Genomic DNA, 72,089 nt, shown 5'->3' with positions numbered 1-72,089 from the left:
GGCCAAAGTCGGACCTGATCATTTATTGGTCCGATTCACCAAATCAAATCATGTTAATGGTTGGACCTAACCAGATCTTTTCAGTGGTGGCCAAAGCCTACTGATTAGGTTCTGGGGCAAAATCAATTACTAGAAGTTGTTTAGAGAAACAACTGATTATGAACCTACCCATAGATGCACATGGGTTGACCAACCAAAGTTGGGCTCGTGTGTAGTCTATGTAGATTCTAGTACCCACTAAGGAATTAAAGTAATTTCTCGAATTGGAGGTTGAGGCTACCAGTTCGTAAAAATACTGGGAGAAACTTTAGACTAAAGTCCAAGTCTTTAGTATTTATAATTTATGTACTAATAGAGGTCTGATTTTTCTTTATGCAGCTATGGCCACTACCCTGTCCTTTCGATCATTATTAGATAATGACAAGCTCATGGGACCTAATTTCGATAGCTGGTATCGAAAATTAAAAATCATCCTTGAGCATGAGCGGATCCTTTATGTAGTAACGGATCCAGCACCTGAGGAGCCAGCCCTGAACGTTAGAGGGATGGTCCGAGACACTTATCAGAAGTGGTTCAACGACCGCACCACTGTTCGGTGCATTATGCTGGCGGCAATGAATGATGAGTTCAGCCGCAGGTTCGAGAACGCCCAGCCACAAGAGATGCTTCAAATGTTGAATGACTCCTTTGGGATGCCTGACGATGTTGAAAGGCACAAAACTAGTTGTGCCATTTTCAATGCTTGGATGAGGGATGGAGCCTCAGTCACTGATCATGTACTATACATGATCGAAATGATTAAGCACCTAAGTAAACTGGGCTTTCCCCTGCACGAGCAGCTCGGTAAGGATGCGATCCTTAATTCATTGCCCAAGTCCTTCCTCCCCTTTCTTACTCATTTTCGAATGACAAAGCCTGCAGTGAACTACCATGGCTTGTTGGGATTGCTGTAGAACTTTGAGAAGGATCACCAGCTCCATAAGGAGTCGGTAAATATTGTGGGAGGGTCTTCTTCTGGTCGTCAACCCTTTAAGAAAGGGAAGAAGAACAAGAAGAAGAAGAATAAGAAGGTGCAACCGCATGTTGGGATGTTTGCACATGGTCAGACCAAGAAGCGCAAGCCCAACCAGAGTCAGGTGGAGTGCTTCTTTTGCAAGAAGCAGGGGCACTGGAAGAAGAATTATCCTCTATACATTGCCTCACTGGACCCGAACAGGCCGAAGAAAAAGCAAGGTACTTATATGATAACACCTTGCAACTTTTTCATTTGTGATACTACTGCCTGAGTATTGGATACCGGAAGCTCTTATCATATTTGCAATTCGATGCAGGGTCTACAGGTTAGTAGGAGATTTGATGAAGGCGAGAGATTCCTGAACGTTGGAGATGGAAGCAAAGTTTCAGTTCTAGCATTAGGAATCATGAACCTTGTAATCAATTCTCGAAACGTAATTCTGAGTGAATATCACTATTGTCCAAGCTTTTTATTAAATATTATTTCTGTAGGCCTTTTGACCATGAACGGTTATCAATTTTTAATAAAAAAAAATGTTTGTAATATCATTTTGAATGGTGTTACAATGTTTGTTGGATAACTTAATAATAGAATTTACTTTCTATCACAACCTGTTAATGTGGTTCAAACCTTCGGTAAACACCCTAGAATAGATAATGTGTCAAAAGTCTACCTTTGGCACTGTAGGCTAGGTCATATCAATAAGAACAGGATAAATAGGTTGGCTCAAGAAGGAATTCTTGAAGTAGGTGATTGTGAATCACTTTCAACCTGTGAGTCCTGTCTTCTTGGTAAAATGACCAAATCACCTTTTACTGAAAAAGGTGAGCGAGCCAGTGAACTCTTGGGTTTGGTACATTCTGATGTATGTGGACCCATGAGCTCAAGTGTAAGAGGTGGATATTTCTACTTCATAACCTTCATAGACGACCTATCGAGGTATGGATATATCTATTTAATGAAGCATAAGTCGGAGTCATTTGAAATGTTCAAACTATTCCAAAACGAGGTAGAAAAATAAACTGAAAAGTATATTAAAATTCTTCGATCTGATCGAGGAGGTGAATACCTTTTCAATGATTTTCTGACATATCTTGGGGAGAATGGGATTCTCTCTCAGTGGACACCTCCTAGAACATCACAGCGTAATGGTGTATCTGAAAGGAGAAATCGGACCTTGTTGGACATGGTTCGATCCATGATGGAGTTTGCTGGTCTGCCGATCTCCCTCTGGGGATATGCGCTCGAATCGGCTTGTTACCTTCTAAATAGAGTTTCGAATAAGTCTGTAACCAAAACGCCATATGAGATATGGATAGGACGTAAGCCAGTACTCTCACACCTTAGGGTTTGGGGGTGTCCGACTTATGTTAAACGTTTAATTACAGACAAGCTTGGACCTAGGTCTGACAAGTGTAATTTTATAGGGTACCCAAAAGAGACCAAAGGGTATTACTTCTACCTAGCTGATGAGCAAAAAGTGTTTGTCAGCCTTAAGGCAATCTTTTTGGAAAATGAGTTCCTTGGTGAAGGGACTGTTGCCTCTAAGGTCGAACTTAACGAAGTCGGCAAGTGAAAAAACTGACACAAGTTGTTGAACCTGAACCAGATTTGATTAGATCAGATCTGGAGCTCATTGTTCAAGCACCCTTAAGGCGATCTGGTAGAGTACCACGTCAACCGGACAGATACTATGGTTTCTTGGTCCGGGATGATGATCCTATCGAACTTGATAAAAATGATGAGGATCCGATCACCTACATGGATACAATGCAGAGACTCGACTTTGAGAAATGGCTAGAAGCCATGAAATCCGAAATGGAGTCCATGAAGGTCAACGATGTGTGGACATTGGTTGACCCACTCGAAGGAGTAAAATCCATAGGGTGTAAGTAGATCTTCAAGGGGAAGAGGGGTGCAGACGGAAAGGTGAAAACCTATAAAGCCCATCTAGTTGCCAAGGAATATCGTCAACGTTATGGTATAGACTATGATGAGACGTTTTCTCCTGTGGCAATGCTCAAATCCATTCAGATTATGCTTGCGATAGCTGCCCATCTGGACTATGAAATCTGACAGATGGATGTGAAGACAGCTTTCCTAAACAGAGAGCTAGATGAAGAGGTGTATATGATACAACCTGAAGGATTCATATCCACAGATGAGTCTAAGGTGTGCAGGCTACAGAGATCCATTTATGGACTTAAGCAGGCATCACGGAGTTGGAACATACGTTTTGATAAGACGATCAAGACGTATGGCTTCGTTAAGAACGGAGAAGAGCCATGCATTTATAAGTGGGCTAATGGTCCAGTAGTAGTATTTCTTGTATTGTATGTGGATGACATTCTCTTAATCGGGAATGATGTCCCTGCATTACAGAGAATAAAGATTTGGCTGTCGTCATAGTTCTCCATGAAGGATTTGGGAGAAGCTTCCTACATCCTAGAGATGAGGATCTATAGGGATAGATCTAAAAGGTTGCTTGGTTTATCTCAGTCCACGTATATTGATACTATGCTGAAGAGGTTCAACATGGAGAATTTCAAGAAAGGCTATCTTCCGATAGGCCATGGAATTTCTCTCTTGAAGAGAGATTGTCCGACAACACCTCAAGAGAGAGAGCGTATGGGTAGGATTCCATATGCTTCGACAATGGGATCTATCATGTACGCCATGATATGTACACAACCAGATGTGGCATACTCACTAGGGGTAGTGAGTAGATACCAATCTGATCCAGGAGAGAATCACTGGAAGGTTGTTAAAATCATCCTGAAGTATTTAAAAAATACTAAGGACCAGTGGCTTGTTTATGGTGAATCGGACTTGAGACTTATAGGGTTTACAGACTCTAGTTTTCAGTCTGATCACGATGACAGTAAAAGTATGTCGGGATTTATTTTTACCCTTAATGGTGGGGCTATCTGCTGAAAAAGTTTCAAGCAGCACACAGTGGCTGATTCAGTTTGCGAGGCAGAGTATGTCGCTGCATCAGATGCTGCCAAAGAAGCGGTGTGGCTGAGAAAATTCATCATCGAGCTCGGAGTAGCACCCTCCCTTGTTGGTCCAGTTCTGCTCTACTGTGACAGCTCTGGAGCCATTGCTCAGGTGAAGGAACCAAAGGCACACCAGCGGACGGAGCATATTCTGTGCCGCTACCATCTCATCCGAAAAATTATGGATCGAGGTGACGTTGATCTTCAGAAGATCGACGGAAAGGAGAACCTGGCTGACCCATTCACTAAAGCCATTACGATGAAGGAGTTCGACAACTACAAGTCGAAGATGGATATTAGATACTGCACCGATTGGCTTTAGGCCAAGTGGGAGATTGTTGGGAATAGTGTCCCAAAGTCAATCGTCAGCCTGTTGATGGTTGTGCTCATTTTTTATATTTGTACATGAATTATGAATTAATAAAAATTATTTTGATATTTTTCATCACAAAATATTTTATCTTCTAATGAACTCCTATGTTGTGGTGTAGTTCTTAGGACTATTTAGACTCGACAAAGGAGGATTTGTCGTTTAGTCCTTAAATCTGTTCGTGATCAAATGATACGTTGTTACCAAGGACGACAATGTTTATCAAGCATAGGTCATTGTGTGCCATATAGGTTGGTTGTCCTCTTAACCAATGAGTGTGGAGACACTGGTATGGCATACAGGTGAGATGTAAGGGTACATCTGCACTGAACGTGACCGACTCTGGAGCTATTTCTGCTGTCAAGATTTGCTCCAATGGAATATGGGTATACATATCCTTCCGACCTGAGACCGCCACGGTGACTTGCAAGCAACTCACTGCACTTAGGCACTGGACTACCTGAATTTTTAATTCAGTGACGGAAGGCTGCTGGATGTAGTCAAGTACTTGACTTGTCGGTGCATGTGTCAAGATGGGATTGACCACTTCAGTTTAGGAGCTGTGTACAGTCGTGTTTTAATTTAGCAAAACCTTGGCCAGGGTAGTCCTTGTGAGGAGTCACAGGACTGTTTGAGTTAAGCATGATTCGGATGATCTGATCAGGGTTGACAGTTTAACCCTGAGTCATCCTAAACACAGGGGTCAAAAGGATGAATTATATAGTAACCATATTCATGTAGGTTCTGAGTGTTGCGATTGTGACTCTTCGACCTATCCAGATATCGGGTACCATTGCTAGATGGTCACTTCGATTAGTACAGAAATTGGTTCCTGTGCTACCGACTTAGGTTCAAACCTGTGGGGTCACACACATTAGAGGTACCTATCTGATCTGATGGCTGATGTAGAATCCTATATGTTTGGGACTCAGTGATCGAGAATCAGGATTCTCTGATAACGAGTTCCATACATTATGGGTACCGGGGTCAAGAGTCCCACTGGTTGGGATTTTTCGATCAGGGTTATATATCGATGAATTCTGATGCCTGATTGCCCATCGGATTTGGACTCAGTATTTATGAGAGGTTTAATTAGTGATTTGATCACTAATTAACTCAATTTGATTGAGTAATTATTTTTGGATCAAGTCCAATTGAATTGGATTCAGTTGGGTTTGACCCGATTAGGTTAAGAGTTGACCTAATCGTCGAGATGGTTTGGTCCCTGATTTGATCAGGGATTGGGCTTAGTCAATTCTTGATTTGATTAGAATTTTATTGAGCCTAATTAAGCCTAATTAAGTTGGGTTTAAATTAATCTAATTGGACCTAACTTATTTGGTTCAATTAGGTTGGTTTAAATAATTAAACCACCTTGACCCAATCTCCATGCGCCACCTCACTTCCATTGCACCCATTTGAATTCATGAGAAGGAACTTCTCATGAATTTTTTTCTCACGCCAAGCCCTCTCCATGCCCCACTTTAATGTGCCAAATGAATGGATAAGGATGATTGGTTGGCTATTCAAATTTAAAATAAAGTTTGAATTTAAATGGGCAATCAATCTTTGCACCTTATCCCTTTTTTTACACCCCATTTATTACATGAGAAAAGGTTTCTCATGAAATCACTCCATGCACAATTTAAGCCATGCCTTACGCCTTTAGTGGATAAGGGATGAGTTGATGTCTATTTGAATTCAAAATTTGATTTGAATTCAAATGTGCAATTACTCATCTTTATCCTTTCTTTTGGATAAGATGTTTGACGTTGTTATAAAAGGAGGAGAAGAGTGGGGTGTGTAAGAAGAAGATTTTTGTAGAAAAATTCTGGGGCATGAGAAGTCTTGTGCGTGAGAAGGAAGTCCATATCCTTCCATGAGAAAAAGAAAGAAAAGAAAGAAAAGTGGGTGCAAGGTTTCCAATGAGTTCCCTAGAGTTTTAGCCTGGGGTTCGGAAAGTGGGAAAGTGAGCTACGAGTGTCATGAGCCCACAAAATCTTAGAAAGATCTTCAACATCCTCTCAAGCATGTCTGTTGATGATCCAGAGCATCCGAAGAATCGACAGACATCGATCGAAGGAGTTCGATCAGCATCGGCCGTCAAAAGGGCTCTACAACGAGCTAGCACTCGTGAGGAGTCGATCAGACCGGAAGCTTCGTGTGGATGATCCGCAGAGGCCAGACATGCTGTGTGGCTGCGTCGCAATGATTAGACTCTCCTGACAGTGATCAGATTGTGGCGATCTACTACCCGCACAAAGGTATTGTATTCTGAACATATTACAGTAAAGTGTTTACTGTTCGAATTTGAATTTTAAATTTAAATGAATGCATGCTTTATATCATATTTAGATCCTAGTGTAGGATAAATTCATGTTAATTAATTAAATTAATTAATAATTTTTGCTGTAAAATAGTGATTTTAAAAATATTTTAAAATTATTATTTTATCCCTGTACTGAATTTCCCACACGAACAGGATGGAACTCTCGAGGAAGAAGAAGGGCACCAACAAGACTCTCAGGCAAAGTGAAATTTCTGAAAGGGGGGAGCAGGTTTAAATAGGCAACAGGGCCGAGTGCAGTAATGATTGCGGATCTCCTCTAGCCGACCTATACTCACCGCATCCCACTCACCATGGCAGGCGGTTGAAAATGACTGACAGCTGACAAAATCATTATTGCATCGTACCTAGAGCAACGTTCCAATGGGAATTCTAAAAAAATCTTTTCAGATCGCCTCGATTTGAAAAGGCTCCGGCACCAGCACGCCAAACGCTAAAACATCTGGAAACCATCGAGTGCGAAAATCAACGGAGACAACTTCGACTGTGAAAATTTTTTTTGTACTTCCTTCATTCGGAATCCGAACTCGAAAGTAGGGGGGCTGGTGTTGGGTATAAAATACCCCCAACCGAAGTTTGTAAAAGGCCGACCCTTTCAGGGCCTTTCCGGCTTCCGACCTTGTGTGGCGTCTTTCTGAACTCCCTCGACCGTCCGAACTTTCATAATACCATCCAGACTTCTCCGACAATGAGCTTCTCCATTCATCTACTGGACTGCTCCAAATGCTATCTGGACTTCACTATCAGCCGATTTTCTACAGTGATCAACTATTCTCCGAATCCCTGCCAGACTTCTTCCGGCCACGGACGACTCTACTCCGAACTTCTTTCGAACTTCGTCAATATCTGAGCTTCTCTGACAACGAGACTTCTACAGTAACCAGACTCCATCCAAGTTTCTACGATGGTCGACCACCTTCCGAATTCCATCCGAGCTCCTACGAGAATCGAATTTCAGTCGAACTCCTACAGTGGATGGATCCCAGATGAATTTTGACAACGGAAGGGCTCCACCAGTCGGATCTCTACTCTGAACTTCTACCGCAAGCAGTCTACTCCGAACTCCTACTGCAGGCGGTCTACTCTGGATCTCTACTGTAAGCGAATTCCATCCGAGCCTCTATTGTAAACAAATTTCTTCCAAACTTCTATTACAAGCAGACTTCAGCCGAGCTCCTACAATGGACAGATCCCAGACGAGCTTCTACAATGAGATAGGCTCCACCGGCCAGGTCACTACTCTGAGCTTCCACGACAACCGATCTTCGATCGAGCTTCTATAATAAGCGGCCTCCTTTCAGCCTTCTACAAGAACCAGACTCCGTCTGAACTTCCATAGCGGATGGATTTCGGACGAACTTCTACAACAGACGGGCTCCAGCAGCTGGATTTCTACAATAGTCGATCGTCTCCGGTGTCTGCCGTACCTCTCCAGCCATCAACCTTCAATAGTGTCAGCCGAACTTCAACAACGCCAACCAGACTTCCACAGGATCTTCCAGACCCCTCCAGTGGACGAACCTCCCCAACGCCATCCGAAGTCCACTACCAACCGACCCTCTGTCAGATTTCTCATGAAACTGGACTTCCCCAATAGAATGTTTCCATCTGAGCTTCTACAACAGATGACTCCCGCCTGCAGCGTCGGTGCTCTAGGCACCCAACAACAATAGACCCGTCAACAACCTCAAAAACATCTGAGCTTCTCCTGGATTGATGAGATAGAAAGCCATTCCGCTCCGTCAGACATCCCAGTCGAGCTTCAGCCGACAGATCCGAACTCTCTGGCAAGTCACGACAACGGCCACTACCCTACTCCACTCTCTGTAATGGATTCTGCATGGCTCCACCACTCTCTGGCAAGTAGCGACAACGGACACCACTCCACTCCCCGTAACAAACTCCACGTGGCTCTGAACGGCCCCCTGATGCCACTACTCTCCGTAACAAACTCTGCATGGCCCTGAACGGCCCACTACCAGACAGTTACAGACGTCGCTGTCAATAAGTTACGCTCTCCATCTATAAAAAGGGACCCCCAGATACGTTCTTCTCTAAGCTCTAAACTCTATCTCGAAACTCTACCAAAATTTCATTTGAGCACTCCATTTCTGTTGAAGCAGAATACTAACTTGAGCGTCGGAGGGTCTTACCGGAGCACCCCCAACTCTGGTTTAGACTTCCCTTACAGGTCCCGATGGTGGCCGCGGTCATCTCAACTCCAGCTTCTCCAGTGTCGGTGGAATTCTGCACCAACACAACCTAAGAGCAACACCCATAATAAGATAAGGTTGAGATTTTATCACCTTTTCTTAGCCCAAAAACAACCAACCAGCATATCGCATTAACCCAAGCCTAATTAAAATTACATAGACATTGGCTCTTAAGATTAATTGAGTTCAGTTTGAGTATTATGGTGAAGTCAAGTGCAAAATAAATTTGGACTCACCTTTGAAATTAGTGTCTAAGGTAAGGAGTTACAAAGGCTAAACCTAAGTGGACTCGTGGTTATTTAATTGGTTCCGTTAGCTTACCTGACTAATCTAATTAGTGTTTAAGACAAGCAACGGAGGGACCCCCATGACCCCACCTCTTACCTGGCTAGTTAAGGGAAGTGAGGACAAACCCAATTTGCATTTAGGCTAAGCTACTCTACATGGAACTGTTAGATCTAAGAAATCCATAGGTGTCTAGGTTTAATTGTTTGCTAACTTGATTGCAATTAACACTTAACCACAACCAATTTTTCTCATCTTTCATCTTTAGGTCTAGGGCTTTCTTAAGGTTCTCACCTTGAGAACCTCTCTTTTTTTTCTCTTTCCTTTCTCCCTCTTCTTAAAAAAAAAAAATCTGAACCACGCAGATTAGGATTTGCACTAGTACATGTACGGTAAGAGACTCTTTACCCTGATCTAGTTAAACCTAATCTTGAAATTGAATGGCTGATTCATGTTATACCCAATAATCAAATGGCTGAAAATCCTGGAGAACCACCTAGGTAGATGAAGGAATATTTTATTATTTCTATCTATAATCCATCGATGTTTCCATCATTCTATGGGATAAATATTCTGACTCTAGTTCTAAGGTCGATTTGAACCTCATAGCCCAAAAATTAGATAAAGTCAACCTTCTTATAGATAAATTTCTAGCCCTAGGTCAACAATCTCCTGCGCAATACATACCACCTTCCAATTATCAGAAGATTTGTTCTATCTGTGCTAGCCCAGTCCATCATGTGAGTGAATGTCCTACAGCTGCACAGTTTTCACCTTTCATCCAAAAACAAGTTCAAGCTGTCCAAGGTTACTCCAAACCTGTCAACAATCTATTCTTAAACATATATAACCAAGATTGGAGGAACCATCCTAATTTTTCTTGGAGACCCCAACAGACTCAAGCTCAAATCCAAATTTTTCCTATGCAAAACTTTCAAAATAGACCCCAATATCATAACTATGCCTATAATAGAGGTCAGTCTAGTCAGCTTACCCAGCCACCATATTTCAATCAGCTGTAATATCCACCTCCTCAACAGACCAATCTAGCCAACGATAGATTTAACCAACTCCAACAATTGATTATGACCCAACAGCAATCCCTCGCTAGGCTAGAAGCACAAATAGGATAGTTAGCAGAGTCTTTCATGAGGAGAGAACTAGGTCAATTGTCGAGCCAACCAATATCAAATTTCAAAAATAACCCACCCACTTACCAACCACTTGGATCTAGTCATCAATCCAATGTCCCACCTAAGAATTCTCAATTTAAAAATGATAAAATAATCTTTGAGCTTAAAAGTGATAGAATTCTTAAGGACCCATACGAAGACCAGGTGAGTGAGGCTAGTACTGATGCTAGCCAAAATGAGAACTTGAAAGAAGAGGTTAGTACTGAGACAACCCAATAGAAAAACTTGAGCTCAGAACTGGTACTGATGCTGGTTCCAATTTGAGTAAGAAAGATAAAGAAAAGAAGAGAGTAGATGAGTTATCCGAGATATATTCATCAATAGTCTCATTTTCTTTAGCCCTAAAAATCGGTTCTTCTACTCTAGAATCATCACCTCCTCCAGAATAAAAATTATCTTTGGTCATACCTGAGTATGCATGTTTCGAATCAAGTGACATCCTTCCAATATGCATTACATCGAACTCAACTCGTAACCCAAAAACTCAATTCATGAGTATTTTAGAAGAATAAATAGGAGAAATTCTCAACAAACAAAGATCTGTGAATGGGTTTGTAAATTATCCTCTTAAAATTAAGAATAGGAACGTGAACTACTTTATGAAGATTGACAATAAAATACTAAAATTTATCATAGGCCACCTTCCTGAGTTGGCAATCCAAAACTATTAGAATTTGTTAATCCAATATTCGACATGGGATAAGTGAAAGTATCAGCGTGGTCTGACTGAAGATGGTAAACTTAGTGCTCTCTGAGAGGTAACTCAGTTTTTGCTTTTTGATATCTTTTGCATTTTATTTAGGTTAATCGAGTCTTACTTAGTATCTTTTGTAGAAATTTGAAGACAATATTGGCTAAGTTGGGGGGAGAACTAATTTTAAAAAGATTTTTGGATTATATGACATCTCTTCTTTTCTTTCTCTTTGTATGCACCCTTTATTTTTTTTACTCCATTGAGAATAATGTAGATTAAGTTGGGGGGGAGAATAACAAATTTTTTAAGTCTTCAAGTAAGTTAGTATTTAGCATTTAAGCATCTGATTACACTTAAAAATCGAGTTAAACTAAGTATTTTTAAAAAGAAAATTAATGTACAGACCAGAGAGTTTGTGAGATATTGAGGGATCAAGTATTAAGAAAACTCAATAAAGAGTTAAGTTTAGAACTTAAACAATTTTTCTTGAGCATTTTTAAATTTTTCTACCAACATCAAAGAAGAGTTTATTTCCTACGGACTTGTGCAGGATAACGATATGTTTCTTCATATATATAGAAAAAAAGAAAAAAAAAAGAGTTTCTAAATACTTCATACTGAGTAATCAGGCTTTTTTACTTAAGCAAGCATTGAGTTTCATGTCAAAAGATACGAAAGGCAAAGAAGCTTTGTTGTAAAGCTAGTTTTAACTCGTAACCTGTTTGATTCGAGCAAATAGATCCGAGGAGTATTCTATATCTAGTGCCTTAAAGCCATCAGATTCGGGAGTCATTGGCTGCAAATTCGCTGCATGAGTCAAACAGAAAGCTTAAAGGGTTAGGACATTCAATAATGGTACAATGTTAAAAAAAAATAAAATAAAATCTAAACATTGGTCTCCCACTAAGTAACTAGGCCCCTTCGCTTAAGTAAGTATTATAGTTCACATCAAAAAGTGGATAATGTGAAGATATTTTTTGTAATAAATGAAAGACAGAAGTAACAATATACTTGTCCATATGAAGGATAATGATTTGGAGATAAAGGTAGGGATAGTTTAAAAAAAGTTTAGAAAAAATTTAGTGTTCTTAGCTGAACTCTCATATTGATTAGTATTAATACTCCAATGATATATCTCACTCACGCTCTACGGAACATCAATGGTCTTTTTTGAAAATTGCTTGGTGAAATTCAAAACTCAAAGTTAAATGGTACTTAACTCTAAATCTTTTTTTTACTTAAGGACGAGTAAAATTTAAATTAGGAGGTATGATCAGTACATTAAATATATCATAAAAAGTATTAAAATTTTTGATATTTAATTTTTATTATTTTAAATTTAATATTTTTTATATTTTTTTTAAAAATAATTAATTATAAAAAATTAATCATAGATCAATAAATAGCAATGATCCTTCAACATATATAGATGAAGTTCATGTCTAAATTTAAATTTGTCGTATGCACGATATATAATAATTTATTAATATTTGATAAAAATTAAATAAATTAAAAAAAAGAAAAATAAGGCAACCAGAGCGTGGCTGGGGGGGATCCATGAGTTTTAAAGAAGAGATTTAATGTGGATGGGACCCATAGCTTTTAATTAAATGAGTGAGAGGAGCTTGGCGTGGGTTTTGTGCATGGCTGGGTGCTCAGCAAAGGAAGGAACAGACACAATTTGAAAATAGTCTGGGTCTTCATAGCAGGCGGGTGCACAAAATTTAAACGCCTTGGTTTCATGTGGAAGTATGGGTCTGAGCGATTTGAATGCGGGAGCTCACAGCGGTTTAAATTGATGCACGGTTCGAGCAAGGACAAGCGAGCAGACACCTGGGTCTTCACAATGCGGCGCGGTTTAAATGAGCACAAACGGACCTGTGGCGTCGTGCAATAGAACCAAGAAGGTCTGATACGCAGAAACGGAAATGACGCGAGACGTCGCGTGATACACGAAATAGAGATCGAGATGAAAAAAAAATCCGCTAAGATTTATAAGATTGAATATGTTTGAGACTACGAAGACCACGAAGATTATAAAAAAAAATCTAAACTATAAAAAAAAATATTCAAAAATGAAAGAGGTTTAGAGAAAGGGTAGCAAGTATAGCATTGGGTCATAGGGAAGGATTTTAAGAAGAAGATGCTTAAAAGCTGAACTTTATTTCTGTACTATCTCCACACCTACACCATCTCAAAGATCAGATCCAAAGAGAAAGAAGAAGAGAAGTCAATTCTCTCTACGGAGTACGAAGGAAGAAGGAGAGGTCATCAACCATCTTCCTGATGAAGCTGTGCCAATCGACTTTGAAGTCTTTGTTGCAGCTTTATTTTAATTTATTATTATTTTTAAATTTTTTATAATTGAATTTCAACTTTTAATTAATATAAATTTTTTTTTTGTATCTTAACATTTTTATTTTTTATTTTTATTGCAAGTAGATGCTAGGATCTAGTTTGTCACGCCCCCGACCCGAGATTTTGAATCGAGGGTCATGGCAACCGCCGCATACTCATAGAAAACTCTTTCCATAAGCATGCAAGGCATCTTATCATACTATCCTAAAACAACAGCAGAATAATTAGTCAATAATTTAAATCCAAAATATAACGATCTAAATTTCTTCTTTAATATCTTAATAAATTCAACAATGATTCATAGGTCTTACACCAAATTCAATAAGACTTTCAACCTAAAATAAAAGTATAAGGATTCTGCTTCTGATCACTCTTCCATTCATATCTTGTATCATCTTAATTCCTCAACATCTGTAAAATTAATAAAATAGAAGATAATGAGCTAGACAGCCCAGTAAGCAATGATCACTTTTCAACAGATTTCATCAGGCATTTAAGTAAATCATCATTTATAGAAAATAAGCATATAGAGTTCATCAATTCGAAATCAATTTCAATTATGCAACATAATTCATGCCAAATTCATTTCTTTTTTGAAAATTCAAGTTTCTTTCTAAATTTCAATTTCTTTCATTCTTAAATTCTTTTCGTCAACCATGAGCTATGACCACATTTTTTCTGTGGCAGAGTCATAATACCGCGTATCTGCTTGCGGTGAGCTGCGAATCATCTGGCAGCAAAGTCCTTCGGAATCGCTGGTCTCTCTGGCGGTTTGTCGCTGATCTCTCTGGCGATATGTCGCTGGTCTCGCTGGCGACATAAACCCCCAACGTATATGCCCCCATTGGCGGGGTCCTTTACATAGTCAGGTTGTCAATTCATAGTGTTTTTTATATCATAATTCTTCATAAATCATATTTTATATTCTAATTTCGATAATAAAATATATAATCATGTAGTATCGAAATAAATCAATATAATGCATCATGAAATCAATATGTTCAATCATGCTTCATCATAACATTTCAAATAAGATATTTTCATAACAAAATATCATTCATCCAATTCATGCATCGTTTCACAAATCATGTCAGAAAAATACATTATAATTTATCGATAAATCTAAAAAAAGTGAAACATTACTTACCTCGAATGCATTCTAATAAATCCACATAATTCTATAAACTTTTTTCCAAAAATTCTATTCGTAGATCATATCGCGATATCCCATGATCAACCATCCACAATCCTATACAGAATCAATTTCAATAATTAGAAAGAATACGAACACCATATTTCAACAGTTTAGATTGGGTCCGGTCATTTAATTTCATCTAATCAAAATCTAATTAGGACCTAAACGATCCAAAGTTTGACTATCAGATCAAATCGGATTCGAAGTGATAGGACCGAGGTTTCTTCATCGATTTCATAAAATCAAGTGGAGAGAGAAAATCAGAGGAGAGAGAATTTATGAGGTACAATTCGAATTGATCAGATGACACAATCCAACATTACGATTGGTCCAATATCTCGAGTGGTGAAATCAACATGATCAAATCAAGTCATGACTAGATCGGGATCATGGATGATCAAATCTAAAGATTCATGGTCTGATCAAGGTGGGTGCCAGTACGCTGTCAAACAATCATGGATCAGGGTTCTTCATTAAAATCAGATCATGATTATTAAAAAAAATTTCTTCATTCACTAATCTTTTTAGAGAGAGAATCAATCAAGAGAGAGAATATTTTAGAGAGAAAAAATTCTAGAGAGAAAATTTTAGAGAGAGAAAATTCATCTTGGATTCTTCAGACAATATGATTCAACAAATTCTGATTGATCGGATCAAATCATGCTGAAATTATCATGTGGACAATTCAATAAAATTATGAGAAATAAAATCTAAAAATACCTGACCTGATCAAAGTGGATGTCGGTGTACCGTCCGACGATCACAGATCAAAAATCCATCACGAGGATCATTTAAATTCATCATCATTCTTCTCAAAATTTTAGAAATCTTAAGAGAGAGAAATAATCTAGAGAGAGGATTTTGGAGAGAGAAAATAGAGAGAGAAAGTCCAATTCTAGAGAGATAAAATACTAATTCTAGCTGAAGAGAGAGAGGAAAGAGAGAGAAACTCTCTTTCTCATATTTTATTATTTATATCATTATTTATTAATTTATTTTTATTTTTTTTCTTCTTCTTTTCTTTTCCTTTTTTTTTCTTTTCTTTTTCTTCATGGAAGAGAGAGGAGAGAAAATCCTATTTATTATATTATTATATTATTATTATTATTTTTTTTCCTTTCTCTTTTTTTTTCCTTTTCCTTTTCCTTTTTCTTTTCTTTTTCTTCTTTTTCTTTTCTTTTTCTTTTCTTTTCCTTTTTCTTCTTTTCTTTTTCTTTTTCTTTTCCTTCTTCTTCTTCTTCTTCTTTTCTTCTTTCTTCTTCCCGTGGGCTTGTTTTGGGCTGAAACAGGGGACCGTGAGGTCCCCTCATTGGTGTTCTGATCGACGGTGCGGTCGGCGTGAGACGGCCGTCGGCAGGAGGAGAGGCGATCCGACGGCAAGAGGAGGCCAAACCCGGTGGTCGGCGGTGACCACCGGCATCGGAATAAAAAAAAAACGGCAAAAATGAAGGTTACTTTCGCAACAAAATTCGACGACTCCGATTGCCGGCGAGCATGCACATCGGCACGGAAAGGAAGGGGGAGAAGAGAGGAAGGGGAGAAGGCTTACCTCCGTCATCGGTGAAGCTTTTCCGGCGAGAAATTGGACGGCACAGTGACGGGTCTCCGTGAGAAATTTTCGGTGATTGCTGCCGTTTTGCCCCAAAATTTCTCGATGAGAGGAGAGAGGAGGGTTCTCCTCCTTAAATAGAGCCGGAGGGAACTCGTCTCCGACTCCGATTGGGAGCCGACGAGAGGAGGAAGAAGAAGCGGGAGTCTTCTCCCCTGTTTTCTGTTTTTTTTTTTTTTGGGCTTTGTTTCATGGGCTGGGATTTTTACATGGGTTGGGCCATCACATTCTTCCCTTCTAAAAAAAATTTCATCCTCAAAATTTTTCTTGCCCGAGTCTTCATAATTTCTTACTTGAATCTCATCCATAAATATTTTAATATTCTAATTCTTGATATAAATTCATTCTTAAATCATTTCATAAAGAAAAAGTCGGTACATCAAATATCTATCTGAAACGGAACCATACATTTTCTTATTTATCAAGACCAACATCTCCAAGATTTTCAATATTTCAAGATTTTGAAATTATGATCTCATTTTCTGTAAAAATAATGTTCAATATCTCATGACTCAAATTAAAATCAAATCTATCTCTTGTGAATAGAAGAAAATCAATATCTCTATTCTTGCATAAAAACTTCATTCATCATCATCATTCATTTTTTTTTATATTATCCACTCTTAATTTCAACCCATCATAAGATAGGAAAAACATACTTCTTATGAATCATTTGATGACATCCCAATCAATCAAAATTCAAAAATATTTTTTCATATTCGTTCTTTCAAAGGTTGAAGATTTATCATTTCAATCTAATTCTCGAACTTTTGATATTTTAATTTTCGATACAACTTCATCATTAAGTCATTTCATAAAGATTGAATCAATATCACTATTTCTAGTCATCAAAATTTTCTTACTTAAGTCATTCCATAATAAAATCAATAACTCAAAAATTGATCTAAATCAAAACTATATTTTTCTTATAATCAAAATCAATGTCTCTATTCTAAGTAAGTATATCAATTTTCTTTATCTAAACATTAACAACTCTTAATTAATCGATTCATTATCAAATTATGAATAACTCCAATCCATCTTTTGTAGAATAATCGTCAATATCAATAGATAACCTTAATCTTTTCTATTCAGTCAGAGAAATAATAATAATCAAAAGAATCCAGACTTCAAATTTTATTATACTCTGGAGATAAATATTTGAGTATAATAATCTAAGATCAAAATTATTATTCAATAAACAATCTTAAATTCTTCTTAATAAATAATGAATTATAAAATTTAATTCTAGGATAGAGAAAATTTATCTCTAAATATTCTAAATCTAAAATAAAAAATCAAAGGTCCACTCATCCTAGAATTAGGATGCTAAATATATATATATTTTTTTTGGCATAGTAGACGAAAGTGCTACTTTTGAAAATCACATTAGGGATATCCAAAAATAATTCAATTTTTTTTTTAAAAATATTATTCTTTCTAATATCAATGAATTTCTTGTATCAAACTGTATCATTTATCATAATTCTTTAACTCAAAGGGTCAATATTCCTGACTTACTCAAAGTAATCCAGATTACCATGCTTCCGCTGCGCACTTTGATCTAACAATCAAAATTTCTTAGCTTTATCATAAAAAATTTTGATCAAATTATTTCTTTACCTTATCAATAGAAAAGACCTAAAATTTTAAATTTCAATTAAAGTCAAAGATTAACTTCTGATTCTCATTCATACCTTTACTGGTGTACAATAATCTTGATTAACCCTTGAGTCCAATATCATATTTAAACCATCATATAGATTTACTATAATCAATATGAATCAAATCTCAATTTTCATATCAATTCAATTCGATAATTTTCAAACCAAAAATCCTTATAAGTTAAATTAATGAAGAAAAAAAAATACTTCGATGCTCCACCAAATTTGGACATAATCAGAGTATATAAGAATTTTAAATTATTATTTTTTTTTTCTAAAATTTTTATCATCAGGATCTTCAATATCTATCAAATATCCTTTCATAACAATCATACAAGCTTCAAAAAAATCAAATCTCGATTTAATAGTAGATTCAATTAGGGACCTCGTTAACAAAAGCAAAAGAAACTCCATATCAATTCTTAAATCCAAAATTTCTAAATTGTAAATTCACATGGATCCCTTAATCTGAAATAAATATAAATCAGGTCTTTTTTCTTAATCTAAAGATATCAATTTTTTATTAACAACCTCAACAATAATATCAGAAAATCTCTTGATCAACTTAGATACGAAATTTTTAAATTAAAATTTCATATGCATCATGTAGTCTCCAAGACACATAATAAGATCTATTATTTAGATCTAAGGATGATGATTAAAGATTCCAGTATGATGAATATTCTACAACCTCATAATTGATTTCATCAATAAGAAATAGGTTTCTTTGCAATATCCTCAAATATGCATTCATCCTAATATGCCACTTTATATATAATCCACATACCAAATTTAATTTTGATAAATATTCCAATCAAGCATCATAAAAGATTTTTTCTTAGTCCATTCTGGAATAATATTTTATTATCAAATCTTTATCTTTCCAATAATAGTCAACTTCTCAACTAGAAGTAATATCACAGTATTATTCTCACATCGAATTTGAACATACAATTCACTTGAATAACCAATGATCAAATTAATAACTATAATGCACAATAAAATTTTATGTCAATCCTTTTGTAATTACTTTCTATCAGAATCTAACTAATCATATAATGATCAATAGATTATCCATCATATTTCAAACTCCATATGTCATAATCTCTTACGATCCTTTTATACATAATCTCAATGTTAAATCAAAAATTATAAAGATTTCTCCCACTACAATCATCAAAGATCTACACCATAATGTCCCTGGTGTCTATCCACTTACACCCATTCTATATCTGATTCTATGTTTCATAATTCATCCACTTATGCTTTGATACCACTATAAACTGTCACGCCCCCGACCCAAGATTTTGAATCGAGGGTCATGGCAACCGCCGCATACTCATAGAAAACTCTTCCCATAAGCATGCAAGGCATCTTATCATACTATCCTAAAACAACAGCGGAATAATTAGTCAATAATTTAAATCTAAAATATAACGATCTAAATTTCTTCTTTAATATCTTAATAAATTTAACAATGATTCATAGGTCTTACACCAAATTCAATAAGACTTTCAACCTAAAATAAAAGTATAAGGATTCTGCTTCTAATCACTCTTCCATTCATATCTTGTATCATCTTAATTCCTCAACATCTGTAAAAACAGTAAAATAGAAGGTAATGAGCTAGACAGCCCAGTAAGCAATGATCACTTTTCAACAGATTTCATCAGGCATTTAAGTAAATCATCATTTATAGAAAATAAGCATATAGAGTTCATCAATCCGAAATCAATTTCAATTATGCAACATAATTCATGCCAAATTTATTTCTTTTTTGAAAATTCAAGTTTCTTTCTAAATTTCAATTTCTTTCATTCTTAAATTCTTTTCGTCAACCATGAGCTATGACCATATTTTTTCTGTGGCAGGATCATAATACCGCGTATCTGCTTGCGGTGAGCTACGAATCATCTGACAGCAAAGTCCTTCGGAACCACTGGTCTCTCTGGCGGTTTGTCGCTGGTCTCTCTGGCGACATGTCGCTGGTCTCACTGACGACATAAACCCTCAGGATAATCAATTGCCAACATATATGCCCCCATTGAAGGGGTCCTTTACATAGTCAGGTTGTCAATTCATAGTGTTTCTTATATCATAATTCTTCATAAATCATATTTTATATTCTAATTTCGATAATAAAACATATAATCATATAGTATCGAAATAAATCAATATAATGCATCATGAAATCAATATGTTCAATCATGCTTCATCATAACATTTCAAATAAGATATTTTCATAATAAAATATCATTCATCCAATTCATGCATCGTTTCACAAATCATGTCAAAAAAATATATTATAATTTATCGATAAATCTAGAAAAAGTGAAACATTACTTACCTCGAACACATTCCAATAAATCCACATAATTCTATAAATTTTCTTTCAAAAATTCTATTCGTAGATCATATCGCGATATCCCATGATCAACCATCCACAATCCTATACAGAATCAATTTCAATAATTAGAAAGAATACGAACACCATATTTCAACAGTTTAGATTGGGTCCGGTCATCTAATTTCATCTAATCAAAATCTAATTAGGACCTAAACGATCCAAAGTTTGACTATCAGATCAAATCGAATTCGAAGTGATAGGACCGAGGTTTCTTCATCGATTTCATAAAATCAAGTGGAGAGAGAAAATCAGAGGAGAGAGAATTCATGAGGTACAATTCGAATTGATCAGGTGACACAATCCAACATTACGATTGGTCCAATATCTCGAGTGGTGAAATCAACATGATCAAATCAAGTCATGACTAGATCGGGATCATGGATGATCAAATCTAAAGATTCATGGACTGATTAAGGTGGGTGCCAGTACGCTGTCAGACAATCATGGATCAGGATTCTTCATTAGAATCAGATCATGATTATTAAAAAAAAATTCTTCATTCACCAATCTTTTTAGAGAGAGAATCAATCAAGAGAGAGAATATTTTAGAGAGAGAAAATTCTAGAGAGAGAAAATTTTAGAGAGAAAAAATCTATCTTGGATTCTTCAGACAATATGATTCAACAAATTCTGATCGATTGGATCAAATCATGCTGAAATTATCATGTGGACAATTCAATAAAATTATGAGAAATAAAATCTAAAAATACCTGACCTGATCAAAGTGGATGTCGGTGTACCGTCCGACGATCACAGATCAAAAATCCATCACGAGGATCATTTAAATTCATCATCATTCTTCTCAAAATTTTAGAAATCTTAAGAGAGAGAAATAATCTAGAGAGAGGATTCTAGAGAGAGAAAGTAGAGAGAGAAAGTTCAATTCTAGAGAGAGAAAATACTAATTCAAGCTGAAGAGAGAGAGGAAAGAGAGAGAAACTCTCTTTCTCATATTTTATTATTTATATCATTATTTATTAATTTATTTTTATTTTTTTCCTTCTTCTTTTCTTTTCCTTTTTTTTTCTTTTCTTTTTCTTCATGGAAGAGAGAGGAGAGAAAATCTTATTTATTATATTATTATATTATTATTATTATTATTTTTTCTTCTTTCTCTTTTTTTTTTTCCTTTTCCTTTTTCTTTCCTTTTTCTTCTTTTTCTTTTCTTTTTCTTTTCTTTTCCTTCTTCTTCTTTTCTTTTTCTTTTTCTTTTCCTTCTTCTTCTTCTTCTTTTCTTCTTTCTTCTTCCCGTGGGCTTGTTTTGGGCTGAAACAGGGGACCGTGAGGTCCCCTCATTGGTGTTCCGACCGGCAGTGCGGTCCGCATGAGATGGCCATCGGCAGGAGGAGAGGCGATCCGGTGGCAAGAGGAGGCCAAACCCGGTGGTCGGCGGTGACCACCGACGTCGAAATCAAAAAGAAACTGCAAAAATGAAGGTTACTTTCACAACAAAATTCGGTGACTCCGGTCGTCGGCAAGCGTGCACATCGGCACGGGAAGGAAGGGGGAGAAGAGAGGAAGGGGAGGAGGCTTACCTCCGTCGTCGGTGAAGCTTTTCCGATGAGAAATAGGACGGCACAGTGACGGGTCTCCGTGAAAAATTTTCGGTGATTGCCGCCATTTTGCCCCAAAATTTCTCGATGAGAGGAGAGAGGAGGGTTCTCCTCCTTAAATAGAGCCGAAGGGAACTCATCTCCGACTCCGATTGGGAGCCGGCGAGAGGAGGAAGAAGACTCCCTTCGGGAGTCTTCTCCCCTGTTTTCTATTTTTTTTTTTTTTTGGGCTTTGTTTCATGGGCTGGGATTTTTACATGGGTTGGGCCATCACATAGTTAGTAGATCTTAGCATCAATTTATTTTATGTACTTTAAATTCTTATTATTTATTTTTATTGCAAGTAGAAGCTAGGATCTAAATAGTAGATCTTAGTATCAGATTTATTTTTTACACTTTTAATTTTTATTTTCTGACTTAACTTGCTTTCTTTAAAATTTTATTTTTTTTATAAAATCAAAGATTTCAAATCAAAATCCTGCCTTCTATGTAGATTCGATCTGACTCACTACTCTCTACGTATTTTTAATTTTTATTGAAATCAAAATTAATTTGATAAGCACGGTGTCCTAACGACAACATCATGATCTTATCATTTCTCTAATACAATAGTTGTAGATGGTCAAGTCCATATTTTTGATTAGACAAAATAGACCTTGGTTCTGGCTCAATGGTTGAATCCAAATCATTAGGTTGGTCAAATCAAAATGGATTAATCAATTGATGTCTAAGATAAGTTTGGCATTTTGACTGGTGGCTTTTAATTGAAAGCGGCTTATCTGACCATTTCGATGGTGTCTAAGGCAAGCTTAGCAGATGCTCCCACCGATCTCACTTACCTGACCAATTTGTTAAACTAGATTTTGATTAGATCGCTAAGTGATTCGAGTTAGCCCATGCCATTAAGATTGATCAGTGTGACTGATCTAGGTTCCAGTTCAATCAGCATGACCTAACCTGATTCAGTAACTTGGTAAAGTCAGTGGGAGGATTATGGTCTACTGATTGATCTTTTCTTCTCTTCTCTCTTCTCTAAACTAATTAAAATTTTTAAATTATTAGGTCCCTAAAATGAGCTAGTTATGGTGATAACTAGATCATAGCCTCTTATTAAGGTGAGTGAAAATAGGTCTATTATTTCTGATTAACATTGCAGGCACCATCCGTCTGGTGTTCTTTCTGAATGATGGAATTATCATTCATTATATGATAACTCTGTTGAACTATCTGATGATGGTTGGGTTGACCAAGCCATCCTCGGGTCTGATCACTTATTAGGTAGAATCACTAAGTAGGTTCATGTTAATGGTTTGACCTAACCAAAATTTTTAGTGAAGGCCCATCGCCTACTAAAATGAAATATGAGGCTAAATTAATAACTAGAAGTTGTTTGGAGAAACAATTGGTTGAGAACCTATCCATAGGTGCATATGGGTTGATCGATCCATCCTTGGGCCTGTATGTAGTTTATGTGAATTTTAGACCCACTAAGGAATTAAGGTAATTCTTCGAATTGGAGATAGAGGCTACCAATTCGTATAAAATAGTGAAAGAACCTTTAGACTAAAGTTCAAGTCTTTAGGATTAATAAATTCATATACTAATTAGGCTTTGTATTTTCTTTGTGTGTGTAGTACGGCCTCAAACTTGTCACTTCGATCACTGTTGGACAGTGAGAAGCTAATCAGATCAAATTTTGATAATTGATATCAAAAGTTAAAGATAGTTCTGGAGCACGAGTGGATCCTTTATGTGATAATGGATCCGGTACCTGAGGAGCTTGCTCCCAACACCTGAGGCATGATTCGAGATACTTATTTGAAGTGGCTCAATGTCCGCATCATGGTTCGTTGTATTATGCAGGCCTCCATGAACGATGAGTTTAGCCAAAAATTTGAAGAGGCTCAAGCAGAGAAAATGCTTCAAGTGTTGAGGAATTCTTTTGGTACCCCTAATGACATTGAGTGGTACAAGACTAGTTGTGCCATTTTCAATGTCCGGATAAGGGAGGGTGCATCTGTTATCGATCATATATTGTACATGATCAAATAGATTGAAAAATTGAGCAAACTTAGCTTCTCCTTGCACGAACAGCTGGAGAAGGATGCGATCCTGAACTCACTATCCAAGTCTTACCCGTTGTTCCTCAGTCAATTTAGAATGACGAAGCCTATAGTCAACTACCACAATCTGTTGGGATTGCTACAGATTTTTGAGAAAGATCACCAGCTCCATAAAGAGATGATGAATCTAGTAGGAGGATCTTCTTCGGGTAGTCGTCGTCCTTTTAAGAAAGGAAAAAAGAAAAAAAATAAGAAGATGCCAGATGCTAGGAATCAGTCTCAGAAACTCAAGTTAAAGGCTGATCAAAGTCAAACAGAGTGCTTCTTTTGTAAGAAGTAGGATCACTAAAAAAAGAACTATCTTCAATATAAAGCTTTTCTTGATCTGGATAGGCCAAAGAAGAAGCAGCAATCAGTTGCTGGATAAAGTACTTATATTATAATACCTTGTAACTTCTCTCTTATTAATACAATGACCTGGGTATTGGATACCGAAAGTCCTATTCATATTTGCAATTCATTGCAGGGTCTTCAGGTTAGTAGGAGATTTGGAGAAGGTGAGAGATTCCTGAAAGTTGGAGATGAAAAATTAGTTCCAGTTCTAGATTTAGGAATCATCAAGCTTGTATTCGAGTCTCAGTACATTGTTCTTAATGAGTGTCATTATTATCCTAGTTTTTTTTTTGAATGTTATTTCTGTAGACTTTTTAGCCAAGTTTAATTATGAAATATCAATAAAGAAAATCTTTTGTGATAGCATTTTGAATGGTGTTACAATTTTGCATGGACAGTTGAACAATGGTATCTATGTTGTATCTAGACTTAATGTAATATACATTTTAAATAAATATTCTAGAATAGATGATGTCATGGATGCCTACTTTTGGCATTGTAGGCTAGGTCATATCAACAAGAACAGGATGAACAGGTTAGCTCAAAAAGAAATTTTTGATAAAGATGATTATGAATCGTTATCTACCTGTGAGTCTTGTTTGCTTGGAAAGATGATCAAATCAACTTTTACTGGAAAAGGTGAATGAGCTAGTGATGTGTTGGGTCTAATTCATACTGATGTATGTAGACCTATGAGCACATGTACCAGAGGTGGGTATAGCTATTTTATTACATTCACAGACGGAACCGTTTGTCATCCTAAACACAGGGGTCAAAAGAGATGAATTATACAGTAACCATATTCACATAGGTTCTGAATGTTGCGATTGTGACTATTCAACCTATCCAGTCATTGGGTACCATTACTAGATGGTCACTTCGATTAGTACAGGAATTGGTTCCTATGCTACCGGCTTAGGTTCGAACCTGCGGGGTCACACACATTAGAGGTTCCTTTCTGATCTGATGGCTGATTATAAGTCTTATGTGTCTGGGACTCTATGATTGAGAATTAAGATTTTCTGATCATGAGTTTCACATATTTTGGGTACCAGGGTCAAAATTTTGAATTTCAAATTTTGAATTTGAAATTTGAACTCTTTGATCAGCGTTTCATATCGATGGTCTCTGATGCCTAATTATCCATCGAATTTGAACTCAATATTTATGAGAGATTTAATTAATGATTTGATCACTAATTAACTTAATTTGATTGAGTAATTATTTTTAGATCAAGTCCAATTGAATTGGATTCAGTTTGGATTGACTCGATTAGGTTAAGTGTTGATCTAATCGCTAAGGTGGTTTAGTCCCTGATTTGATCAGGGGTTAGACTTAGTTAATTCCTGATTTGATTAGGATTTTATTGAGCTTAATTAAGCCTAATTGTGTTGGATTTAATCTAGTTTAATTGTGCTTAACCTATTTTAATTACGTTGGCTCAATTTGAATCAAACCACCTTGTTTTAAATTCCCTGCGCCACCCAATTTTCTTGCACCCATTTGAATTCACGAGAAGAAATTTTTTCATGAATTTTCTCCCATGCAAAGCTCTCTCACGCCCATGTTTTTGTGTGCCAATTATTTGGATTAACTTGGTTTGTTACCCATCCAAATTCAAAGGGATTTTGAATTTGAATGGATAACCAAATAACCATACGCCAGCTTATCCTCTTTTGTGCGCCCCATATTCCACACGAGAAATGGTTTCTCGTGAAAGTCTCCATGTACAAAAAAAAAAAGGCCACGCCATCTCTTCTTTCTCGCACAAATGGATGAGGATAAGATTGGGTTGACACTTGAATTCAAATTTGATTTGAATTTAAGTGAGCAACCACCACTCACATGCTTTCAACATCTCTTGTGATGTTTTATAAAATGAGAAAGGGAGGGGGCGTGGGCAATGAAAGAAAGAAGAGATAAGGGGCGTGGGGAGGTTCTGGAAAAATTTTGAAGTGTTCAAAATTTATCGAGAGGAGAGAAAAAGGAGAGAGAAGTGGGCACAGGGTTTTTGGTGTGTACCCTAGGGTTTCTACCTAGGGTTCGGGAAGTGAGATTGGTGTGCCATGAGTGTCGTGAGTCTATCAAATTTTAGGAAGAGATCCATCAGCCTCTCAACCAACCGTGCAGATGATCCAGAGCATCCGAGGAGTCGGCACACATCGATCGAAGGAGATCGATCAACATCAGCCATCAAAAGGGTGAAATCATGAACTAGCATTCGTGAGGAACCGATAAGACGGGAGCTTCGTGTGGACGATCCACAGAGGCCAGACACTAGTGTGGCTGCGACATGATGATCAAAGCCCCCTGATAGTGATCAGATTGTGGTGATCGCCTACCCGCAAAAGGTGATGTATTCTGAACACAGTACAGTAAAAAGTTTACTGTTTCAAATTTGAATTTCAAATTTAAATACATACTGTTGTATCATATTTAGATCCTAGTGTAGGGTTAATTAGTATTAATTAATAAGATTAATTAATAATTCTGCTGTAAAATAGTAATTTTAAAAAAATTTTAAAATTATCATTTTGCCCCTGCATTGAATTTTCGCTTCAAATGGTATCAGAGCATGGTTCTAGAATATGATATACATATGCATGCATAGATTAAGGTGTAATCTATAAGTTTAAATTTGAAATTCAAAATTCTAAATTTGAAATTCAAAATTTGAAATTTGAAATTTGAAATTTGTTAGAAGTTTCAAATTTGAAATTTGAAATTCAAAATTTGAAATTTGAATTTTGAAATTTGAAATTTGAAATTTAAAATTTAAAATTTGAAATTTGAAATTTGAAATTTGTTTGAAATTTCAAATTTAAAATTTGAAATTTAAAATTTGAAATTTGAAATTTAAAATTCAAAAATTTAAAATTCAAAGATTGGAAATTCGAAATTTGAAATTTGGTTGAAATCTCAAATTTAAAATTTAAAATTTGAAATTTGAAATTCAAAATTTAAATTTTGAAATTGGTATATTTAGATATACTTGATCCAAGTAGCAAGTAATCTAATTGGGTTGGTTGCCATGGCCGTCCGATCATAGGAGAAAAGTAGGGTTTAAAGTTCTTCTCTTTCCATTCGATGGGGTCTCCTATGGCGGTAGGGGTGTCGATGCAATTATATCCCATGCCGATGAAGAGCGAAAGGATTTAATTTTAAAATTTATCATGAATGTGTTAGATTAGATCTAAAAAAAAATTCATGATTTATTTTGAGTTATTTTCTGTTATGAAATGAGCAATAGGATTGCTGTTTATGAAATGTGCTGATCTGTTTGTGAAATGAGTCAACACATTTGGTGAATAGAAAATAAAATCTTTCAAAATTTAAAAATTATTTTCGAAATGCCAAATCCTGACCCATCAGCCCAAGTACTTAATTAAAAGAATTAAGTGTTGTCTAGTAGGTCTAGAAATGTGAATTAAGACCTAAGATAATTGCATAAACTTGTGGGTCAATGGGTTAGATGAATTAGGTCCATAATTGGGTTAGACCTAAGGTTAGCTTAAAAAATGAACTAAATGGAGTAATTGGTCAAATCTAATCAAAAGTTGAATTAGATTAGGTCAAGGATACTCTAGACTCAACTTCAATAGTTGTAGTTGAATAGGTCCATGTCTTTAACTATACCAAGATGGACTTAATTCATGGCTACGCGGTGGAGCCCTATTTACTAAGTTGATCAAAATTAAAACTAATGAATCGGTTGGTGTTTAAGGTAAGTTCGGCAGTTTTGACCAGTGGTTCTTAAGCGGGAGCTACTCACATTGATTCGATCATTGATGAGTTAATGGCAAATCCCCATCACTGATCTCACTTACCTGGCCAATCTGGTAAGTTAGATTTTGATTAGATCACTTGGTGATTAGAGCTCACCCATGTCATTAGGTAAATCAGTGTGACTGATTTAGGTGCTCCTAATACCAGCTTTAATTAAATCTTTTTTAATCTGACTTGGTGAAGTCAGTGGGAGGATTGAAATTGACTGGATGATTTCTTCTCTACTATCCTTTAATAAAATCCTCAAAAATTATTAGGTCCCTAAAATGATTAAGTTATAATGATAACTAAGTCAATGCCTCCCATTAAGTGAGTGATAATGAGTCCATTAGTTCAATGATCATTGGAGGCCCAAAGGCCTGGTGCTCATTGGCTAATGAAATTATCATTCATAATATGATAATTTGGTTGAGTCTTTCTGATGGTGGTTAGGTTGGCCGACCAAAGTCGGGCCTGATCATTTATTGGTCTGATTCACCAAATTAAGTTATGTTAATGGTTGGACCTAACCAGATCTTTTCATTGGAGGCCAAAGCCTACTGATTAGGTTTTGGGACAAAATCAATTACTAGAAGTTGTTTAGAGAAACAACTGGTTAAGAACCTACCCATAGATGCACATGGGTTGACCAACCAAAGTTGGGCTCGTGTGTAGTCTGTGTGGATTCTAGTACCCATTAAGGAATTAAAGTAATTCTTCGAATTGGAGGTTGAGGCTACCAGTTTGTAAAAATATTGGAAAAAATTTTAGACTAAAGTCCAAGTCTTTAGTATTAATTTATGTACTAATAGAGGTCTGATTTTTCTTTATACAGCTATGGCCACTACCCTGTCACTCTGGTCATTATTAGATAGTGACAAGCTCATGGGACCTAATTTCGATAGCTGGTATCGAAAATTAAAAATCATCTTTGAGCATGAGCGGATCCTTTATATAGTAACGGATCCAGCACCTGAGCAGCTAGCTCCGAACGCTAGTAAGACGATTCGAGACACTTACCAGAAGTGGCTCAATGACCGCACTACCGTCCGATGTATTATGCTGGCAGCAATGAATGACAAGTTCAGCCGCAGGTTTGAGAACGCCCAGCCATAGGAGATGCTTCAAATGTTGAACGACTCCTTTGGCATGCCTGATGACGTTGAAAGGCACAAAACTAGTTGTGCCATTTTCATTGCTCGGATGAGGGATGGGGCCTCAGTCACTGATCATGTACTGTACATGATCGAGATGATTGAGCGCCTAAGCAAATTGGGTTTTTCTCTACACGAGCAGCTCGATAAGGATGCGATCCTTAATTCCTTGCCCAAGTCCTTCCTCCCATTCCTTACTCATTTTTGAATGACAAAGCCTGCAGTAAACTACCATGGGTTGTTGGGGTTGCTGTAGAACTTTGAGAAGGATCACCAGCTCCGTAAGGAGTTGGTGAATGTAGTGGGAGGGTCTTCTTCTCATCGTCGACCCTTTGGGAAGGGGAAGAAGAACAAGAAGAAGAAGAAGAACAAGAAGGTGCAGCCTCATGCTGGGACGGTTGCATAGGGTCAGACCAAGAAGCGCAAGCCCGACTAGAGCCAGGCGGAGTGCTTCTTTTGCAAGAAGCAGGGGCATTGGAAGAGGAACTATCCTCAATACATTGCCTCCCTGGACCCGAACAGGTCGAAGAAGAAGTAAGGTAATTATATGATAACTCCTTACAACTTTTTCATTTATGATACTACTGCCTGGGTATTGGATACCGGAAGCCCTTATCATATTTGTAATTCGATGCAGGGTCTGCAGGTCAGTAGGAGATTTGATGAAGGCGAGAGGTTCCTGAACGTTGGAGATGGAAGTAAAGTTTCAGTTCTAGCTTTAGGAATCATGAGTCTTGTAATCAATTCTCGTAATATAATTCTGAGTGAATGTCACTATCGTCCAAGTTTTTTATTAAATATTATTTCTATAGGCCTTTTGGCCATGTACGGTTATGATTTTTTAATAAAAAAAATATTTGCAATATCATTTTGAATGGTGTTACAATGTTTGTTGGATAATTAAATAATGGAATTTACTTACTATCACAGCCTGTTAATGTGGTTCAAAATTTCGGTAAATGTCCTAGAATAGATAATGTGTCAGAAGTCTACCTTTGACACTGTAGGCTAGGTCATATCAATAAGAACAGGATAAATAGGTTGGCTCAAGAAGGAATTCTTGAACTTGGTGATTGTGAATCACTTCCAACCTGTGAGTCTTGTCTTCTTGGAAAGATGACCAAGTCACCTTTTACTGAAAAAGGTGAGCGAGCCAGTGAACTCTTGGGTCTGGTACATCTGATATATGTGGACCTATGAGCTCAAGTGCAAGAGGTAGATATTTCTACTTCATAACCTTCACAGACGACCTATCGAGGTATGGGTATGTCTACTTAATGAAGCATAAGTCGGAGTCGTTTGAAATGTTCAAACTATTCCGAAATGAGGTAAAAAAACAAACTGGGAAGTGTATTAAAATTCTTCGATCTGATCGAGGAGGTGAATACCTTTCCAATGAGTTTCTGACGTATCTAGGAGAGAATGGGATTCTCTCTCAGTGGACTCCTCCTGGAACACCACAGCATAATGGTGTGTCTGAAAAGAGGAATCGGACCTTATTGGATATGGTTCGATCCATGATGGGGTTTGCTGGTCTGCCGATCTCTCTCTGGAGATATGCGCTCGAATCGGCTTGTTACCTTCTAAATAGAGTTCCGAGTAAGTCTGTAGCCAAAACGCCATATGAGATATGGATAGGACGTAAGCCAGTACTCTCGCACCTTAGGGTTTGGGGGTGTCCGACTTATGTTAAACGTTTAATTACAGACAAGCTTGGACCTAGGTCTGACAAGTATAATTTTATAGGGTACCCAAAAGAGATCAAAGGGTATTATTTCTACCTTGCTAATGAGCAAAAGGTGTTTGTCAGCCTTAAGGCAATCTTTTTAGAAAAGGAGTTCCTTAGTGAAGGAACTGTTGCCTCTAAGATCGAACTTGACGAAGTTCGATAGGTGAAAAGATCGATACATGTTACTGAATCTGAACCGAATTTGATTAGATCAGATCCGAAGTCCATTGATTATGCACCCTTAAGGCGGTCTGGTAGAGTACCACATCAACCGGACAGATACTATGGTTTCTTGGTTCGGGATGGCGATCCTGTCGAAATTGATGAAAACGATGAGGATCCAATCACCTACATGGACGTAATGCAGAGACCTGACTCTGAGAAATGGCTAGAGGCCATGAAATCCGAAATGGAGTCCATGAAGGTCAACGATGTGTGGACATTGGTTGACTCACGCAAAGGAGTGAAACCCATAGGGTGTAAGTGGGTCTTCAAGAGGAAGAGGGGTGCAGACGGAAAGGTGGAGACCTATAAAGCCCGTCTGGTTGTCAAGGGATATTGTCAATGTTATGGTATAGACTATGACGAGATATTTTCTCTTGTGGTAATTCTCAAATTCATTCGGATTATGCTTGCGATACTGCCCATCTAGACTATGAAATCTGGCAGATGGATGTGAAGACAGCTTTCCTAAATGGAGAGCTGGACGAAGAGGTGTATATGATACAACCTGAAGGGTTCACATCCACCGATGAGTGTAAGGTATGCAAGCTACAAAGGTCCATTTATGGACTTAAGCAGGCATCTCGGAGTTGGAACATACATTTTGATAGGACGATCAAAACGTATGGCTTCGTTAAGAACGGAGAAGAGCCCTGTATTTATAAGTGGGCTAATGGTCCAGTAGTAGTATTTCTTGTATTGTATGTGGATGACATTCTCTTAATCAGGAATGATGTCCCTGCATTACAGGGAATAAAGATTTGGCTATCGTCACAATTCTCCATGAAGGATCTGGGAGAAGCTTCCTACATCCTAGGGATGAAGATCTATAGGGATAGATCCAAAAGGTTGCTTGGCTTATCCCAGTCCACGTACATTGATACTATGCTGAAAAGGTTCAGCATGGAGAATTTCAAGAAAGGCTATCTACCGATAGGTCATGGAATTTCTCTCTCGAAAAGGGATTGTCCAACAACACCACAAGAGAGAGAGAGCATATGGGTAGGATTCCATATGCTTCGGCAGTGGGATCTATCATGTACGCACAAAAAAAAAAGGCCACGCCATCTCTTCTTTCTTGCACAAATGGATGAGGATAAGATTGGTTGACACTTGAATTCAAATTTGATTTGAATTTAAGTGAGCAACCATCTCTTCTTATCCACTCACACGCTTTCAACATCTCTTGCGATGTTTTATAAAATGAGAAAGGGAGGGGGCATGGGCAATGAAAGAAAGAAGAGATAAGGGGCGTGGGGAGGTTCTGAAAATATTTTGAAGTGTTCAAAATTTACCGAGAGAAGAGAAAAAGGAGAGAGAAGGGGGCGCAGGGTTTTTGGTGTGTACCCTAGGGTTTCTACCTAGGGTTCGGGAAGTGAGATTTGTGTGCCACGAGTGTTGTGAGTCCACCAAATTTCAGAGAGAGATCCATCAGCCTCTCAACCAATCATGCAGATGATCCAGAGCATCCGAGGAGTCGGCACACATCGATCGAAGGAGTTCGATCAACATCAGCCATCAAAAGGGTGAAATCACGAACTAGCATTCGTGAGGAACCGATCAGACGGGAGCTTCGTGTGGATGATCCACAGAGGCCAGACACTAGTGTGGCTATGACGTGATGATCAGAGCTATCCGATAGTGATCAGATTGCAGTGATCGACTACCCGCAAAAGGTGATGTGTTCTGAACACAGTACAGTAAAAAGTTTACTATTTCAAATTTGAATTTCAAATTTAAATGCATGCTGTTGTATCATATTTAGATCCTAGTGTAGGGTTAATTAGTATTAATTAATGAGATTAATTAATAATTCTACTGTAAAATAGTAATTTTGAAAAAGTTTTAAAATTACCATTTTGCCCCTGCACTGAATTTTTGCTTCAAAATTAACCCATAGAATTTATATTAAACTCTAATTAGATCAGACTAAGATCAAATCTCAATGTGTGTGATCTATTGGATTCCAAATCTAGCTAGCAATGGATCAAGACTTTTGACGTAACCCTGATCCGAAGAGATTAGATCATCCGAAGAGTCTTAATCAACTTAGACTCTTCCAAATTGATTTCAAAATTAAACTCTTTTAATTTTAATGAATTCACAAGTAAAGATTGACATCTAGCAATGTGTCATGACTATCCAAAAAATTTAAAATTTTAATAAAAAATTATCAAAATATCCTTCAGTGGTAAGTTACCATGTAATTCAATCCTTCAGTCAAACAACATCTCAGATAAGCTGTGGGTATGAAAATATGTTAAACCTAATCACTTATCTTTATGTATCTTGATCTAAAAGTGATGATTCAATTGATGATAATTAGAAATCCTTTTCTAATTATCATCTTATTTTGACCAAAAACTTCCAAATCATCGATCTATGAGATCATATAGGATGTTTGCTCCCCTTATTAGGAGTGACTGATCTCTTATTGATCACTCACAACCTCAATGCACTCTCCACCATATCTAAAACACCCCATACAAGGATCAAAGAACCAAGTTAGGAAGTGGACCAAAATATGGATCCAAATACACAAGGTACCATGATGATCTCAGGTCAAAGGATCACTTACACAACTCCCACTAGAGGGACATCAGTTGATATGTACATAAGACTCTATCTGATATTCTCTTACAAGTCAATTCAGTGAACTCATTCTCTAATGAGCATCCATATCCTTGTATTAGTGTCACCACACAAGTGATTGTGAGATCAACCACCCTCATTTTTGAGCATACATAGGATATGCCAGTCTTACCGATATCATTGATCTCCGACTTAATATACCAACGATTAGAAATATTTTAGGTCAGGACTATCAAGAATTTAAGTCTCACTGGTGTGATCTCATCATAGTCTTAAAACTATTGCCCAAACCTATGGGGTTCATTATAATCTTAAGAACAATAAGATGCAGCATATAATGAATCAAAAATATCTATTTTATTAATAATATAAATATCAATTATATGAGTCTGAAAGATAAATTACAAAAAATATCCTATCGCATTTCACATGCGATTGGCTTGTAGGGCATTATTCTTTCAATCTTCTACTTGCACTAAAGTCAATCACTCCTATACTTGATACTTATGTTATCAAGGTGACAGTCAAAATGCTGCATTGATAAGGCCTTAGTGAACTAGTCCGCTATATTGTTCTTGGTGTCAACTCGCTCCACGATCACATCGCATCTTTCGACTATTTTTTGAACGAGGTGGAACCGTCTTAGGATGTCCTTGGATTTATGATGATATCTTGATTCTTTGGCTTGAGTAACTACCCCAGTATTATCACAATAAAGGGGCACTGGTTGTTCAATCTCTGGAATCACACCCAACTTCGTGATGAATTTCTTCATCCAGACAGCCTCACTTGCCGCAATATATTCAGCCTCAGTGATCGAGTCAGCAACAGTTTGCTGTTTGAAACTTTTTCAACTTACTGCACCACCATACAGAGTGAACACATATCCAGATATAGTTTGCTATCATCCAGATCAGATTGAAAACTAGAAGCTGTATAACCTTCTAATTTTAAATCAGATCCACCATATATTAGAAAAAATATCTTTAGTCCTTCTCTAGTACTTGAGTATGTTTTTCATGGCTTTTCAATGATCCTCTCTGGGATCAACCTGAAATCTGCTTACAATGCCTAAGGCATTAGCCACATCAGACCTGGTACATAACATAACATACATAATTGATCCTACAGTCGAAGCATAAGGAATAGAACTCATTCTATTTCTCTCTTCAGGTGTCTTAGGAGATATCTTCTTAAAGAGTTGTATGCCATGATCTATGAGCACGTAACCTCTTTTACTTCCCTTTATGTTAAACCTCTTCAACACAAGGTTAATGTACCTAGATTGGGACAAGCCTAGCATCTTTTTTGATCTATCCTTATAAATCTTTATACCAAGTATATAGGATGCCTCACCCAAGTCTTTCATGGAAAACTTTTGTGATAGCCAAGTCTTGATCGATTGCAACATCAGGATATCATTTTCAATGAGTAGTTTGTCATCCACATACAAAATCAAGAAGACAATAGTACTCCCACTATTGTTCTTGTACACATAAGGTTCATCCATATTTTTGATGAAGCCAAATGATTTGATTATCTCATCAAAATGGATGTTCTAGCTCCTCAATGCTTGTTTTAATCCTGAAAGAATAGTGTCCTATAAGCCAATCGCATGGAGATGCGATGGGACATTTCTTTATTATCTTTCTACTCATTTGCATGATATTAGTTATTTTATTTATATGGGGCATTATGTTTTATCATTTACTGTATCATTTTTAGATGATTATGATAAATCCTATAGATTAGGGCAATAATTTTAAAGCCATGATGAGATCATGCTAGTAAGACTTAAAATCTTGATAGCCCCAATCTAGAATATTTTTAGTCCTTGGATCATCGAGTTGGAGATCAATGATGTCGGTAAGATTGGTACATCCTATGTATGCTCGATGGAAAGGATGGTTGATCTCATAACCACTTGTGTGGTGACACTAATACAAGGATATAGGTACTCATTAGAGAATGAGTTCACTGAACTGACCTGTAAAAGAAGATCTGATAGAGCCTTACAACATGTCAACAGATGGTTCTTCAATGGAAGTGGTGCATGTGATCCTTTGATCTAAGATCATCATGGTACCTTGTGTGCATGGATCCTTATTTTAGTTTATTCTCTAGCACACTACTTTGAGATATGTGTGAGATATTCTAGGTATGGTAAAGTGTACATGGAGGTTGTGAGTGATCAATAAAAAATCGATCACTCCTTGTAGGAGGAGAGAACATCTTATGTGATCTCATAGGATGGTAACTCTGAGAGTCTCTGATCAGAGCAGAGATGAACAGTAGAAATAATTTTTACTAATTCATCAATCGAGTCATCATCATTGGATCAAAATACATATGGTTAGGTATTTGGATTTGATATATTTTCATATCCATAGCCTTTACGAGATGTTGTGTGATCGAAGGATTGAATTGCACGGTAACTCACCACGAAAAGATAATTTTGATATTTTCATCAAATTTTAAATCTTCTGGATAGTCATGACATATTGCTAGACGTCAATTTTGATTTGTGGATTCAACAGAATTAAAAGATTTTAATTCTAGAATCAATTAGGAAGAGTCCTAGTTGATTAGGACTCTTAAGCTGACCTAATCCAATCAGATTAGAGTTTCATCGAGAGTTTGGGTCCACTGCTGGCTAGATTTGGAACCCAATGGGTCACACACAATAGAGATTTAGTCTTAGTCCAATCAATTTGAATTTATTGTAAATTCAATTGGTTAACTAAATTGCTAGCACATGAATTAACCCAAGTTCCCAATTGGGTTCAGTGCAAAGGTATTTGTGCTAACCTAGTCTTGTTGCCTTGACCTAATGTGATTAGGTTTGAACCATTTAATTAATTAATTGATTTTATCTAGTTTTGTGGAAGAGTTTCATGTGGAACCAGCCTCTTCCACGTCAAGCCTAATGCCCCATTTAATTTGGATGCCCCATTTATTTTAGGCATTTTAGGAGAGGAGTCCTCCTTTACTCCTCTTAGTTTCCTTACATCTTCTACGCATCCCTTTGATTTGTGCACCATCAGATGATGCCTAAGGACATGTGCGCATAGAAGATATGGAGGAGTCCTTCTCTTGGAAGGAACTCCACACCAAGAATTGAATTGGGACGTCCCTTGTATTTGGGCGATGACATATGATGAGTCCATGTCACATGGAACTCTTAATTCTTCCTTTTATTTCACAGATCATTTGATGGTTTTTGGTTTTTATGGGCAAAGAAGAGAAAGGAGAGTCCTTCTTCTGGAAGGAGTTTGAATGCCACAAATAAATGAAAGTCTTTTATTTATGCATTGGATATGGAAGAGTCCACCTTGTCATGGACTCTTGGTATTTCCACATTCTCCCTTTCCTTGGTGTTCAAATTTTTTTACACAGATGAGGAGTCCTTTTGCTTGTTAAACTCTTCTTATTCCATGCCTTGACCCATGGGATAACATGCAAAAAATTAATATGGAGTGTGTAAGGGAGTTGGGACGCCAAGAGTTGGTGCCCCTTGATGTCTTGTGTGGCGCCCCTTCATCCTTTATTTGAGGGGTGCCCCATATGGTAAAAAATTTATCCAAAAATATTTTTTGGATGTGAGATTAGGTGAGGAAGAGGTGAAAAAAATTTGAAGTAAAAATAGAAAGGAAAAGGGAAAGAAAAATAGAAAGGAAGAGAGGAAGAAAAAAGAAAAATATGAGATACTTATCCTAAAATCAGATTGTTCACGTGTTGAACATAAAATCTGATTAGAGTATGGCTTGATACTTTGAGAAAAAATTTCTAGAGAGATCTTAGTGGAGGTTATGAAGACGTACAAGCATTGGTGCATTTCGTTCTTACGAAGGACAATCGGCAATGCACTTACGAAGAAGGCTGCAGCACCATATCGAGTTGGGAAGGACCCTGATTAATCTTGTGTGGATTACTGTTGGAGGGCTTTTACTTTGGAGTCTCATGGAGATTTCAAAATCATTAGTTCATGATCTTCATGGTGGTATATGACTTCTGATCTTCTCCTCATATGCTTGATTTTGTGATTTGATTGTAATTATCAAGGGGTTTCTTAGATTTTTGAATTCCGATGGTTGTATTTAAATGTTAAACTTTATTTTATTATTGTATGCATGTTAAAAAATATTAAAATCTATATTTTTCTGCATCATCAAAATCTAATAGTGGTATCACAGCCATCCTTAATAGATTCAATCAAATTTTATGTTATTTTTGTGATATAGATTAGATCCAGTTTGAACTATGTCAAAATTAGTTTTTCTGATTGATGTTTCATTAATGATTTTGGTGTATTTTTATTTTTGATAAAGTGTTATCGATTCATGATCGAACCTTAGATATGAAATTCCATGGTTTATAGACTTGTGTAACAAGTTTAATTTAGATCCTATGATCTATTCTTTGATGGAATTAAAATTCAGTGCATGTGATGCACAGGGGCCTTGGAATGCTGCACATGGATGTATATTGTCAAAGATTAAGGTTTTTGCATTTGATACATTTACTTAAGATCCAAGAGCCGACCACCATGTTATCAGAGACTCATCATTGTAGGTCGACCATCTTGGTTGGTGCTGGAGGCATGCGTGGGGCCAGAAAATTTTGGTCATGAAAAGGATGCATCAGATATCAATTAAGTTTTTTGTCGATGGATTGATTTAACTATAATTCATTATTCTAATGTGATTAGAGTTTAATGATTATGGATTAAATCAAAATTATTATTCTAATTTGATTAGAAGCTAAGTTTAATTTTGGTTAATCAAAATTATCATTTATCTAATATGATTAGAGTTTGAGTTATGGGTGATCGAATCTGAGTTAACCTAATTGAATTAGGTTTGACCTAAGAATTGGTCAACTCAACTTAAATAAGTAATAATGGTTAACTTAAAAGTTAAAATTGGGTCAAGTATTGAGCCCGAATTGGAAACCCTAGATGGATCTATGCCCATATAATTTGAACATCATAATTGACATGTGTTTGAATAATATTGCAATTGAAATAACATAAGTTGTTTGTTATAATATTTTATAATTGTTATGAAATGTTATGTTGATTTGTTATGGACTTGCAACATCCATGTGATAGATATTTACATGAATGCTTTTATGTTGGCTGATTATATTAATGCATCTACAAGAGTTACAATAGGGGCTGGGTATCCCTAATGCATTATATCATCAACTATCCCTCTCTTTTCTATATTCTCAACTATTGATTGGAATTTTTACACAATGATGTAAAATTATAGAAAAAAATTATTTAAAAATAGATTGAAATTATTTTATTCTATTTCAAATAAAAGATCAAGCATTCATGGTTGTCTTCATAGTGATGAAGACTGGACTACCAGGCTTTTGGAGAGTAGAGGTGCATTAAGATTGACCATGAGATGGTTCAATTTATAATGTATTTTGGATTAGACCCAAAGATCATCCTATGGCTCGGATGATTTTTTCAAAAGTCCATAACTATTTATTTTCCTTAATATGCTCTTACATGCTAGTAGTTAGTATTTGAATTAACATAGCATATGATACATGTAAATGTTTAGGATGTGCATGAGACCTAAGTCCCTCAGTTAAATTATATTAAGTCTTAATGGCAAAGTGTTAAAAATACTACCTATGCCTTCTTTCATGCTAAGTCACTATTATGTCAAGAACCATAATAGGCTTATTGTGCTATCCACAAGACTTGTTGTGTGGACTGGCTTAATACTGTCTTGGTGCATAATCTAGCTAATTGCATTTAGCTCATACTAAGTCAATAGAATATATCAAGAACTGTAGTGAGTTTGTTGTGCTATCCACAAAGCTTGCTATAGTGATTGGTATGATGTTGATCTAGTGATGCTTATGGCGTATTCTGATAGTGCTGCCTTATTGTGCTATCCACAAGGATAGTATTATTCAGGTATGACCATATAAGATTGAAGGATACGACTTAATTGAAATGCTATAGTTTGTTATACTATCTACAAGGCTATAAGTATTTTAAAAGTAAAAAATTATGTTGAGAGTTGCATGAGATACAATTAGTAAAGAGTTACTTACCTTTGAACACATAGGAGCTTGTTGTGCTATCCACAAGGCTTTTTATGAGGAATTGGGATCTCAACCCCACTAAAAAACTTCATGATAAGATTCTTCGATTTTATACTTGAGGGTTATGAAATTCGTTAAAATAGTGAGAGACACAATTAGATTAAAATTTTCGTCTAACTTTTGCATGTCATCATGAGTAGTCATATTTATGTTCTTATATATACATTTGCATCTTTACATTCACTGCTTAGGATATTTTTTAAATTGATCGAATGTCATGGAATGGTTGAGGAATAGAAGGTGAAGAATATCTTCACTATACGTATCTAATATCGATATAGGATTGATGAGCAATAAATTGTAAGAATTGTCTTACAGTGTGAAGTAATAGCAGGATACAAAAGTTGCATCTGCTAATAGTTTGTATGTGATACAAACTAATTATTATTGAATATTTCAACTTTAAATTTTTAGGTATGTGATACCTAATATAGGTTTCTCTTATGCAAAGTGTTTGTTGGACCTATAAAGCTGAGGTGAGGTGACTCCTTGGCTTTTGACACTAATGGATAGTCCATTTATACTGAGACTGTAAGAACCTATATAACCTTCTAGCAAGGTTTAGAGACCAATAGACCATTGATATGAGCCTAAATTTATCAAAAATATTATTTCAAATTTTTTGCTATTGTAGCATATTTTTGAAATTAATGTTAGAGTAAAAGTTACTCTACATCTGGTAAATATTGTGGCTATGGTTTTATTATAATGATTTTATGTTTCAGTTACTTGATGATGATGTTCTTCATATTTATGAGAACAAGAAATAAATATGTGATGGTCACATATCTCAGGGCAAGCAAGGTATTAGGTCTTGAACATATGGATGTTCGAAGACTAATAATATCTCGATCCAGAGATTACACTTCATATGTGATATGATGTATTTTCTAAAATACTTCACAAATATTATTATCTCTTTCTGAGAAATGTCCTAAAAATTACTGTATGAATTAGACACTATAAAAATCTATTACAAGCACTCCATATGAGATATGATAAAGGCAAAAGGTAGGTTGCCCAACTTATGTGAAAAGAGTTGATGTACATAAGTTTGTGCTAGAACAGACTTTTATTAATTTATAGGTTATCCTAAAAGAATAGTATGTGATACTATTTCTACCATCCTACTTGACAAAAGATATTTTGTCAGTAGGTATGCCACCTTTTAGGAAAATAATTTTTTTTAAAAGGAGACAGTGGGAGGATAATTGAACTTGAGAAGTTCAAGACCTATAAATTATCTTATCTTAACCTATGGAGTGTCCACAAGTTAATCCTCAACCAAATGTGCCCAGTGATAAGGCACCACCATGATACACATCTCCTTACCAAAAGATCAATCTGAGTGTGTAATATACCACTCAAAATATGGGTTTGTCATTGTGAATGGCAGTACACTATACATCATTGTAAATGATGTTTTTACTTGACCCATTCGGAGATTGTTATGAGTAGAGACTCTGACAGTTGGCCTGAAATCTTGACATCCGAAATCGACTCCCTGTACATCAACCAAATGTGGACTATGGTTGAAGCACCTATGGGTATGACCCAACAAGTTGTTGTCAGAAATGTCTATTCGGATTCTTGCTATTGCCACACATCATCTAGAGAAGTTGTCTTTAGTGGGAGGGTAAATGCTTTTATGAATTCAGGCAGTTTATGAGGAGTGGGTACTTCTATTTTTGATGGGACAGTTAAAATGTTTGACTTTATCAAATATAGATGAACCTATGCATGTGCAAAAAAATAAGTGGGAGTTTCACTAAATTCTTGATTATGTATGTGGGGGACATATAGTATATTGGGAAGGTAGTCCTGATATTGCACTCGGTCAATAACTTGCTTATCACAAAAGTTTTCATGGAAAAAGGACTTGGGTTAAGTATCCAATATATTTGACATCTATAAGGATAGATATAAGTGGATGCAGGATTTGTTCCAGTTTAGGTACATAGAATTTAATGTTGAAAGGGTTCAACATGAATGGATGTAAAGGAGTTTACTTACCCATACATTCAATGTACTAAACCTGATGTGAATTATGCCTTGTGTATAATCATTGATTTGAAGCTGATCCATGATATAATCTTTTGAAAACTGTGAAAAGTATTCTCAAAGTACTTGAAAAGTACTAGAGGAGCAGTGAATTGAAAAAATTTCAAACAGCATACTATATTTGTTTCAGTTAAATTTTGTTAGTAAAGTTTGCTTAAGAAAGGTGCCTGATGAAGGGTTCATCATAAAGTGGGGTCTGGTCTCATCGAGTACCCACACACATCCTAGGTACTTTCATCTTATTCATGATATGATCATAAAATGAGCTAATATTAAAGAAAAGTATAATAGGACTAGTTCACTAAGGCATACACAGCAGCAATGTAATCGCCATCCTGATTGCACGGGCATCAGATACAAGGGTGATTGACTTTAGTGCAAGTGGGAAATTGAAACAATAGTCCCTACAAGCCAATTGCATGGAGATGTGATGTGATATTTTTTTATTATCTTCTTGCTCATCTGCATGACATTAGTTATTTTATTTATATAAGATATTATATTTTATTATTTGCTACATTATTTTTATATGATTATGATAAATTTCATAGATTAGGACAATGATTTTAGAGCCATGATGAGATCATGCTAGTGAGGTCTAAAATCTTGATAGTCCCAATCTAGAATATTTTTAATCGTTGGATCATTGAGTCAGGGATCGATGATGTCGGTAAGACTGGTACATCCTATGTATGCTTGATGGAGAGAGTGGTTGATCTCACAACTACTTGTGTGGTGATACTAGTCGTTGGATCATCGAGTCAGGGATCGATGATACCGATAAGACTGGTACATCCTATGTATTCTCGATGGAGAGGGTGGTTGATCTCACAACCACTTGTATGGTGACACTAATACAAGGATATAGGTACTCATTAGAGAATGAGTTCACTGAACTGACCTACAAAAGAACATCTGATAGAGCCTTACAGCATGTCAACGATGGTTCTTTAGTGGGAGTGGTGCATATGATCCTTTGACCTAAGATCAGCATGGTACCTTTTGTGCATGGACCCTTACTTTGGTTTATTTCTTAGCACACCACTTTGAGATATGTGTGGGATATTCTGAGTATGGTGAAGTGTGCATGAAGGTTGTGAGTGGTCAATAAGGAATCAGCCACTCTTTGTAGGAGGAAAGAACATCCTATGTGATCTCATAGGATAGTGACTCTGAGAGTCTCTGGCCAGAGCAAGAATAAACAGTAGAAATAGTTTCTACTAGTTCATAAATTGAGTCAACATCATTGGATCGAGATATATATGGTTAGGTATTTGGGTTTGACATATTTTCATACCCATAATCTTTTCGGGATGTTGTGTGATCGAAGAATTGAATTGCATGATAACTCACCATAGAAGGATAATTTTGGTATTTTTATCAAATTTTAAATCTTTTGGGTAGTCATGACGTATTGCTAGACGTCAATCTTGACTTGTAGATTTGATAAAATTAAAAAAGTTTAATTATAGAATCAATTAGAAAGAGTTCTAGTTGATTGGGACTCTTGAGCTGATCTAATCCAATTGGATTAGGATTTCATCGAGAGTTTAGATCCACTGCTGGCTAGATTTGAAACCCAATGGGTCACACACAATAGAGATTTGGTCTTGATCCAATTAATTTGAATTTACTATAAATTTAATGGGTTAATTAAATTGCTAGCACATGAATTAACCCAAATTTTCAATTGGATTTAGTGCAAAGGTGTTTGTGCTAATTAATTAATTGATTTTATCTGATTTTGTAGAAGAGTTTCATATGGAACCAGCCTTCTCCACGTCAAGCCACATGCCCCATTTAATTTGGACACCCCATTTATTTTAGGCATTTTAGGAGAGGAGTCCTCCTTTACTCCTCTTAAATTCCTTACATCTTCTATGCATCCCTTTGATTTGTGTGCCATCAGATGACACCTAGGGACATGTGGGCATGAAAGATATGGAGGAGTCCTTCTCTTGGAAGGAACTCCATGCCAAGAATTGAATTAGGACGTCCCTTGTATTTAGGCAATGACATATGAAGAGTCCATGTCACATGGAACACTTAATTCTTCTTTTTATTTCACGAACCATTTGATGGTTTCTGATTTTTATGGATGTAGAAGAGGAAGGAGAGTCCTTCTTCTAGAAGGAGTTTGAATGCCACAAATAAATGAAAGTCATATATTTATGCATTGGATATGGAAGAGTCCACCTTGTTATGGACTCTTGGTATTTCCATGTTCTCCCTTTCCACACGCCATATTTTGGTGTTCAAATTTTTTTACACAGATGAGGAGTCCTTCTACTTATTAATCTCTTCTTATTCCATGCCTTGACGCATGGGATTACATGCAAAAAATTAATATGGAGCGTGTAAGGGAGTTGGGATGCCAAGAGTTGGCACCCCTTGATGTCTTGTGTGGTGCCCATTCATCCTTTATTTAAGGGGTGCCCCATGTGGCATAAAATTCATCCAAAAATATTTTTTGGATGTGGGATTAGGTGAGGAAGAGGTGAAAAAAATATGAAGTGAAAATAAAAAGAAAAAGGGAAAGAAAAATAGAAAGGAAGAGAAGAAGAAAAAAGGAAAGTATGAGATACTTGTCCTAAAATCAAATTGTTCATGTGTTGAACATAAAATCTGATTAGAGTGTGGTTTGATACTTTGGAAAAAGATTCATAGAGAGGTCTTAGTAGAGGTCATGAAGGCATACAAGTATTGGTGCATCTCGTTCTTGCGAAGGGCAATCGACAGCGCACTTACGAAGAAGGCTGCAGCACTATATCGAGTTGGGAAGGACCTTGATCAATCCTGTGTGGATCACCATTGGAGGGCTTCTACTTTAGAGTCCTATGGAGATCTCAAAATCACCAGTTCATGATCTTCATGGTGGTATATGACTTCTAGTTTTCTCTTCATATGCTTGATTTTATGATTTTTTTGTAATCATCAAGGGGTTCCCTGGATTTTTGTAATCATCAAGGGGTTGTATTTAAATGTTAAACCTTATTTTCATTATTATATACATGTTAAAAAATTTTGAAATCTATATTCTGCTGTCACTGAAATTCAATAAATTCATATATGGATCTATTCAGCTTACATACCTGATTTGCTCTCCCACTAGAGATAAATCCCTCTGGTTGAGTCATATAGACTTCTTCCTCAAGGTTTCCATTGAGGAAGGCAGTTTTGACGTCCATCTGCCAGATCTCATAATTATGGTATGCTACAATAGCAAACATTATCTGAATAGATTTGAGCATGACGACCGATGAAAAGGTGTTGCCCAGCTATGCAACCCAAAAGAGAGGGGTGAATTGAATTTTTAAAATTTTAAAGTTAATTTAGAACTATGAGGATTAAATAACAATGAGCAGGATATATGTAGAGAATGATTTAAGCAAAGTGTAGAAATTAGATGCAAGAATACAAGAAGATAAAAAAATTTAGAAAGAGAGCAAGTAAGCACAATACAAACAAACAAGATTTATAGTGGTTCGATGCCAATATCTTGCATCTACATCCACTCCCCAAGCTCCTACTTGAGAATTCAAATCCACTAAACCGTATTTAATAAGAATACAACATCGGTACTTCTGACTCTAACTATCCTAAGCTAGAATACTTATTTTTCGGATACAAGCCAACCCAATACAATCCGATTCAAGGTTCAGATCAACCTATCCAAGTTTTGAAATCCTTCCAAAACTAACAATCAAGACAAAAATAGAGTATGTGAGTTAATCACATGAAAATATAAATTTAGCTCCTTTAATGAGCAAATAAAATTTTAAATACACTTTACACAATATGAAAGAAGTTTTTTTGATTTTTCTCAAGATGGTTGAAGACTTGAATGAGCTCTTGAGGGGTTGGTAAACTTAAATTGAAAGCTTCTTTTGCTTGAAGAGGTCTTTTTGCTTAGGGCTGAAATGAATGCTTGAATCTCTTTTTTATTTCCTTCCTTTAGATGTCTTTATATCTTCTATGGATGCTGGAGATAAATCTGAACTGAAATAGAGCCATTGAAGATCATTAAAAGAGTATTAAATACTGCCAAAAAGTACTGAAAACTAGCCGTTACAGAAGTTTTCGTCATAGGAGGTCGACTCATGAGGTCGACCTCTGTGGAATAGAACAGAAAACTACTGTTTTGTATCTTTGGTCTGCACAGCAACAAAGATCGACTCATAGGGTTGACTTGGGTGTGCCAGCCGCCTCTTTTGACAGGAGTCGACTCATAAGGTCGACTCATTTCTTTAAACTTATTTTTTCTCAACATATCCATCCAAAAAGTATGAAATTACCTCCAATAGATTACAAATTTTCTATTCTTGCTCTTGAGGCTTTCGAATCAGAACTTGATAAAAATATGATTTTGTCCCTGAAGTATAATAAATTTTTTTTCAAGTCAAAATTATTAGTAACCCCTCAAATGTATTGTAATCATCAAAATCAATTCATGGAGCAACAATCTTTTCTTTATTGATGATGATAAAATACTTGAGCAAAAGCAAAACATAATATATATAAAGCATTAAATAAGAATTTCAAATTTATGAAGATGCATCACTTAAACATTATAGCCAATTATTTGAATAAAATGCATTATGAGTAGTTTGAAGATTAGTGTTAAGATAGCTTATAAGATTATTTTCTTTTGATAAATTTGCTTTGACAATTTTGCTTATTGCTTGATTTTAGTTAATTTTGCTTATTGCTCGATTTTAGATATTTTGCTTATTGCTCGATTTTAGATAATTTTACTTATTGCTCGATTTTAGATAATTTTACTTATTTCTCAATTTTATTCCTCTACTCTCCCTTTTTGACAACATCAACTAAGATCATTACTCTCGCTTTTTAAGAAAAAAATGAAAGAGACTCTCCCTCACTATAGCAATCATAAAGGATATTTCAATTTGCTCATATAGAAGATATTGCCATTCATAATATTTCATAACACATATATGAGGTATTTTTCATATCATATTAAGATATTTCAATTAATGCCATTCATAAAAATCAATCCAAAGATATTCATATTCATAGAAGTTAAAAGCATATATATATATATATATATATATATATATATATATCCAAAATGACATAAGTGTCACATTACATAAGAGTCAAGTCAAAATACAACTTTTCATTGGTCAATCAGCCAACAAATACAAAGGCCATAAGCTAGATCCTAGACATAAAAGACCAGCTATACTAGATCTAATAGATATCATGGCTAGAGAGATCAAAATCAGAAGAGTCAGAGATATGATGAGGAGTCTCAGGATCCAAGCCACGGGCACATCCTCGACCATGTCGGCCTCGGCCATGGGTAGAAGTACCGGCACAAGCAGAAGGACAAGAAGGTTTTGGAGCCTGGAAAGCTATGGACTATGCTAGGAGAGATAGTCTGATGGTGTCCAATTGTTCCAAAGCTCTCATCAAGGACTGCATCAGGGTACCAATCTGAGTAGAGACAGTCTCACTGGATCCGCTGATCTCCCTCCTCAAAAAATCAAAACCACTCTGCAAAATACCTCGAAGCCTAGCCGCCTCTGCAGATAGGTCGGAGAACTCCATGATGTTCTCTTGTGGCTGGAAAAGGGCTAAGGCTAATAGCTGCCTCTACAAATCCAAAACTCTATCCGTCAGTCTCAGAATATATCCCTCAAGCTTCTCAATACGTGCGGACTGAGCTGTAAGCATGTGAAAGATAGTAGAGATATGAGAGATCAAGGTCTGGTCTGAAACAACCTGAGCTAACGTCCTTTGAGTAAAACCTGATGTGGCAAACTGCTAAGATAAGATAGAGGCAACCCGCTGTGACATCAACTCAATCTAATCATTTATAAGTCTGACCTCTGAAGGATGTACCATGCTCCCTGACTGTAGAACTGAAGCATGCCTCCTCACTGACTCTGAGGGACTAGCCTCGTGATTAGATACGAACTGAATATCAGGAGATGCTTTGTGATCATGAGAGGTAAAGATGGTCCTTCCTCCTCAGCTCTCTCCTCAACACCCTTCGACCAACCACAATCAGTCTTTGAAAAATCCATGTGGTGCAGTGTGTGGCGGTTGATGGTGTCAGAGTGTGATAATTTGGTGACTGCCTTATAGGAACCAGATCTAGGGTTTCAGGGTTAGATCTTGAAAAAAGAGGGTTAGATCTTGAAACTTTTTCAAGATCATACAGCGGAAGACTAAAATAAATCAAAATTTATTTTTTAAGATCAAAAAATCCCTAGATCTAAGATCCTATTACATGATTATTACATGGCATTAAATCAAAAATTAAAATATATAAATATAGCATGAACTACATGTTGATCATATCAACATGTTTCTATACTACATCTAATGTATGTATTAAATAATAGATCAGATCTATTACCTTGCAAGTTAGACGTTCTAACCTTGTTGATCTGGGCTTGAGGATGATGTTGCAAGCCGCACACACATCCGACCTCTAGGAGTCGTCCACACGAGCCCACGAATCTCGATCAGAAGTCCTGCTTCAGGAAATCAGCACAGTATGCTAGTACTGCGCTGATCCTTCTTTGATGGTTGATCAGGTGCCTCCTTCTTCTTGATTTGGATTCTTCCAAAGATGGAAAGTAAAAGGAGGAGTTTCAGATCTGAGACACTCTCAGGAAACTCAAGATGGAGGGAGGAAAGATATGAAAACAAAAACCCAAGAAGAAGACCCTCTTCTTCTTCACGTTTTTCTCTCTAGACACCCAAACTTGCATCTCTTATATCTCCATGACCCAAAGGTATTTATCTCTAATTTTTGGATGGAACAAAGGTCTCTCAAATTTATAATTTTTCCTAAAATTTTATAAAGAAAATCATCTTATATAGAGAGATATGATAGAGTCCTTGTCTAGGTCAAACACCTAGTCAAGGCTTATCCAAACATGGCAAGTTAAGGGACGCCCAACACTTGAGCACCTCCTTCATATTTTTGTGCATAGATCAATAGAAAAGGATACACAATGTATACCCTAAAATCTATGAAAATTTCAAAAAAAATTTGGATAAATTCGGTGCAAAATTTAAAGAATTTTGGATTTCTAAAACTCTATCTCATAGAATTCGAAATCCAAACTTTTTCCTTTTAGATTTTATCCAAACCACCTTCCATGTAAGAAAGAAGAGAGGAGACCTTTTGTGAACGTGGGAGAAATCTGGGAGAGGGCTTTTGTCGCACAAAATAAGTGAAGATTGGCGTTGAATAAGAGAGAGGGCGTGGAGAAGGATTATGTGGCGCAAGGTGGAATCCTAGTCTTACTAGGATTCTGTCTTATGACTTGTGTTAATTTGGTTTCCCAAACCAAATCAAATCAAAATTAGATTAACCTAATTAAAATAGATCTTAACCCAATTAAGAACTTAATTTAATCAGATTAAATTAGATTTAAATCTGGTTTAATTTTCTAATCAAATTAGAAATTAGATTGACCCAAGTCCTAGTTGAACTAGGACTAGTTTTTCCTTGCACTTGGCTTATCTAATAAACTAATTGGACTTGATCCAATCAAGCCCAAACCAAATCTAATTAAATTATATTTAATTAGACTTAATCTCAGCCCATTGGCTTAATCAAATTAGGTCAATTAGCAATCGAATTGCTAGTCGATCCTCCTGCAACACTTGCACTGGGTTAAATGTCAATCGTATTGATCATTTAACCCTAGAATGATTCTTAATCGTTGATCAACCATCTGATTGGATCATGAACTCTAATGTGTGTGATCTCATAGGTCCGAACCTAAGTCGGTAGCATAGGAATAAATTTTTATACCAATCGAAGTGACCATCTAGCAATGGTACCCGACGACCGGATAGGTCGAATGTGTAGAACAACATCCTTAGAACCCATGCGGATATAGTTTTCAAATAATTCATCCCCTTGACCAAAATGATCATAGGACACCCCAGAGTTTAACTGTCAACTCTGATCAGGTTGTCCACATTGTATTTCAAAATATCAAATCCATCTGATGGATTATCCTGACCAAGGTTTTGCTAAATTGAAATACAGCGACTCATTCTTCTCCAACTCTTGGAGTGGTCAATCCCATCTCGATCACACTCTGACTTCGCAAGTACTTGACTGTGTCCAGAAGCCTTCCATCCCTGAATTAGAAATTCAGTTAGTCCAGTACCAAAGCACAGTGAGTTGCTTGCAAGTCACTGAGGCGATCTCAGGTCTAAGGGACACTTATACCTATATCCCATCAGAGATATTCTCGACAGTAGAATACTCTGGAGTTGGTCACGTTCAATGATGATGTACCCTTACATCTCACCTGTATGCCATACCAGTGTCTCCACACTCCTTAGTTAAGAGGATAACCAACCCATATGGCCTACAGCGACCTATGCTCGATAGAAGCTGTCGTCCTTATTAACAGCCTATCATTTGGTCGTGAACAGTTTTAAGGACTAATCGATAAATCCTCTCTTTATCGAACTTAAATAGTCCTAAGGACTTCATCATAACAACGGAGTTCATTAGAAGATGAAAGCTTATGATGAAGATGCCAAATATATTTTATTTATTAACAAATCAATTACAATACTTGGTTGCTCAACCGTCAACAGCTTGACGATTGGCTTTTTGGGGCACATTTCCCAACAACTCCCACTTGTCCTAAAGCTACTCGACATAGTATCTAATACCCATCTTCGACTTGTGGTTGTCGAACTCCTTTATCGCCAGGGCTTTAGTGAAGGGGTCGGCTAGGTTCTCCTTTCCGTCGATCTTCTGAAGGTCGACGTCACCTCGATCCATGATCTCTCGGACCAGGTGGAAGCGGTGCAAGATGTGCTTCGTCCGCTGATGTGCTTTGGGTTCCTTCACCTGAGCTATGGTACCAGTGCTGTCGCAGTAGCGCAAGACTGGACCATCAAGGGAGGGTGCTACTTCGAGCTTGTTGATGAATTTCCTTAGCCACACAGCTTCCTTCGTGGCATTTGATGCTGCGATGTACTCTGCTTCACAAATGGAGTCTGCCACAGTATACTGCTTGGAACTCTTCTAGCAGATGGATCCACCATTCAGAGTAAAGATATAACCCGACACGCTCCTGCTGTCATCTTGGTCAGATTGGAAGCTGGAGTCTGTGAACCCCACAAGTTTCAGATCTGACTCGCCATAAACCAACCATTGGTCCTTAGTATTTCTCAAATACTTAAGGATGGCTTTAACCACTTTCCAGTGATTTTCTCCAGGATCAGATTGGTATCTACTCACTACTCCTAGTGAGTATGCCACATCTGGTCTTGTACATGTCATGGCGTATATGATAGATCCCACGGCTGAAGCATATGGGACTCTACTCATACGCTCTCTCTCTTCAGGAGTTGTCGGACAATCTTTCTTAGAGAGAAAAATTCCATGGCCTATCGGTAGATAGCCCTTCTTGAAATTCTTCTTGCTGAACCTCTTCAGCACAGTGTTTATGTACATGGACTGGGATAACCCAAGCATCCTTTTAGATCTATCCCTATAGATCTTCATCCCTAGGATGTAGGATGCTTCACCCAAGTCTTTCATGGAGAACTATGATGACAACCAAACTTTTATTCCCTGTAGTGCGGGGATGTCATTTCCGATTAAGAGAATGTCATCCACGTACAAGATAAGGAATACCACAACTGGACCATTTGCCCATTTATAGATACAGGGCTCTTCTCCATTCTTAATGAAGCCATACGTTTTGATCACCTTATCAAAACGCATGTTCCAACTCCGAGAAGCTTGCTTCAGTCCATAAATGGATCTCTGAAGCTTGCACACCTTGGACTCATCTGTGGATGTAAACCCTTCAGGTTGTATCATATACACCTCTTCAGTCAGCTCTCCATTCAGGAAAACTGTCTTTACATCCATCTGCCAGATCTCATAATCCAGATGGGCAGCTATTGCAAGCATTATCCGAATAGATTTGAGCATTGCCACAGGGGAAAACGTCTCATCATAGTCAATACCATAATGTTGACGATACCCCTTGGCAACCAGACGGGCTTTATAGGTCTCCACCTTTCCGTCTGCGCCCCTCTTTCTTTTGAAGACCCATTTACACCCAATGGGTTTAACCCCTTCAGGTGGGTCAACCAATGTCCATACATCGTTGACCTTCATGGACTTCATTTTGGATTTCGTGGCTTAAAGCCATTTTTCGGAATCAGGTCTCTGCATAGCATCCATATAGGTGATCGGATCCTCATTATTCTCATCAAGTTCGATGGGATCACCGTCCCGGACCAAGAAACCATAGTATCTGTCCGGCTGATGCGGTACTCTACCGGATCGCCTTAATGGTACAGGTATATTGGGCTCCAGATCTGATCTAATCATATCCGACTCAGGTTCAGCTATTGGTGTCGGTCCTTCTACCTGTTGAACTTCATCAAGTTCAACCTTAGAGGCAACGGTTCCTTCACCAAGGAACTTCTTTTCTAAAAAGATTGCCTTAAGGCTGACGAACACCTTTTGTTCATCAGCATGGTAGAAAAAATATCTTTTTGTCTCTTTGGGGTACCCTATGAATGAGCATTTGTCAGACCTAGGTCCAAGTTTGTCTGTGACTAATCGTTTGACATAGGCCGGGCACCCCCAGACCCTAAGGTGTGAAAGTGCTGGCTTACGTCCCGTCCATATCTCATATGGAGTCTTAATTACAGACTTACTTGGAATCCTATTTAACAGATAACAGGCCGATTCGAGTGTATATCCCCAGAAGGATATCAGCAAGCTAGCAAAAATCCATCATGGATCGGACCATGTCTAACAAAGTCTGATTCCTCCTTTCAAACACACCATTATGCTGTGGTGTTCCTGAAGGAGTCCATTGGGAGAGAATCCCATTCTCTCCTAGATATGTGAGAAACTCACTAGAAAGGTATTCTCCTCCTCAATCAGATCGAAGAGTTTTAATACTCTTCCTAGTTTATTTTTCTACTTCACTTCGGAATCGTTTGAACATTTCAAATGAATCCGACTTATGTTTCATCTGATAGACATATCCATATCGGGATAGGTCATCCGTGAAAGTTATGAAGTAGAAATATCCATCTCTAGCACTGGTGCTCATGGGCCCACATACATCAGTATGTACTAGGCTCAAGAGCTCAGTAGCTCTCTCACCTTTTCCAGTAAAAGGTGACTTGGTCATTTTACCAAGAAGACAGGACTCACAGGTTGGAAGTGATTCACAATCACTAACTTCGAGGATTCCCTCTTGAGTCAACCTATTTATTCTGTTCTTGTTTATATGACCTAGCCTACAGTGCCATAAGTAGATATCTGACACACTATCTAATCTAGGATGCTTGCCAGTAGAATAGACTCTTATCTGGCTTGACCTTTTTGGTCTGGCTCTGCACTGATGTCCTAGCCTGAACTTGCACCTTCTTTACTTTCTTCTTCTTGTTCTTCTTCTCTTTCTCAAAAGGTCGAGAATCAGAAGACGAACCTCCCACTGAGTTCACCGACTCCTTGAGGAGTTGGTGATCCTTCTCAAAGTTCTGAAGCAACCCCAGTAACCCGTGGTAGTTCTCTTCAGGCTTTGTCATTCTATAATGAGTGAGGAATGGGAGATAAGACTTGGGCAACGAGTTCAGTATTGCATCTTTCCCAAGCTGCTCATGCAAGGGAAAGCCGAGCTTGCTCAATCGTTCCATCAGCTCGATCATGTACAATACATGATCAGTGACTGAGACACCATCCCGCATTTTGGCGTTGAAGATGGCATAACTAGTCTTGTGCCTCTCTACGTCATCGGGTGTGCCAAAGGCATCCTCCAACACTTGAAGCATGTCCTTTGGCTGAGCCGTCTCGAATCTACGACTGAACTCGTCGCTCATGACAGCCAGCATGATACAGCGCACCATGGTCCGGTCACTGAGCCACTTCTGGTAAGTGTCTCTGACTGTTCCACGTGCATTGACAGCTGGCTCCTCAGGTGCAGGATCCATTATCATATATAGGATCCGTTCATGCTCCAGAACTATCTTCAACTTTCGGTATCAGCTACCGAAGTTGGGTCCCACCAACTTATCATTGTCCAACAATGATCGGAGCGATAGGAAAGTGGCCATATTTGCACAAAGGAAAACCATAACTTAATTAGTAATTGATTCATTAAACCTAAAGATTTGGATTTTAATCAAAAGATTTCTCCCATTATTTTATTCGAATTGGTAGCCTCTACCTCCAACTCGAGGAATTATCCTAATTCCTTAGCGGGTACTAGAATCCACTTAGACTGCACACAAGCCCAACTTTGGTTGGTCAACCCATGTATATCTAAGGGTAGGTTCATAACCAATTGTTTCTCTAAACAATTTCTAGTAATTTTAATTTTGCTCCAGAAACCTAATCAGTAGGCTTTAGCCTCCACTGTAAGGATCCGGTTAGGTCCAACCATTAACATGATCATACTTGGTGTATCTAACCAACGAATGATTAAGCCCAACTTTGGTTGGCTTACCTAACCACCATTAGAGAGACACTTCCAAGTCATCATATGATGAGTGATAATTCCATTAGTCAACAAGCACCAGGCCTTTGGGTCTGCAATGATTATTGAGTTAATGGACTCATTATCAAACACCTTAATGGGAGGCTATGACTCAGTTATCTCCATAACTTTATCATTTTAAGGATCTAATAATTTTAGAGGATTTAAATAATATAGAGGATGAAGTCAGATGAACCAGCTTTTCATGATCCTCCCACTGGCTTCACCAAGTCAGCTTAAGGGAGACCAGGGCTGGTCTAGGAGCACCTAAATCAGTCACACTGATTTACCTAGCTGACATGGGTCAGCTCGAATAGTCAAGTGATCCGATCAAAACATAATTTCACCAAGAGGCCAGGTAAGTTCGATCAATGGGAGGGTCTGCCAAAGCTTGCCTTAGACACCATCAGAAATGACCAGGTAAGCGGGCTCCCAATTAAAAACTACCGGTCTGGTTTACCTTAGACACCAACTAGTTTAATTAGTTTCGATTAGATCAACCTAACAGTTCGTGCTAGACCGCTTAGCCAAGAATCAAGTCCATTTGGTTCTCGTTAAAGACATGGACTTGACCAACTACAACTATTGTAATTGATCTAGAGAATCTTTGACCTAATCTAAGACAACAATTGATTAGATTTAGTCAATTCTCTAATTAAGTCCATCTTTAATCTAACCATAGGTCTAACCCAATTAATGGACCTAATTCCCACTAACCCATTAACCCAATGTGTTATGATTTGTGTCTTAGGTTCTTCAATTCACAATCCTAGAACCTATTCAAACAACTTCTTAATTCTTAATTAAGTTTTGGGCTGAGGGTTGGGTTCGGCTTTTCAAAAAATAATTTTCATATTTGTAAAATAATTTTACAATATGATTCTACCAACCATATTGCATGTTTGATTCATAATCAAGATGCAAGTGAAATAAACATGAAACTACTTTAGATCTAATCTAAACAGGTTCATGTAATTGAAACAATTTCAACTTTAAACAATTTCTTTGCACAAAAATTATTAACAAAGAGATTTTATTTCAGATTTAAACATCTTTTAAATATAATAAATCATAAATTTAATCTAGATCATATCTAACAAATTTATGATTAAAGATAGATCTACACAAACTAGGACAACCTTTGCACTGTAAGGGGTAAACCTTACAGCAGGACAATCTTGCAGTTTGTGATTGATCTAAAATTTTAATTTCAGATTTAATAATCAGATTATAAATTAGATCTAATCTAAAAAATAATCTAAGTATGTATAAATAATCATGTAATAAAGAACCTTGCTCTGATTCCAATTGTAGGAACCAGATCTAGGGTTTCAGGATTAGATCTTGAAAAAAGAGGGTTAGATCTTGAAACTTTTTCAAGATCATACAGCGGAAGACTAAAATAAATCAAAATTTATTTTATAAGATCAGAAAATCCCTAGATCTAAGATCCTATTACATGATTATTATATGGCATTAAATCAGAAATTAAAATATATAAATATAGCATGAACTACATGTTGATCATATCAACATGTTTCTATACTACATCTAATGTATGTATTAAACAATAGATCAGATCTATTACCTTGCAAGTTAGATGTTCTAACCTTGTTGATCTGGGCTTGAGGATGATGTTGCAAGCCGCAGATGCATCTGGCCTCTAGGAGTCGTCCACACGAGCCCACGAATCTCGATCAGAAGTCCTGCTTCAGGAAATCAGCACAGTATGCTAGTACTGCGCTGATCCTTCTTTGATGGTTGATCAGGTGCCTCCTTCTTCTTGATTTGGACTCTTCCAAAGATGGAAAGTAAAAGGAGGAGTTTCAGATCTGAGACACTCTCAGGAAACTCAAGATGGAGGGAGGAAAGATATGAAAACAAAAACCCAAGAAGAAGACCCTCTTCTTCTTCACATTTTTTTCTCTAGACACCCAAACTTACGTCTTTTATATCTCCACAACTAAAGGTATTTATCTCTGATTTTTGGATGGAACAAAGGTCTCTCAAATTTCTAATTTCTTCTAAAATTTTATGAATAAACTCATCTTATATAGAGAGATATGATAGAGTCCTTGTCTAGGTCAAACACCTAGTCAAGGCTTATCCAAACATGGCAAGTTAAGGGACGCCCAACTCTTGAGCACCTCCTTCATATTTTTGTGCATGGATCAATAGAAAAGGGTACACAATTTATACCCTAAAAGCCACAAAAATTCCAAAAAAAATTTGGATAAATTCGGTGCAAAATTGAAAGAGTTTTGGATTTCTAAAACTCCATCTCATAGAATTCGAAATCCAAACTTTTTCCTTTTAGATTTTATCCAAACCACCTTCCATGTAAGAAAGAAGAGAGGAGACCTTTTGTGAATGTGGGAGAAATTTGGGAGAGGGCTTTTGTCACACAAAATAAGTGGAGATTGGCGTTGAATAAGAGAGAGGGCGTGGAGAAGGATTATGTGGCGCAAGGTGGAATCCTAGTCTTACTAGGATTCTGTCTTATGACTTGTTTTAATTTGGTTTCCCAAACCAAATCAAATCAAAATTAGATCAATCCAATTAAAATAGGTCTTAACCCAATTAATAAACTAATTTAATCAGATTAAATTAGATTTAAATCTGGTTTAATTTTCTAATCAAATTAGAAATTAGATTGACCCAAGTCCTAGTTGAACTAGGACTAGTTTTTCTTTGCACTTGGCTTATCCAATAAACCAATTGGACTTGATCCAATCAATCCCAAACCAAATCTAATTAAATCATATTTAACTAGACTTAATCTCAGCCCATTGGCTTAATCAAATTAAGCCAATTAGCAATCGAATTGCTAATCGATCCTCCTGCAACACTTGCACTGGGTTAAATGTCAATCGTATTGATCATTTAACCCTAGAACGATTCTTAATCGTTGATCAACCATTTGATCGGATCATGAACTCTAATGTGTGTGACCTCATAGGTCCGAACCTAAGCTGGTAGCATAGAAATAAATTTTTATACCAATCGAAGTGACCATCTAGCAATGGTACCCGACGACCGGATAGGTCGAATGTGTAGAACAACATCCTTAGAACCCATGCGGATATAGTTTTCATATAATTCATCCCCTTGACCAAAATGATCATAGGACACCCCAGAGTTTAACTGTCAACTCTGATCAGGTTGTCCACATTGTATTTCAAAATATCAAATCCATCTGATGGATTACCCTGGCCAAGGTTTTGCTAAATTGAAATACAGCGACTTATTCTTCTCCAACTCTTGGAGTGGTCAATCCCATCTCGATCACACTCTGACTTCGCAAGTACTTGACTGTACCCAGAAGCCTTCCGTCCCTGAATTAAAAATTCAGTTAGTCCAGTACCAAAGCACAGTGAGTTGCTTGCAAGTCACTGAGGCGATCTCAGGTCTAAGGGACACTTATACCTATATCCCATCAGAGATATTCTTGACAGTAGAATACTCTGGAGTTGGTCATATTCAATGATGATGTACCCTTACATCTCACCTGTATGCCATACCAGTGTCTCCACACTCCTTGGTTAAGAGGACAACCAACCCATATGGCCTACAGCGACCTATGCTCGATAGAAGCTGTCGTCCTTATTAACAGCCTATCATTTGATCGTGAACAGTTTTAAGGACTAATCAATAAATCCTCTCTTTATCGAACTTAAATAGTCCTAAGGACTTCATCATAACAACGGAGTTCATTAGAAGATGAAATCTTATGATGAAGATGCCAAATATATTTTATTTATTAACAAATCAATTACAATACTTGGTTGCTCAACCATCAACAGCTTGATGATTGACTTTTTGGGACACATTTCCCAACATGCCTCCCCCTCAAAACAAACTCCAAACCTCCTAAAGACCAGGGTGAGTGCCATACCATAAGGCAAGTGAGCCTTAGACCTATTCAGGGTCTCCCTCATGACCTCAAACATCAAAGCAGGAAGGTTCAAGGGGGTCTCGATGATTACATGGTACATGATGCAAATATCCCTACCAGATAAGAGGTCATGCCTGCCACTCCTAGGGATAAAAAGTTTGGTAACTATGTGATGCAAAAGTCTCATCTCAACTGAAAGAATTTATGCTTCTAATCTATTCAAGTTTCTAGTAAATACTTTTCCTAAAATAGCACTTAATCCTTCTTCTTTGATTGGGAGTTCCATATGAGTATAGCCTTCACAAGGCAAGTGTAAGATTTATCTCAAATGCAATGGATCAAGAACAATGTTAACACCTTTCACCAAGGATTTTACTGTTTCATTACAGTAACTCAAATTTAAGTAGAATTCCTTGACCAAATCAACATAAGTATTTTTCTTTAATAAACAGTAAAACTTCCATCCTTGATTTTTAATCTTTGATCCAATAGAGAACCCATCTTTTTCAAAAAAATTGAAATCTATATTCTTTTTGGATTTCACTTTTTGATTGGAGAGAGGTACTTTGCTTGGACTGAGTGGAGATTGTGGAAAAGCTGGAGCAGGACCTGAAATTGGAGTTGGAGCAGAAGAGGGCTCGGCAACCATTCTTTTTCTGCGCACATCTTCCTCTAACCCTCGAATAGATTTTGTTCTCTACGGTAGCTTTGATTTGGGAGCCATTTTGGATAGAAGAGACTTGCAAATAGCTTAGGAGAGTTGATGAGTGGTAGAGTGGAAGAGATTTTAAGGAAAAGCAAAGATTTTGGGGGGATAGATGATCGATTTGGAAAAGAGGGTTTGAAGCTAGGGTAAGCTCAAACCACCCAAATGAAGAAGAAAGAGAAGAGAGATTTAAATCCTAAAGGGGTGATTTAAAGAAAAAAATCTGGTGGGAAGAGAGATTTTGAGATGAGAGTGGAGAGGGAGGTGATCTGGTTCGGTGGAATGGGGAAGACGAACGGCAAAGCGGTCGGCTCTTTGCAATCGATGAAATCCTAATAAAATAGAGCCTGATGGGTTTTAATAAAAAAAATTATAAGTTTACTCTAGGGTCAACCCTAGGGGTCAACTCATGGTAAGAAAAATTTAAAAAAGATGATGGAAAAATTTTGAAAAAGCTTGAAACTTGAGGGAAGGGTGTCCATTTGAGAGATTGATCAAATGAAGGATAGTTTTGAGCTTTTAAGAAAGGAGAGATGTGAAATTAGCTCAAAAATAAATTGGTTCAATAAATTTTTGGCAAATTGAACTTGGAATCAGAAAGATACTCAAGCTGAAAGATTAAGGATTCCTAATTCTCTCCTAATTTCATAAAATCTATCTTCACGTAAGGCCTTGGTAAAGATATCAGCCAATTATTTTTCAGTACATACATAATCAAGAATTATATCTTTATTTTGGATATGTTCTCTTATGAAATGATGTCTAATTTTAATATATTTTGATCTAGAGTGATGAATTAGATTTTTAGTTAGATTAATAGTACTAGTGTTATCACATCTTATGGGAGTTTCATTGAGTTTGATGCCAAAGTCCTCAAGTTGTTGCTTATCCATAGAATTTGAGAATAGCAACTTCTGGCTGCAATGTATTCAGCCTCGACTGTAGATAGTGCCACCGAATTTTGCTTCTTGCTAAATTAAGAGATTAAATTAACTTTAAAAAATTGGCAAGTTCCACTAGTACTTTTTTTATCTAATTTACATCCAGCAAAATCGATATCTGAATATCCTATTAAGTCAATTGATGAGTCCTTAGAATATCATAATCCTAGAGTTTGTATACCTTTTAAATATTTAAGAATTCTTTTAACTACATTTAAGTGTGATTCTTTTGGATTTGATTAAAAGCATGCACATAAACAAACACTAAACATAATATCTAGTCTACTAGCAGTTAAATACAATAAAGAACCAATCATGCCTCTATAAAGTTTTGAGTCTATATTTTTACCTCCTTCATTCTTATCAAACTTACATGATGGGCTTATGGGTGTACCAATTGCTTTGGAGCTCTCAATTCCAAATCTTTTGAGTAGTTCTCTTATGTACTTACTTTGGATGATGGAGATCTCTTTCTTTGTTTATTTGATTTGAAGTCTGAGGAAGAATGTAAGTTCTCCCATCATGCTCATCTCGAACTCTCCCAACATGAGCTTAGCAAAATCTTGACAAAGAGTTTCATTAGTAGACCCAAATATAACGTCATCAACGTATATTTGTATAAGTAAGATATCATCATGATTTCTTTTAATGAAAAGGGTTGTATCTACATTTCTTTTTGAAAAACTATTTGTTGGGTATAAAATACCCCCCAGCCAAAGTTTGTAAAAGACCGATCCTTCCAGGGCTCTTCCGGCTCCCGACCTTATGTGTGGCGTCTCTCCGAACCCCCTCGACTGTTCGAACTTCTCCGACAATAAACTTCTGCACTCATCCACTAGGCCACTCCAAAGGTCCTCTGGGCCCCACTGTTAGCTGACCTTCTACAGCAACCAACTATTTTTCGAACTTCTTTCAGACTTCGTCTGCATCCGAGCTTCCCCGACAGCGAGATTTCTACAGTAATCAGACTCCATCCAAATTTTCATGACGGTCGACCGCCTTTCGGATCCCAATCAAGCTCCCGCGAGAGCCAAACTTCTACTACGAACAGTCTACTCCGAACTCCTACAGTGGGCTGTCTATCCCAGACATCTACTGTAAGCAAATTCTATTCAAGCCTCTACTGTAAATAAATTCTCTCTAAACTTCTATTACAGATAGACTTCAGCCGAGCTACTTCTCCGACGGATGGGTTTCGGACGAGCTCCAGCAGCTGGGTCCCTGCGATAGCCAATTGCCTCCGATGTCTGTTGAGCCTCCCCAGCGCTATCCGAAGTCCATCATCGGCTGACCTCCTATCAGGCTTCCCATAAAACTGGACTTCCCCGACGGATGATCTTTGAATGAGCTTCCACATCGGATAAATCTCAGACGGACTTCTCTAGCGATCGGACTTCTCCGGACTTCACCAACAGAAAATCTCCGTCCGAGCTCCTACAGCAGGTGACTCCCGCTTGAGATGTCAGTGCCCGAAGCATCCGACAATAGTAGATTTGTCAGCGACCTCGAAACATCCGAGCCTCTCCTAGAACAATGATGTAAAGGGCCATTCTGCTCCATCAGGTATCCCAGCCGACCTTTAGCCGATGGATCCAAGCTCTCTGGCAAGCCACAACAAGGGCCACTACCTTGCTCCACTTGCTGCAACGGATTCCACGCGGCTCCACCACTCTCTGACAAGCCACGATAAGAACTGCCACCCTGCTCCACTCTCTGCAATGGATTCCACGTAGCTCCACCACTCTCTGGCAAGTCACGACAACGGACACCACTCCACTCTCCGCAACAAGCTCCACGTGGCCCTGAACGACCTCTGATGCCACTACTCTCTGTAACAAACTCCGCATGGCTCTGAACGGCCCACTACCAGATGGTTATAGACGTCACTGTCAGTCAGTTATGCTCTCTGTCTATAAATAAGGATCTCCAGATACGTTCTTTTCTAAGCTCAAAAACTCTATCTCGAAACTCTGCCAAAATTTTTGCTCGAGCACTCTATTTCTGTTGAAGCAGAGTACTGACTTGAGCGTCAGAGAATTTTGCCAGAGCATCCCCAACTCTGGTTTAGACTTTCCTTGCAGGTCCCGACGGCGGCCATGGTCTTCTCGACTCCAGCAACTCCGACTTTGATGGAATTCTGCACCAACAGAATTAGCGCTAGAGGAAGGGGTGTGTCTTCGCAGTACCCTTGTTCTTAAAGGAGTGCTCAATGGGACTGATTCCGATCATCTTCTCCGACATCCTCTTCTCCTTCTCCTACTAGATCTTCACCCGATGCCTCCCCGCAAAGCATCCACCAGGCGGTCCACGGCCTCCACAGCCAGATTTCAGGCTCCGACCTCGCCTCCAGTTTCTCGGGCTCCTCCTCCTCCGGCAATGGCAGCCGACAGGTTCATCCGACACTGGCCTCAAGGTAGGGAGAATCGACTGAGGGCCCTGCCATGATCGGAGCCACCAAGGAGGGAAGAACAACCTGAAGATCGGCCTCCAATCGAGATCATCTACACCATCTCTGGAGGGCCCCGGAAGGGAGCGACCAGCGGATCGGTCGGACCACCCAAGCGGCAAAGAACTGAAGGACCCATAATCTTTACTGAAGAAGACGCCCGAGAGATCCAGTTCCCCCATAATGATGCAGTTGTGGTTTCTTTAAATATTGCTGATTATGATGTCTGCCGCATTCTTGTTGACAGTGGGAGCTCGATCGATATTCTGTTTTACGATGCCTTCTCAAAAATGTCCACCCCTGATAGTCATTTGGGGTCGATTAGCTCCCCATTAGCAGGGTTTACCGATGATGCTATCCCGGTGGAGGGAGTAATAACTTTGACTGTAGTTGCAGGTCGATACCCAAAACAATCTAGGGCTCTAGTGGATTTTCTGGTGGTGAAGGCGCCGTCAGCCTACAACGCAATTCTCGACCGACCTGGCCTCAACATCCTCTGGGCTGTATTATCAACCTACCATCTGAAATTGAAATTTCCTACTAACCAGGGGGTCGGAGAAGTCAAGGGAGATCAAGCCCTGGCAAGATATTGCTATAATATAGCCCTGCGAAGAAGTGATCAGCCTGACCCCTGTCCGGTCGATGGATTGGATGCCCACAATGACCTGATGGAAGAACAGGGCAGGCCAATGGAAGATCTTGTCTCAATTCCTTTGAATGATGGGAATGAAGAATACATGGTGAAGATCGGCTCCAACTTGGGGAAAGAGGTGCGGATGCAGCTTATCAATTTTCTATAAAAGAATGCGGATGTTTTTGCTTGGATTCCGACGGACATGCCAGGGATCGATGCGGAAGTTATGAAACACCTTCTGGCCATCGATCCCAAACTCCGACCGACGAAGGAAAAAGTTCAAAGTCATGCATCGGAAAAACAAGTGGCAATAGCCGAGGAGGTTGATAAACTCCGGAAAGTCGGGTTCATCAGAGAGGTCAACTATCCGAGCTGGGTTTTCAATGTGGTCCTGATTAAGAAGGCGAATGGCAAATGGAGGATGTGTATAGACTTCAAAAAACTGAATAAAGCCTGCCCAAAGGATAGTTACCCTCTACCCAGAATCGACCAACTAGTAGATGCAACCTCGGGCCACGAGCTTCTCGCCTTCATGGATGCATTCTCCGACTACCATCAGATCAGGATGACGCTAGAGGATGAAGAAAAAACCGCTTTTATTACTAACCATGGCCTTTATTGTTACAGGGTCATGCCTTTTGGCCTCAAAAATGCAGGGGCGACGTATCAGCGGCTAGTGAACAAGATCTTCAAAGAGCAGATCGATCGTAATATGGAGGTCTACGTGGATGACGTGCTCGTAAAGAGCAAATCCTCGATGAACCACGTCGCCGACCTTGAGGAGACCTTCAGCACCCTTCGAAAATACAAGATGAAGCTGAACCCAGCCAAATACGCTTTTGGAGTAACCTCAGAAAAATTTCTGGGCTTCATGGTATCGGGGCACGGGATCGAGGCAAATCCAGAAAAGATTCGCACCATCCAGGAGATGATCGCCCCGAGGTCAATAAAGGAGGTTCAGCACCTTACCGGGAGAGTAGCGGCTCTAAATCGCTTCATCTCGAGATCGACCGAGCGAAGCCTACCTTTCTTTCGGACCCTCAAGTAGCCAAAGAACTTCTATTGGACCACTGGATGTCAGCAGACATTTGAGGAGCTGAAGAACTACCTTGGCTCATCACCACTATTGGCAAAGCCCGAGCCTGGAAAGGAATTGTTCCTATACCTGGTGGTCTCCCCTGTAGCCCTCACTGCAGTTCTGATTAAGGAAGAAGCAAAAATTCAACGGCCGATCTACTACATAAGTCGAGTATTGAGAGACGTCGAAACCATGTATACAAAGTTAGAGAAACTAACTTATGCCTTGTTGATTGTAGCTCGAAGGCTCCGACCTTACTTCCAAGGACACACCATAATGCTGCTCACCGACCAGCCGATCAAGGCAGTTCTATATCGAGCAGATGCCTTTGGGAGAATCACGAAATGGGTAGTCGAGCTCACGGAGTTTGACATCAACTATTGACCTCGGCCAACGATCAAATCTCAGATATTAGCGAACTTCGTGGTGGAATATACTATTCCAGAGGAGGCCGAACTTGGACAAGATGAAACTGATAATCCAGGGCCCCGACCGAACTCTCCTGAAGAAAGAGCCGATCTCTCTGATGGTTCTTGGGCCCTCTACGTGGAAGGTTCCTCCAACATGTCAGGCACAGGCGCTGGCCTGATCTTGGTCAATCCAGATGGAGTTATCGCGGAGTATGCACTGCGCTTCGAGTTTTTCGTCATAAATAATAGAGCAGAATATGAAGCTCTGATTGTAGGACTAAAAGTCGCCAAAGAATTAGAAGTAGATCGGCTTCAAGCCTACAGTGATTCTCAATTAGTAGTGGGATAGGTCAGCAGAAATTATGAAGCTCGGGAGGGCAGTATGGCCAGGTATCTCGAAAGGGTAGGGGAGACCATCCCTACCTTTGGCAGCTTCGACATCAGGTAGATCCCGAGATCGAAAAATACCAGGGCCGACCTTCTCTCCAAGTTGGCTACGCTGGCTCCGGCCGAACTGCCTAAGGAAGTCTTCTTCGAGGTTCTGAAACACCCAAGCACAGAAGAATGACAGTCCATGATGGAGATCAGCTATGAACCCAGTTGGATTGACCCACTAGTTACATACCTCAGGGATGGAGTTCTTCCTCCTGATGCAAAAGAAGCTCGGAAGCTTAAGAACCAGGCTGCCCGATATATCCTCTACGAAGGCAAGCTATACAAGAGGTCATATTCCTTGCCCCTCTTGAAATGTCTCCGACCTTCCGAGGTTGACTTTGCCTTGAAGGAGGTACATGAGGGAGTCTGTGGATGTCACCTGGGGGCCAGGTCTTTATCCCACAAGCTGCTCCGACAAGGTTATTACTGGCCTACCATGTACCATGACTCCGTCGAATATGTCTGAAGATGTGATCGGTGTCAGAGATATGCAAATATACAAAGGCAACCTACCTCCGAACTTACACCATTGAGTGCCCCATGGCCGTTCACGCAATGGGGGATGGATATCCTCAGACCTTTTCCCATGGCATCAGGGCAGCGAAAGTTTCTCCTGATGGCAATAGACTATTTCATCAAGTGGGTCGAAGCTGAATCTTTGGCAAAAATCATGGAAGCTAAAGTGCAAGACTTCGTCTGGAAGTCGATTGTCTGTAGGTTCGGCTTACCCAGAACCCTCATTACTGATAACGGACGACAATTTGCTAGAGCAAAGTTTGCCGAATTTTGTGAGAACCTAAATATCTCCCACAACTTCACTTCAGTGGCCCATCCTTAGGCAAATGGCGAGGCCAAGGTGACTAATAGGACTCTGTTGCAAGGCATCAAAGCGAGACTTGAAAACGCAAAAGGAACTTGGGCAGACGAGCTTTATCATGTGTTATGGGCATACCGAACTACTCAGAGATTGCCCACGGGGGAGACCCCCTTTGCCTTAGCTTTTGGGACAGAGGCCATGATCCCAATAGAACTTAAGCTTCCGTCAGCACGAGTCGTGGCATTCGACGAATAGCGCAACCCATAGGATCTCAAGGCCAACCTCGACTTATTGGAAGAAAAGTGGGAGACAGCTCAAGTTCGGATGGTGGCTTACAAACAGAAAGTAGCCTGCTACTACAACTCCCGGGTCAAAAGAAAAGCCTTCAGAGCGGGGGACTTGGTGCTGCGGCGAGCCGCTACCTCATAATCGCAGAATCAAGGAAAACTTGCCCCAATCTGGGAAGGCCCGTATGAGGTCAAGGAGGTGGTCCGACCCGGAACGTACTGTCTAAAAGAGCTCAGAGGAGTAGAGCTTCCGCGACCATGAAACTCAAAAAATCTACGAATGTATTACCAATAGCTTCGCCTTAAATAAAAGTTTCATATTTGCATATTTTTCTTTTAGCATGAGCTTATAACGATAGAAAATACCTCTCTCATGCAATTGAAATTAAGCATGTTAGGAACAAGAGGAGAACCTCGTCCTAACATGAGCAAAGTCGAAGGTCCAGTTTCCTAAAGATCGGATGGGGGGAGAGACCCTTACAACGGCCCTTATATGCCCCCACAGCCTTGTTAGGAACAAGAGGAGAATCTTGTCCTAACATGAGCAAAGTCGAAGGCTCGATTTCTTAAAGACCGGATGGGGGGAGAGGCCCTTACAACGGCCTTTATGTGCCCCCACAGCCTTGTTAGGAACAGGAGGAGAACCTCATCCTAACATGAGCAAAGTCGAAGGTCCAGTTTTCTAAAGATCGGATGGGAGGAGAGGCCCTTACAACGGCCCTTATGTGCCCCCACAGCCTTGTTAGGAACAGGAGGAGAACATTGTCCTAACATGAGCAAAGTCGAAGACCCAATTTTCTAAAGACCAGATGGGGGGAGAGGCCCTTACAACGGCCCTTATGTGCCCCCACAGCTTTGTTAGAAACAGGAGGAGAACCTCGTCCTAACATGAGCAAAGTCGAAGGCCCGATTTTTTAAAGACTGGATGGGGAGAGAGGCCCTCACAACGGCCCTTATGTGCCCCCACAGCCTTGTTAGGAACAGGAAGAGAACCTCATCCTAACACAAGCTGAAACCGATTATCGGGAACAAGGGGAGGACCTCATCCCGACGTAAACAAAGACCCAGTTTATCAACAAGGAGGAAAGCTTCCTCAATGACTCCTCTACACTCTCACGATCCCATCAAAAATAGAGGGAAGACCCTCACTCGAACATAGAAGAAAAGGAGATACGAGAAGAAAAAGTGACGAACTACACCAGCAATAGGTGAAAAACGAACTACATCAAAGGCACAGGGACTTCATCTCGACGAGAGAAAATACCCTTGGCGAAAATCTCCAGTCCCTAAGGGCAAATCGACACAGCAATGACCAGGAACCCTCAAACAGCATCGACATCAAAACATGACAAAAGACAAAAGGAGTCTGGTAAACAACCGGTTAATACCAGAATGGGCAAGATAATAAACAATTTTATTTTCATCTCATTGGTGGAGTATACATTACAAAGTCTTGAAGGCCAAAAAAAAAAGAGAAGAAGAGAAAAGAAGAGATGAGGTAACAGAAAATTTCCTTTTCATTTCATTGGCAAAGTGCACATTACAAAGCCTTTAAGAAAAAAAAAACAACACAAATAGCTCTAAAGAGGCTCGACTTCGTCAGACTTTGAACTCCCAGCTCCGACCATCGTCGAGAATTACTTTAAGTACCTGGCTTCTTCTTCCGGTCTCCCTTTTCGAATCAGCAATTACTCCAGCATTATCTTCAAAGTACATGTAGATGCCACCTTTTTTGCGCCATGGTTTCTGCTACCTCACGATGACGGTGGGCATGACCTTCTTTCTGAGGTCAGGTTCCCCCTCACAGTGATGGCGGGCATGACCTTCTTCTTGAGGTCAGGTTTCTCCTCACGATGACGCACATCAGGAAGCACTCGCAGTCGAAGATGTGCCATAAGCACGGGCTCTGGGCGCTCAAGGTGAAACACGGTCGGATCTGTCTCTTCTACCCTCACCTTCTTCACCAACCCGAAAGTTGCAGCACCTTCCCACTCGTGAGCTTTCAGACTCTGGGCTAACATCTGAGCCACGTCCGCACCCATATCCGCAACGAAAAAAGACCAGCACAGTCTATAAGTGGGGCCGTGGAAGCAGAGAAAGTTTTGGGGCTAACCCAAGTTGGTTTGAGGGATGCGGGGATACAGAGATGAGGACAACTCAACGGACGCCTAAGGCCAGGAAGGAAAGATCGAAAAAACTCCTGTGCAAAGTGAGATCCCCGAAGGGGGCAGGCAGGTTTAAATAGATGATGGGGTCCAGTGCAATAATGACTGCAGGACTCCTCAGACCAGTCTGTAATAGCCACGTGTTCCACTCACTGTGGCAAGCGGCTGGAGGTGGCCGACAATTAGTAAAACCATTATGGCATCATACCTAAGACTGTGCTCCAATGAAAATTCTGAAAAGAAGAAATCTTTTTTGAAAAGGCTCCAGTACCAATGTGCCGAACGTCAAAATATCTGGCAACCGTCGAGTGTGAAAATCGAGGGGAGCAGCTTTGGCTGGGAGAATTTCTCTATACTTCCTTCATTCGAAACCCGAACTCAGAAGTAGGGGGACTGGTGTTGGGTATAAAATACCCCCCGGTCGAAGTTTGTAAAAGACCGATCCTTCCAGGGCTCTTCCGGCTCCCGACCTTATGTGTGGCATCTCTCCGAACCCCCTCGATCGTCCGGACTTCTCCGACAATGAACTTCTGCACTCATCCACTGGGCCACTCCAAAGGTCCTCTGGGCTCCACTGTTAGCCGACCTTCTACAGCAACCAACTATTTTTCGAACTTCTTCCAGACTTCGTCTGTATTTGAGCTTCCCCGACAGCGAGATTTCTATGGTAACCAGACTCCATCCAAGTTTTCACGACGGTCAACCACCTTCTAGATCCCAATCGAGCTCCCATGAGAGTTGAACTTCTACTACGAACGGTCTACTCCAAACTCCTACAGTGGGCTGTCTATCCCAGACATCTACTGTAATCAAATTTCATTCAAGCCTCTACTGTAAATGAATTTCCTCCGAACTTCTATTACAGGTAGACTTCAGCCGAGCTACTTCTCTGATGGATGGGTTCCAGACGAGCTCTAGCAGTTGGGTCCCTGCGATAGCCAATTGCCTCCGATGTCTATCGAGCCTCCCCAGTGCTATCCGAAGTCCATCACCGGCCGACCTCCTACCAGGCTTCCCATAAAATCGGACTTCCCCGATGGACGATCTTTGGATGAGCTTCCACATCAGATAAATCTCAAACGGACTTCTCTAGCGATCGGACTTCCCCGGACTTCACCAACAGAAAATCTCCGTCTGAGCTCCTACAGCAGGTGACTCCCGCCTGAGATGTCAGTGCCTGAAGCATCCGACAACAGTAGAATCATCAGCGACCTCGAAACATCCGAGCCTCTCTTAGAACGATGATGTAAAGGGCCATTCTGCTCCATCAGGCATCCCAACCGAGCTTCAGCCGATGGATCCAAGCTCTCTGGCAAGCCACAACAAGGGCCACTACCTTGCTCCACTCGCTGCAATAGATTCCACGCGGCTCCACCACTCTCTGACAAGCCATGACAAGAACCGCCACCCTGCTCTACTCTCTGCAACAGATTCCACGCAGCTCCACCACTCTCTGGCAAGTCACGACAATGGATACCACTCCACTCTCTGCAACAAGCTCCACGTGGCCCTGAATGATCTCTGACGCCACTACTCTCCGTAATAAACTCCGCACGACTCTGAACGGCCCACTACCAGATGGTTACAGACATCGCTGTCAGTCAGTTACGCTCTCCATCTATAAATAAAGATCTCTAGATACATTCTTTTCTAAGCTCAAAAACTCTATCTCAAAACTCTGCCAAAATTTTCGCTCGAGTACTCCATTTCTGTTGAAGCAGAGTACTGACTTGAGCGTCGGAGGATCTTGTCGGAGCACCCCCAACTCCGATTTAGACTTCCCTTGCAGGTTCCGACGGTGGCCACGGTCTTCTCGACTCCAGCAACTCCGGCTTCAGCGAAATTCTGCACCAACACCATTATTAAGCAAGAATTTACTTAATCTTTCATACCAAGCTCTAGGTGCTTATTTTAAACCATATAAAGCTTTGTTTAATTTAAAAATATGATCAGAAAAAGCATGATTTTCAAAATTGGAGGGTTGTTCTACATATACTTCTTTAGCAATATAACCATTCAGAAAAGCACTTTTGACATCCATTTGGAATAACTTAAAATTCATAAAGCATGCATATGCAAGTAAAAGCCTAATTGCTTCTAATCTAGCAACAGGTGTAAAGGTCTCATCAAAATTAATTTTTTCTTCTTGATTATAATCCTTTGCAACCAATCTTACTTTATTCCTAATTATATTTTCATGTTCATCCAATTTATTCCTATATACCCATTTTGTGCCAATTACTGGATAATTTTTAGGTCTTTATACTAAAGTTTATACATTATTTCTTTCAAATTGATTAAGTTCTTCTTGCATTGCATTGATCCAATTATAGTATTTTTCAACTTCATCTATGGTTTTAGGTTCCAAATGAGAAACAAATGCAAAATAATTATATGCATCTCTAAGTGAAGAACGAGTTCTTACTTCATGTGTAGGATCATCAATGATTAGTTCCTTAGGGTGATTGTGATCATACCTCCATTCTTTGGGTAGATCATTTGTACCTTGAGGTTGTTCTTATTGTTTTTCACCTTCATCTTCTTATTTGCCATCATGTTCTTCTTCATTTTGAATTGTTGAATCTTTTAGGGTGAGCTCCTTCATTCCTTCTATAAGAAGATCTGCATCATCAATACCTTCACTCTTCCTTGAAGAAAGATCATTAGTCTCATAAAAAATAACATGTATTGACTCCTCTACTACTAAAGTTCTTTTATTGAACACCAAGAAAAATAGCTTCATCGGATTTTGCATCAAATTTTCCTAATATCTATTTACCATTGTTCAAAACAAAACATCAGCAACCAAAAATATGAAAAAAATATAATGTTTGGTTTTCTTCCTTTCCAAAGCTCATAGGGTGTTTTCTTTAGAATTATTTAATTAAAGCATGGTTTAAAATGTAATATGCCGTGTTAATTGCTTCTGTCCAAAAATATCTTGGAAGGTTGCTTTCACATAGCATGGTACAGGCCATTTCTTCAAGAGTTCTATTTTTTTTTCTACTATCCCATTTTATTGGGGTATCCTAGGTGTTGAAAAATTATGGTCAATACCTTTTTCATCACAAAATTTTTTAAAATCTTGATTTTCAAATTCGATTCCATGATCACTTCGAATATGTTGAATTAAAAATTTTTTTTCATTAGTAATTTTTCGATAAAATTTTGAGAATACATGAAAAGTTTCATCCTTATGTGCCAAAAAAGAAACCCATATAAAATGAGAGAAATCATCAATAATTACAAAGCCATATCATTTTTCACCTAAACTAGTAGTTCTAGTGGGTCCAAATAAATTTATGTGCAATAATTCTAATGGCCTAGAAGTTGAAATAATATTTTTAGATTTGAATGATACTTTTGTTTGTTTACCTAGTTGACATGCATCACAAATTCTATCCTTTCAAAATTTAATTTAGGTAAACCAGTAACTAATTCTTTTTTAATAAGTTTTAAAAGTGAATGCATTCTAATATGTACAAGCCTACAGTGCCAAAGCCAACTAGTCTCATTAATTTTAGCATTCATGGCTACTAGGCATTGCATGATTATCTTAGAAAGATCATTAAAATCTATCATATAAATATTACCATGTCTATACCCAATAAATTTAATGCCTTCATCATTGGGACTAGTTGCTATGCATAATGAAGATTCAAAAATAACTTTGTAACCTTTGTCACAAAATTGACTAATGCTTGTAGATTATGTTTCAAACCATCTACAAATAAAATA

The sequence above is a fragment of the Elaeis guineensis genome, chromosome 14, assembly GCF_000442705.2.
Source record: "Elaeis guineensis isolate ETL-2024a chromosome 14, EG11, whole genome shotgun sequence".
Lineage (NCBI taxonomy): Eukaryota > Viridiplantae > Streptophyta > Magnoliopsida > Arecales > Arecaceae > Elaeis > Elaeis guineensis.
The sequence above is the reverse complement of the archived record's forward strand: the minus strand, read 5'-3'. Positions refer to the sequence as shown.